The following is a 55872-nucleotide window of genomic DNA, read 5'->3' on the forward strand; positions in this document are numbered from 1 at the left end:
TATCTTTGTAAAGGTGCTTAACATGTAGCAAACCTTTGTTACGCCAGATAGTGAAAGTGGGGTCTGACAGGGAGGGTGGGAATAAATGTTTTTTAACAACCGGTGCTAAAGTCGAAGGTTCATTCAAGCCGTAGTGTTTGCGAAATTGGACCCAGATTTTTAGTGAGTTAGTAACTACAGGGCTCTGTGAGATATTATGAATCTTGAGGGGGAGTCGCGCAGTAAGGAGGGACTGTAAAGAAAACTTTGAGGACCGTAGCTCCATCAGAACCCAAGAGGGGCGTGTGTCAGCTCCTCTGTCAAGCCAATTAATGAGTTTGTTAATGTTGCATGCCCAATAGTATTGGATAGGATTGGGTAGTGCGAGACCGCCCAGCTTTTTGGGGAGTTGTAATACAGCTTTTCTAATACGGGGGGGCTTATTCAACCACAGAAATGATGATATTGTCTGATCTAGCTGCTGAAAGAAGGATCGCCTGATAAAAATTGGAATATGTTGAAACAGGTAGAGAAATTTAGGTAAGATCACCATCTTTACCAGGTTGACTCTGCCAGATAGGGAGAGAGGGAGGGATGACCAGCGAGCCAGATCAAGCTTGCACTTATCAATGAGAGGGTGGAAATTTTTGTTGAAAAGGTCATTAAAAGAAGGAGTGATGAATATGCCTAGATATCGAAACCCCTCTGTAACGACTCTAAATGGGAAAGAGGACGCCGGCATCTTCTCAGACAGGGGATTGATTGGAAGAAGTTCGCTTTTATTAAAATTTAATTTGTAACCAGAGTATCTAGTTAAGTTTTTCTTGTCTTTTCTTATAACGAAACATGTACCCCCTGTATTCTCTTTAGTATGGACAAAAAATAATGACAAATGTGTTTAAGGTGGTTTATTTCATTGCAGCACGGCTTATCAAAGCAGAAATTTCAGTGCAAGAAAGTCACACTAGTATGGAGCTATATACTCATTTGTACATGCAAATGGGACATTGTTCCGTTTGACAGCATCAGAGAGTATTTGACATGGATTACTGAAGACAATTTCTGTGTCAAAGACAACACACCCACTGGATTTTCAAAATAAAGCTCAGGAAACAAATAATCGATCAGATTTATTTTGTTGTGACCTTTCTCACCCTGTTAGACCTCTTTCAGCAGCAGGCCATAAGGACGGATGGCCCTCTCCACCATCTTCTGCTCTTCTTCTGCGCCTGATCCAGAGGGGATGGGAATCAGCCAGTACTTGTCATTGTTGTATTTCTGCCTGTACTGAGGGTTGATACGGTTCTGCAGAATCACTGAGTACTTCTTGCCCGTCTTCTTGGAGGTGAAGGTTTTGGCGTATTGGAGTGCCTCTTTGATGTATGGAGTAGAGTAAATCCCCCGGCCATACTTCTGACCTGAGCCTGGCTGTTAAAAACAATTACAAACAAGATGCATATGAGAACTATTCAATATAAACAGTTAAATACAGTATTTCTTTGTGGTTGTGCAGTCATCACAAGGCTTTTTCGTGATGGTCTGCAAGTAAGTTTTAAGTTTTTAAAAGCATGTTTACTTAGTGAAGTTCCTCCCGACAAAGACAGGAGGTCATTTTATGTTTCAAGCTTTCAGCTTTAGTTTCAAACCTTCATCAGGAGGAGGAGTTGGGAAAACAGCTAACATGTTTATTGAGTAAATATTTTAAAAAGGCAGATCAGACATTGAAAACTGATATAATCAAACCTTGTAGTGTCCTTGGATAATGCCATCAGCGCCTTTCTTTGATGTCCCATGGTAGGACACAGGCCACTCTCCTGGCACTGACTGGGTGCTACGGTATCGAGTTCCCAGCCAGGCGTTTCCATCATAATCATCCAGGACCTGTGACAAAATATTAACATGTGACATCAGAAGGTTTTGTTGGTCTCCGCTCTTTTGTCATTTTGAAGATGAAGCGGTGAATTGAATTGTTGACGAAAGTGATGTGGGTAATTGACCATGTGTGGGTACAAAGTTCAATATTTGCAATGAAAAGATTTTCAATGATTCAACAATTTCTTTGTACAGAGCACAATAATCAACAAACTTGCAGCTGCAGGTAACAAATGAGTGGGAAAAAAATCAAATAAATCAAAAGCAAATTTACCTTGAGGGCAAAACGCTGCCAACCACATGGGCGCTCATACACCTCTCCACCCCTGTAGTAAGTCTCGGTGTCTTTCAATTTTCTGTAATCGCGGTTGAATTGCGGGTCGAAGAATTCATTTTCATCGATGATGTGATTTTTGTCTTTTACTGCTCCAATGTCCACCTCGTTCACTCGGCGAAAGCCTGCACTCGGTGGAACAGCTCCGAGGACGCCTTGGAGGCAGACGAAGTTGCAACGTGACACCTCGCTGCAATGTAAAGGGAGGAGATGCTGTTTCAATGAAGATCAATGCTTTCAGTCAGTCACATCTGAATTATATCCCACACAACAAGTTCTGCAAATGCAATTGTATTTACATGTTTTTCATGACTGAGTAAAATCTGTTTAAAACCATTTTTCGTCTCAACATTACAACTCCTGTAATTACCAGGTATCATCTGCATCCAAGATCGTAGGGATGAACTTCTTGATGACCAGCCACTTCTGTGATGCTGATCTGGACGACTGCAATTGAACAGTCGGCGACGCTTGTCTTTGAACAGATGTTACGTTGGCATTGCAAAGTATGCCCAAAGCCTCCAGTGCAATCTCATTATCGATCATTTTTACGATTAGTTATAGTCGAAAAAAGTAGCAACCTGCTTTCTTTAAATGGGAAGCTTTGTCTTCTTCCTGGATGAGACGATAAAATAACTGAAGGAGCTCGTATTTATAGGCAGACTCCTCCAGATAATATTACTGATGAAGAAACATGATGCAACGGGTGTGATGTCTCAACAGGTAGCTCGATTATTGATTTTTCTTTTGTTCAAATAGATGCTGGAATTAACAGGCGTGTTGCTTTAGCAAAGCCATTATTAAAACTTCAAAAGAGAAAGCTCTTGTTCACAGCTTCTGTTACTGGTTCCACAGGAGTTTCAACACCAGGAAGAAACAGGAACAGGCCTGCACACACCCATGGCACACATGCAGCTATGATTCTGAAGTACTTCAGTGGGAGTGAGAAGTCAGTCAGACTTCACTGGAAATGCTTCAATAACATTTCCAATGAAAAGAAGACTTCTGGTTGATTTGATTGCCCCTTAAGTCAAAATTAACCAGCTCCAGAAAGAAACAAAAACAGACCCACCTCTGTACCACAAAAACCACAACTGTAACTATGATTCTGAAGTATTTCAGTGGAAAAATAAGAGCGTGGGAAAAGGATGAAAAATCTGAGCATGAGCAAGATACTGAACCCCAAATTGCTCCTGATGAGCAGTTGGCACCTTGCATGGCAGCCTCTGCCATCAGTGTATGAATGTGTGTGTGAATGGGTGAATCTGACAAGTGTTGTAAAGCGCTTTGAACGATCAGTAGATTGGAAAAGCGTTATAGAAATGACCGAACCTCAAAGATTACATGAACATGACGGTAGTTAGAGTATCGAAGTTCATGGAGTTTCCTGGTCGACAGTTACCGGTAGCTTTGTTGCTAAAGTAAGCGCTAACTGTGGTTAAAGGTTGTTAGCTGCCGACAGCTCTGTAAGCGGTCCTTGCTTACTCAGCACTGGGTTGCCAGGTTCCAAACCAGGAAATGGGAAGCATGAAAATTATGTCAAAGCAACTAGCATTCTATTAGCTGTTTCATGGGGACTTTAATGCCACGTTAACAACCTACCACATCCATGGTATCGCCTAACACGACTTAGCTAGATGATTCTCCATATGATGAAACTATTCAGTCTAATGTTTGATCTTGTGTTCAGTTATACTTGACCAATGGATGTAAACTTGCCATTGCAGGAACAGTGGTAACCTTCAAAACGAGCCACAACTTGATTGTGTGTGTTTGCTTGAGTACTTAAACAAATAGCACAACACCTCTGGAAAAGCACACAGGCACAATATAATGAAATGTTTACCCACTGTTTTCTCTTTGGTATGCAGGGACACTGATAAGAGTTTTGTTTAAGATTCACTTTATTAAATGCAGTATGGCTTATTGGAACATGGAACAAACACAAGAAATCTCCATACAGAACATTTACGGAGGTATTTGATCCTTCCTTTCAGCATGCACACCATATATAGCTGGGATTTTTAGTTTATATAATCATTGATAAATGCAAATGGGACATTGTTATATTTAACAACATCAGAGAGTACACAAGCATCGACTACAACAGACATTATATATGCTTCAAAGACAACACACCCACTGGATTTTCAAAATAAAGCTCAGGAAACAAAAAAGTAGTCGGATATTGGAATTTTCTTGTGACCTTTCTCAGCCTGTTAGATTTCTTTCAGCAGAAGGCCATATGGACGGATGGACTCTTGCACTTTCTGCTGCTCCTCTTTTTTCGATGTTCCAGCGGGGATGGGAATCAGCCAGTACTTGCCATTGTTGTGTTTCTGCCTTTTCTGAGGGTTGATACGATTCTGCAGAATCACTTTGTATCTCTTGCCCTCGTGGATGAATGTTTTGGCATATGCGTTCGCCTCAGCAATGTATGGAGATGAATAAATCCCCCTGCCAAAGCGCTGACCACCCCCTGGCTGTTGAAACAAATAAAAAATAGAGTTTAATATTCATGGTATAATGTCTCTTTGATTGGTTTGTAGATAATCATGTAGATACAATAATTCAACTCTGATCCAAGACTTTTTCATGATGGTCTGCAAAACATTTTTATTTTTTAAAAGCATATTAACTTATAGTTTTCCCAACAAAGACAGGAGGTTATTTTATGTTTCAAGCTTTCAGGTTTAGTTTCAAACCTTCATCAGGAGGAGGTGTTCAGATACTGCAAAATGACCTGAAGTCAGTCAGGGCAGCATAAAATCTAATTGTTTCAAGACAAACATTTAGACGTTCTGCTTTGACCACATTAAACATGTTTTTAATGCCATACAATTTATTTTTATGTTGTTGATGCACATTTTTCTCCCAGTATTTACTTTGCCCTTGTTGAATAAACCATCAGGTAGGCAGCAGATTGACCGTGTGGCAGAAACAGAAATAAACGTGGTTGTGAGACATTTCTGAGCTAACACACAAACACATGGTTTGTATTCTCTACCAAAATATCAACAACTCACTTTATGCTGCCTCACTTGAATGAACCTCCCAACTGTTTGCACTGTGTGCTCAAAAAACAGATGGGAAAATTTCAAGGTAAGGGAAACTACATAAGAGCCCAATGTGCTCAAATAACATCAAATCAACCTTATTATTGAGCCCAAAATCAGAATAACATTGCTTCAGTGGGCTTTACAATCTGTACAGTGAGCGACATCCTCTGTCCTTAGACCTTCAATTCAAGTGAGGAAAAACTTGGCATGTTAAGAAAAATAAAAATTAAACAAAAAAAAAGGTGGAAGAAACCTACTCACTCACTCAAGTATGTTGAAGTAAATATAATAGTGCAGTAACAAAAGTGTTACACTCTCCTGGATTAACATTTACCACTGATAATAATCTATATATAATCAAACCATTGAACCTCGTAGAATCCCTCGATGATGCAACCTGCGCCTGTCTTTGATGTCCCTGGTAGGACACAGGCCACTCTCCTGGAACTGACTGGGTGCTACGGTGTCGATTTCCCAGCCAGACATTTCCATCACTGTACTTATCCAGAACCTGCGACAAAATATTTACATGTGACTCAGAAGTGTTTTGTTGGTCTCTGCTATTCGAAGATGAAACAGTGAGGTTAATTGCTGATTCAGCTGTGTGTGTGATCTTTAAATAATTCATTTGATCTTCTCCCTTTGTAGATGTTTTACTTCAGATATTCAATGTCCCTGTAGTGAATGCAGCGAGTGATTATTTGGTGGAAATTTCTCTATCTACCTTTTATATGGCTTAAAGTGATCCCCCACTGCAACCGACACAACCACTAAACTTTATGTAAATGAAGCGCGATGACGTCATCAATTAGTTAGCTGGCGTATGATGTCATCTGGCGACGCCTAGCTAATTTTGGAATAGTGCCAGCTCGTAAATAACGATTATGACAATTGTTAACGCTCACCACTGTCAAGCTAGCATGTTAGCATTGGGAAATTTTGGCTGCACTTTCTCTCCTATAGACTTTCCAAATTTTATTGGACCGAATGGCTCCAATTATGACGGTGAAACGAGTTGTTTCGCGGGGGTTGTGATGCTAAAAGAAAAAATATCGACAGTTTTACAGTTCCTTCTTTCACAACGTAAGCTTATGGGAGAAAGTCTTTTTGGGCCAAAGTGCATCACGTGATGTTGTAATTACACTATTTGGCCACTAAAGAAAGTTGGCTTTAAAGGCTGGCGCTTGCATGCTACTGCCAGAGATACTGGATTTTTTCCCTATTTGTCAGAGCATTTCATGTGTTGACTGCTGTTCGGATGTTCAGGGATTTCATAACAAAAATTCACATCTTGAACTGGCTAGTGTGCGTATTTGTTTTGAAAGGGAGAGACAGAAAGCGGCAACCAATTCTTATACTATATTTCTTTTTTAAACAGCTGATGATGAGTTATAAGATTAATAACTGTAATATTAAAAATGGTGAAACAAATTAAACTAAACTGCCGTACCACAAGACTACAGAACAGATTGTTTTCCGTTGTTTTAATTTTATGACTTATCCTGATAAGTTGGAATCGTACCCTCTGGCAGGCAGAATAACTACAATAATAGACAGAATAGCCAATCTTCTATCTGATGGTCTCATTTGCTTATGTAGGTCACATACAGACATCAGCATTAAACTGAGACTGTTTTATAACCAGTTGAAAGTTCCTTGTAGTATGTTTGAGCATTACCGAAGTATGTTCATCATTTTTCACATTCAGCCAATTTCTCAGTTGTATTTCACAAAAGAGCTAAAAGGAAATTCTTGGATTTAATGGCAAATAAAACAGATGCATAATCACCTTGATGGCAAAACGCTGCCAACCACATGGGCGTTCATACACCTCTTCACCTCTGTAATAAGTCACAGTGTCTTTCAACCCTGTGAAATCATAGTCAAATCCGGGGTCAAAGAATTCCTTCTCTTCAATGATGAGACTCGGAGTTGGAAGCCTCAATTTACATGCGTACAGGAGCAGAGGTGACAGGCCTGGTGACAGTGCATCACCTTTCAAATGTCTTTGCAGGTGGACAAAGTTGTTTCCTGACACCGGGCTGCAGTGTAAGGGAGGGAAATGCAATTTAAAAACACATTAGTGCTTGCACTCATTCAGATCTGAATTTTTTCTCACACAACACATTCTGCAAATAAGAAAAGGTATTCATAAACTCTCTAATGACTGTTGTAGAATATAACCATAGTATATGCAATTTTCAGAAACATCTTCTCAGGATAGACAGTTACAAAAAGTCCCATCTCCAATAATTACCAGGTTACATCTGCATCCAAGACTGAAGAGATGAGATTATGGACGAACAGCTGCTGTCGTGCGGGTCCTTCACCAGGGCCAGCACTGGCAGCACCATCCTGGGCTCTAAGTTTTTGAATAGATGTTACATCGGCATTGCAAAGTGCCGACAAAGCAGCAAGTGCAACATCCTTATGGATCATCTTAACCAGGGCTGTACAGAGACCTTCAGAAGGGCAGATGCTCAAAGTTAAAGGGGGCACATGGACCTGGAGACGAAACAATGAGTTGATCAGTCGATCAAAAGAAAATTTATTGACAACTAGTTTGGTAACAGATTTTTTCAAGTCATTTTTCAAACAAATATGTAAAAAATGTGTTGTGCTCCAGCTTCATTTCATTTTGTTTCAATCCCCTCTCTTTACGAGGCATCTCTGCACTGCTGAATGAAATTTCATGATAAATACAAGAAATTATGATAAACATAAAAACAATAAAAGATACACAGTTAAAATGTGTAAGTTGCGAAGTGAACTATTGATGACACAATGATCTATCTGAAGCAGCTTTATATTAGAATTCTAGGTTTAGCAAAAGCGGTCTGATAATGCATGCTTTTAGATTCTTGAACATTTATGGCCTGTTTTTCTCAAATATAATGTTTTCTACTAATAAAGACTAATTAAAACGGAACTTTATGCAGTAATGATTTTACTGTAAGGTCTTACAGGCTGGACACACTGGATGCATGAGGCGCGCTTCACACGTGTGTGTCAGGTGTGGCTGCTGCATCACGTCATCTAGAGATTCGAAGTCTCGCCTATTTCTACACGCGCGCGGTTCTCAGCAAAAATCGACCTGAACACGATCTGTTGACAGTCATATGGACATCAAATCAACGTCTGACTACAGTTTTAATGTCGCTGTATGTGTAGAATCTGTCACAGACATGAAGAGAGCACCCACAACAGCAAGTTCATTTCCTGTGCACTCTTTCACTTTCACTCCCCCTCCGGCCTTCTCGCTCTTTCTAAAAGGAAAGGAAAATCATATTTATCGATAATTATCAAAGTCAAAGGATATGGACCACGTAGGCTACTGAAGTGAAGTGTAACTGCAATATCCCAGACTGAGTTGTTGCATCATGAGGAGAAACTAAACAAACTCTGTGAAACAGAGCTACAGCTAAACCGTTCGCATATTGATGCTTGTACCCGCTTCTACATTCATTAGATCTGTGCAGTTAACCTGATTGTGCTGCATCAGGGGGTTCTCCAACACCACAACAGCTGTCCTGATACACAGATGTGGCTAAATATAGTGACCCACCATCAACTAATCACATGTTCCAATAAACCATCATCAGTAAAATCTCAATCATTATCATGTAAGATTATAATTATAGCTCAAAATATTAGTACTATTATGGCATTAATAAAGGTTATTGTGCAGACAATTGTGACCTCAGTCAGTACAATAACTCAGTGAAACCCATTCCTGATCAGGTAAGAGCGGGTCGATTAACACACATATTGATTCAAGGGAAATAATTAATTGTAATTTATGTAAAGCATTAGCAAAATCGTAATTTGCGGTTGCTGTCTTGCAACACCATGCATTCTGTTGTTGCAAGCATGGAGCCGAAGTACAGGTGGGGGGGCGATGCCATGACTGAGGGAGGGGTGCTGAAGGGGTCCTGTCACATGCAAATTAAAACAGTATTGATAATCCAACAGTTATTGTGATTAATCTGTAGGGCTTGACTTGACATTTTACAGTGCACGCTACAAAATAACACAATGAGTGAAATGTTTTTCTTTCTTTCTCTCACCGTCTATTTCATATTACTGTTTGAACACTGGTCAGATGTTTAATAAGTAATTGGTATATGCATGTTTTTTGTGTGTGTAACCTGGTTAGCTGCAGCCTCACCATTCTGCTTTCTCCTACATTTTAGCCTGGCTTATAATCTTAATGAACCGTTACATGTTCAGAAATATTTATGAAAAATCAGGTTTCCATGTTGGTGGACAGAGCAGCACATCAGCACACAGCAGCCTGAGTGTTTACAGTAGTGACATTAACAACATTTATTCAGACATCAATAAGAGCAGCACGACGGAAACAAATAAAAGTACAAATCAGGTGCAGAAAAACTTCAGCAACCTTTGAATATTTTCATCATTTAAATCATAATACTTCAGTAAAGACTTCACTGATAAAATCTCTGTTAATTGGATTATTATTATAGTTTCTGAAGACAGAAATCTGCCGAGTCCAGTTTACTGCCGACACCATCAGATCCAGGTCTCCAGGAGAATCAGAAGGACAGGTTGATGAGTGGAGCGTTGTTCTCCCTTTTGTCTTCTGGACTCCACTTGATGAGTGGAGAGCTCAGGTCGATCAGCTGCTGGAGCAAAACAAACAGGTTTTATTTAAAGATCCCCAGCAGACAAATCAAATAAATCCAATCTGTGGATATAACCAGGTGAGATGGGGCCTGGTTTTAGCCCAAAATAACTGCCTGGGAGAAAATGTCTCGATGGCTATCGAGTGGCAAGACTGGCCTATAAGGACTCTGGTGTTAGTTACCTGAGTTGTGGTGCAGGACTTGTTGCTGGTCCGGATCAGGTTGGGGGTGTTGGTCAAGTCGATGAGCAGTTTCTCTTGAGGCTGCAGAGTCGGAGCTGGAAGATCCAACAGGAGAACCTGAGGAGAGAAGAGCAAGAGAGCGTCAGAGTGATCAAGATCTGTGGGTTTCTCCTGAAGGAAGCAGCTGGTCAGATTGAACCGAGGATGAGGATGAAGCTCGTCACGACTCAGTTCAGGAACATGTACCTTCAGTCTGTGACAGCAGAATGAGTTCTGTGTTCTGTGAGTAAATATTTTAGGGTTTTTCCATAAAACGTATATAACTGCAATACTGCAGCCAGCCACCATGAGACGATCGAGATGTTTTGGCTTCACTCTAGTCCAAAAAAAAAAAAAAAAAAAAAACCACACCAATTCCAATAACTAGAAAAATGCAGAATATTGGATCTGATAATTCACCAGGCCGATAATCGATCGACTCATACACAGTATATGGTAGTGAAAGTTCTTACTTAAGTACATTTAATATCAGATATCAGAATTAAATATCTGACCACTCCTGAATGCAAACAGTTATGACAGATCAGAATCAGAATTCCTGTATTAGTCCCGCAAACAGGGAAATTTGTGCGTCACGGCAGCCAAAGGACAGTTCAAGTTCAACAATAAAAGTAAAAAAAAATGATAGATGATAGAAAGCGATCAAGTCAAATACAGCTGGTGATCATGTGACCTCTGACCTCCTGTGTCTTGTTGTTGCTTTCCTCTGTAGTTTCCAGTTCGATCAGGTTTTTGTTAGGCAGTGATTCGCCCTGACTCAGCGCTTCATTATCAGTGCTTTCTGATTGGTCAGGCTGTGGAGGGCTGGAGGGCGGGGCAGTAGGGGACACCTCCTCCTCCTCCAGGCAGAAGGGCTGGATTTCAGGAGCATCAACAGGCTCCACCTCCTGTGTGCCTGTGGGGGCGGGGCTACACAGAAACAACAACAAAGTGAGACCTCTGCACGTGTTGTCATGGTAACAGAAAGGTGATTTGACGCAGTAGGACCACAGCCCCTTAGATGTCAAGGGTGCTCACCTGCAGCTTCTCTCCCTTTTCGCAGAGGTGGGACAGGGGGCGGGGTCAGAGTCAGAGGTGGGTGGAGGTCTTGTGTGGCGGTTCTGATTTGTTGGTGTGGCGACAGGGATGGCTGACATCCTGCGCCTCATGGGGGTGGGGAGGGCGGAGGGACGACGCGCCTTCACCTGCAGCGACCTGCAGCTGCCAGCAGAGGGCGTCAGAGGACCAGCAGAGGGCTTCTGAGGAAGACTACAGGGGAGGAAGGTGTTTATTGATGACATCACTGATCTGACAGAAAAGTAGTAGACCCAGCAAAACCAAATGTCAGACTTCAGACGCAGCACAGAGCAACAGGACAGATGCTGCAGATGTTTCTTCTTTTTTTAAAAAAAACAAAAACCTGGATGACACATTTACTATCTAGAAATATTCCTCAGTACTTAAAGTTCCCTCATGTCTCACCTGGCTGCCATTGATTATGATGAGTTGGTCAGTTTTACCAGGGGACCATTTTACCATTTAATGCATCTCAGCAAAACACTTTGGGCCTTGTGTAAGAACATCATCATATCCCTACTCTAAACCTGTCATTCTTTTTTCCATGACATTTTCCAGGTCACCTCTTTAATCACACAAACTTGCTGTATTTCAACCAGTTTAAATGCCACCTGTTCAGACATACAAAAAAAAAACTTGTGAGACCTGCGAACTCATATATGGCTGCCTGTTCTCTGTTGTTGGGCATGTTTCATTTACAGAAGTTATGACTTGTAAAAAAAAAAGATTTTTTAGTAGATTTTTTCCCTGAAGTCCTGAACAATTTCATTAGTGTTAGTTTCATACACGTGAATAAGTTAAATGTACAGCTGACTACATGTGGACAATGTTGGTGTGATGTCATCTACCTTTCCACGCTGCTCGCTGACATCAACCTCTTTGGCTTCAGTGAGATATCTGTTGACAAAACACAAAAACAGATGGAGACAGACAGACAGGTGTATCAGAGAATCAAATATAGAAACTGAAGGCTTGTCTTAGTTTGAACCACAATATTTAAATTAAAACTGATCAGTTCAGTCCTGATGACGAAGTCTTTCCTTTCGGTGCTAAAACTTTCAAATAGAGTTTGTCCTTATTTACCACACAACCACACTGACCATCATCTTTGCTGTAAAATGGAAGTGGCAAGTCTAACTTAGCAGCTCTGACTATAGTATTTGTGGTGCAGCTGATGATTGGCTGCTGTGACTGAGTTCAGGCTTCAGGAACAGAAATCATATTTTTGTCTCTGGAGTTTGGTCTGATGTTTTTTAAACTGACTGAAAGACTTCCAATCTGGGAACCCACTGGCTATCATCTGATGGCGCTTAAGTCTCTGGGCGCAACAGTTTAGGTTTCAGGGCTTCCGGTGGAGCCAGGGGATATCAAGATAACAGATATCCGGACCAAGACTTCCTCTTCCGTGTGCTGCTCATTGTTTACAGTTTGATTAGCAATCTTGGAACCGGTTGACAATCGACAATTTAGCATTTCAGCCAATGCCTTGGGTCTCTTTTGCTCTCCACATGAGCTGTATACCTGCATGTAACCTAAATGCACTCAAACATGATTGATATTGATCAATACTCCTCAGACTACAAACGGAAACCAAAAGACTATCTACAGATTCCTTATTCATATCCAGATATCTGTTTATAGAGATTAAAGGAATCCAAATTGTGCCATTCTCTAAACACAAACAGATTTCTCAATGAACTCCAGGATAAAACAAACTGATGTAAACTCACGTGATTAACAGACATTAAACTGACAGCTCCGTCATCACCACCATCATCATCATCATCTTACCGTCTACGGGAGGAACTGCTCTGACCCCTCCACTGGGTGTGGGTGGGACCAGGGCCTCAGGTTTAGATCTGGTCTTCAGTCCACTCTGCGGTCGGACTGAGGCAGTGGAGGGGATCGAGGCGGTCCTCTCCAAAACTCTCTTGGCGGGCGTCACCTGAAGAGGCGTGGTCTCAGCTCTCTTTAGCGGTGTGGACCTTGTGGCTTTGATGCATTCTGCCTCACGTGGCTTCTTGGCCTGGACAGACAGCGAGCGGCGTCCGGCGGTGGAGGACGCTGGCTCTGCCTTAGAGTAGATGGTAGAACGACGCGGTCTGCTGTTGTTCGCTGGTCTGCTGATGCTGCTGGGGGCGAGGCCAGTGGAGCTGCTCATACTCCGGTTTAAAGAAGAGTTCAGTTTACCTGAGGGGAGACACAACACCTGTACTGCTGCACGTTCTGATTGGATGATGAGAGCAGGAGGTACTGGGGCAGTTAACAGTTTAGTGTCCAGTCAGCTAACAGTTACAGAGCTTCTGTAAGAGTTTGACTTGTTTGCAGAGGGGATGGATAACTGTTAGTCTGTAAACTGATGTAGCTCTACTGTCACACTGACTGGTAACTGTTAGCTTTTAGCAGTTAGCATACCTTTAGCGGGGGAGATAGATATGCTGGAGTTGAAGCTGGACACCGAGGACGAAGATGAGGACGTGTTCTTCCTGTCTGACACCCTCCTGTTCTGAAGGGGTGGAGCTTTCACACCTGACAGGTTCCTCACAACACTCTGACGGAGAAAACACTATCAGGTATCTCCACACCATGTCAGGATGTCAATGATAATATACATAAATACATCATCAAGATGATCACATCTACATGATAAATCAAGCAAAATCAGTTTTAAACAGCTGTGTTACCTTGGTGGGCGGAACCAGCGTGCGTTTTCCCAACAGACTGGAGTTGAGTGAAGAGTCGCTGATGTCAGACGCCACGCTCGCCGAATCAGAGAGCAGATCCTCACTTGATTCTGCCCTGCTGGAGGAGCGAGATGACGGGCTACGCCTCCAACCCCCCACTGCCTGAAACAGAGAATAAAAGAGCTGACATCAACTTATCTGTATGATAATCAGTGTCTTTTATAGACTTCTTTTATAGCTGAGTTTGTCAGCAGAGATTTGAAAAGTAAAAACAAACTCTTTCCCTACTTTGCTTGGCGGTTGTAGTCTAGTTTTCTCCACTCTGCTCTTGCTGGCTGAACAAGAAGTTGTTGGGGCAGCCGGTTTGCTCGGCAGCACAACGCCCAGTGTGGCTTTCCCTCGCAGCCCCGTCCTCGGCTGAGCTTTGGCCGTGGCCACAGGGCTGGAGGTGCTGAGTCTGGTGGATGGAGCAGGGTGGGTGAATAAACTTGTGTTGGCAGAGGCATGGCGGGTGGATGAAGTGGCGCTGGTAGGGCGGGTGGATGAGGCTGCCCTGGCAGGGCGGGTGGATGAAGTGGCGCTGGTAGGGCGGGTGGATGAGGCTGCCCTGGCAGGGCGGGTGGATGAGGCTGCGCCGATGCTGCTTCCTCTCAGCAGGCGGCGCTGGACAGCGGGAGGCAGCTGCTTCATGGGACTGTCCTGGACACAGAAGGTCTCGCGTTTGATGGGACTGAGTGAACTGGCAGTTTGACCAAGCACACCCAGTTTAGCCTCAACGTCCTGCACGAACTCCTCCCTGTCGGTTGTGGTGTCAGTGTTCATGTTGGTGGTCTTATCGCCCTCGCTGTGTGGCCGGCTCGGTTCGCTGCCCTGCAGCTGGTCGGCTAGTCTGTGGGCTTCCTGACACACAGCCTCCAGCTGATCCCCAGACAGCGGGCTCCAGCTCCCCAATGTGCCAGTCCGGCTGTCCTCAAGCCGGGTTGCCACTTTAACAGAGACACACCTCTCCGTATGGCTGACTGGACCCACGAACACCTCATCTTCATCATCATCATCATCTTTGGAGCTGCAGAGCAGAGAGACACATCACTGACATCACAGCTGAGAGAGGGACACAAAGAGCTCAAGAAAGATGAACAAGACGACCACAAAACTGAGCTCAATCTTTTTTTTATTCTTATTTGCATTCTTATCATGTTTTTAATACGATAAGATTTGTAAATCGAAACAAAAAGATTTAACAAATATTCATGAAATCTTACATTAAATTCTTCCATTTATTGTAGTACCAGTAGTCCACCAGCAGATGTCACCATTTAGATTTTTCAAAACAAAAAAACTTCCCTTCATAATGGTAATATAACATGAACAACACATGTTATGTAGATCTAATCTCTGTATCATTTATTTATCAGTTCTACAAGACAGATACTCTGCGATTAACAGGGACCTGATATCATATATTAAATAATATAATGTGCCAACAGTCTTTAGATAGCCATTGCCACTTAAACTTGCAAAGAGGCTAAAAGGTTTAATCAGAAGTTTAATACTTGAGATTTTGTTGTCCCAAGATCTCTCTGGAGCTGTCTCAACACCATCTGAAATTTAATAACACTTTTCCAACTTTGAGCATCTCCTCCATTACCTTTGTGCACTTCATTGTGGGGCAGCAGTGTCCATTAAGGTTGCACACACACAGCAAATGTTGTGCATGAGGTTTTTCTTAGTGTCTGTTTGTCCCAGTTATGTACGTGATTTATGGAGCGGGGAAGTGAGATCTGATCCCAAGTGGTCACTCTAGATGCATGTTAAAGCCATATGTGAACTGACAAACTTAGAGTCGTCCATTCCTGATTGATATTGGAAAGAACCGATGTCATTTTTAAAATTTTCTGCAATATATATTGCAATATAAAAAGAACACAGGATTTTCCTCCAGATAAATTTAATTTGGAAAGAATAAATCATTACAGAATGATTGGGGTGATTTTTTAGGGGAGTGTGTTTTGAGTGTTTTTTGCAGGCCCTGCTTTGTTTGATAAACATAATCTGGAATGATCTGATGGTTCGATATGCATACAGAGCCTGCATGTCAATCACAAGCAACAAATTTCCATATAAACGAGCCTTCCTTGAGGGGAATAAGGTCCTGAAAACACTGTTTGAAGCGAGACAGCTAGCTATTTAGAAGGGTCATACGAATATAAACAAAGTATAACTGTATGAAATTGTGTTTTCATTTGAGGAAAGTTTGTTTATTCAATTTATTCAATCGGGAATTTGTTGACTCTGTTGTGGCATCAGCCATTGTCTATAGAGTGGTCTGCTGGGGCAGCAGCATCACGACTGTTGACAGGAAGTGACTAGACAAACTGATCAAGAAGGCCAGCTTTGTGTTGGGATGCCCCCTCGACTCAGTGCAGGTGGTGGCAGAAGGGGAAGATGATACCTAAGCTATTATCCCTAATGGAGAATGACTCCCACCCTAGGCAGGACACTCTGAGAGCACTGGAGAGCTTCTTCCACGCCAGACACACACCAAACCAACTTCAAACTGTGCAATCGTCAATGTGCAATAGTGTAAATATTTTGGGAGTTTTTTGTTTTTTATTTAAATTGTTTATATTGTTTCTACTGCTTTTTCACTTATATTTTCTATATTTTTTACTTATTTATTACTACAGTTTTTCATTAATGCTCTCTATTTTTGCTATCCCTTTTGCTGCTGTAATATTGCAAATTTCCCCATTGTGGGACTAATAAAAGATTATCTTATCTTATGAAAATCTTTCAGTGAAGATTTTTTCTTCCATCTTTCTCTTCTTAATAAGATTTATTGTGTAATATTAGACAGACATCTCCTGTAGAAGTTGTTGCTTGTCATGTTTATGTTCATTTGCCTCACTTGACATGATGTGTTGTGCAGCCCTATTTCATTGCCTTTTTGATTCTATTCAGATTTAAAATTTGTGTTTATAGATTTTGTGAATGTAGCTTGGAGGGCGGTTGACAAGGATGATCCTTGGACTTGATTTTGGCAGCTAAAACTCAATTTAGAGATTTTAAGAAGAGGATAAAGCTGCAGTAGTTAAACCTTTTTGGTGTTAATAGAAATTTATTCAGAAGCAGTCTGTTAATGATGCCTTCACGTGACAGTAGCAGCTTTTAATGATGACTATATAACAATATCAGCATTGGTGATTGTGGCCCTGGTGATACTTCCGCAGTTTAACAGAAACATGTGTTTCCTACCTGGCAGGTGACAGAGTAACATCGAAGTCAAACTTCTCATCAGTCAGGAAGAACAGATCTGTTCAGGGACATTGTGCATGAAACGGTTAATAAAACACATGAACGTGGCGCTCAGTGTGTCTAAATGCTGGCTCAGGGTCAGTGAGTGTTAGCTAACTTACCGCTGTTAGCTCGACACTCCATCCCGCTGTTACTTCTTCTCTGAGGGAAACAGATTGATCCGGTTCAGACCTGCAGCAGCACATTCAGCTCTGACATTAAACTATAATGACAACATTTCACACAAACACTGGCAAACAAGGGAAAGAGGGAATTTAAACGTGAACGTCAATCGCCTTGCTAACTTTAACGTTAGCCTGCTAGCCCTTCAGTTCGACAGCTAGCTCGCTTAAATCAAACGTTAACAGATAATAGCTTTAAACATGAAGTCTGGATCATTCAGCGGCTCACGGGACTCACACAGAGTGGCTGTCTAATTAAAGCAAAAACTACAAACCTCAAGTTCCTCTGAAAACTCACAAATATACTTTTCTGCTCCGCATTCAAACTGCGTCAAGAAAAACACACATAAGCACACAAACAATTCAAATCTCCTGCACTGCGGGTCACGCGACTCAGACGGATTCAGCCATTGGTTGAACTGTATGACGCAGGAGAGTAGGCAGAGTTGTGGGGATTGTAGTCCAATGAGTGGCCACTGGTTTCCGGGTTTAAAAACTTCACATCCTTTTGAATTAAAAGTTTGTTTTTTGAAAAAAATCAAAAAATAAATAAAATAAACTTTCAAATTAATAAAGAATAGTTAATACATGAAACACTGATTGACTCATTTGATTGATTTTTAGTCACAAAAAAGTGTAAAAAGTTCAATATAGCCGTTGGTGATTGTTCTTTTTCTTTTTCTTTTAATGTTTAGCAAGTGAAGAAGATAAATAAAATATATTCATTAGGATAGACTAAAGAAAGGAGAAAGAAAAGACACAAAAGAAAGACAGTAGTAATAAACGGGAACAGTGATTATACCTCTCTAAGGAATCCTGAGAACATTATTGTTGGGAATTTTTTAATGTCAATAATTAAAGTTAAAAATGTTGCGTATTGTCACTTTTTTATTTCTACAGTTCAGAATTAACTTACGTATTTATTTTATGTGTAGACCTGTATTTTTGTTAAGTTTAAATTGTTTTGTTTTATTTTTTGTTAGAGTTTCCTATACCCTCTGTTGTTTTTGTCTAATGGTATTGTCCCTTTCAGTAAAATTAAATCAAATAAATGAGGCAAATTAAACCAACAAAAAGGATATGGAAACAAAACAGCTTTAAATGTATATTAGAAAACAGATTTGAAAGAGGACAATATGTGTCACAGTTACACAGGAACAAGTCTTAAGACGACAACAAAAGAATCTCGCCACAAGGTTCATTTATAGGCTGTATGGTAACTTCCAGTCTTATCTTAACAGTTTATGACCTTTGCCCAGTTGTCATGGAAACACATTTTGAAATTTCCTGGTTTTAAACGTCACGGCTGCTGTGGAAGAAGTTTTTGTCTCAGGTTTTCCTAAGCAGGCTTTTCTCCACCAGGGAGAGCTGTTCTTACCCGTCACTCAGCATCCTCCATCATCAGTGTGGCAAAGGAACAGTACAGGTGCGTTCACTGTCGGAGGAAAATTAATTAGGTTAATGAGAGGAAACTTTTCTTAATGACTCTTGAACTGGGCCAGGCAACTGTTGATCCCCATCCAGCCTGAAAACAAACCAGTTAAAGTAATTTTCCAACAACTATCTGTGAACCATCAAACACAACTTGGTTTATTGGATTATTTAGCAGCACAGGTGTTCAGCATTGTGGAACTTTTGTTTATCAACATCTTCATCTGGTTGCCTTTTCACCTTTTATTAAGTGTATTTGTTCTTTTAGTACGCTTTTGTACAGGCAATGTTACAGACTCTCCCTCCACCTCCTTACTCTCACATTTTAAGTACTTTATTCATTAAAAAAGAGACAAAACACACAGAAAACAAAGGTAAAGATACATTTGAGTGATAGCGTTATTACTTTACTTATTTTTTCTATCCTATTCTAAAAATGATAAAAACAACTAAACAAATTTCAACCTCATTATATGTAATTTTAAAACAAGTTTCTGCTAAAATTCTGCCCTAAAAATTGCCACTTTATTCTGAAAATATTAGATCTTGCTATTCCTGTAATATCTAAACGTTCTTCTTGTGGAATCATAAAAAAAAAATTAAACTTAAGTCTGGAAAAACATAAAAAGGTTGTCAGAATGTTAAAATTTGTGAATAAAACAACTTTATTCGACGACTTTACACTCAGTAATACTTTTTATATTAAGCCTTTTTCTTCGAAAACCAGGTTTTTTCATATTACTTTATTTCAACTTTTTCTTGTTTTCAAAACTTTATTTCTACTTTATTTTCCAAAAATCTCAGATATATCTTTGGCTTTCAGTGTACCTGATACTCTGCTGTCACTGTGTTTCTCTCATCCAACACCTCTCTGATTTGATCTTTGCTGTCAACGTTGGCTCTGACGGTACTTGTTAAATCATAAGCTTACAGCCTTGTTTAATTTTTAACCTCCTACATTGTTTTTTTACACTCTCTTGGAAAGTAAAACTCCCTTTGTCACTAAAAGGCCTGTCAGTCTTTCTCCTCCAAACCTTGACTGAGAACTGAACAAATAAACAACCTTTGTGAGATAAAATAAGGACTTTTATCCTCAAGACATTATTTCATTTGGTTAATATTTAACAGATATTTTGTAAAGTATTTCTGTCAGCCTCAAGATTACTTTATTAATGCGAGTGTTCTGATCATTACCCCTGAGTGCCACTAATGCATTTTTGGGACAGCTTTGTTGCCACCATCACCTAATTGATCAAGCTGCGTCACAAACATCCCGCTCTGGAAATTGTTTTTAACTTTTAATAACTTTCGTAAAATCCAACATAAGACATATACTTTGAACTTTTCTGTCTACAAACACACGTATCTGTAAGAATAAACATCCCCCCTCCTTAAAATTGACTGACTCTAAACATTTCAGTCACAGATCCTTAAAGTTTAACCTCGACACAAAACTAACCAGAGCTCGTCACCATCTGCTCGTTTGCTCACAAACTGCAGATTAAAATGAGCTCTGACTACGTCTGAACATCAACATGATTATTTACAGATCAGAAACTGATTATTGGTCGATCACCTCACAAACACTCTTCTCCTAAACAACAACTGTAGAGTTCATGTCTACTACGTTAAAGAAGGAAACATCAGTCTGTGTGAACCTGCCGCCGTCGTCGCCACTCTGTACACAAACACAAACGAAACACTTCTGCTTCCTGGATTCTAAAAAACAGCAGGTGAACTCCTGACGAGAACCAATCACACGCGTCTGTTTTTAAAATGTTTTTTTCATTCTTTGGCTCTCAGAAGAACCACAAACACAGTACGAACAGACCATCGTAACAGGAAGTGGTCAGGTCAGGGGGTGGGGCTTCAAAGGGAGGTCTCTAGACTGTGCAGGGGGCTCCCCGGACATGGCGGCAGCCCCGCTGAGTTGGGTGGGATGAACCCGGAGCCCCTGGAGCCGTCCTTATGAAGCGGGACGACGCGGTCCATGGCGTTGTTGTTCTGGTTTGGTGAGGACGGGAGAGGCTGCAAGTTGGACAGTCCAGTGAGTGGCGGAGGGATGAAGATGGAGTTCCGTTTGGTGGGGGCTTCGTCCTCGCCCTCTACCTCATCAATCAGGGGTATCTGAGGCTCCGAGTCCTCGATGCGGAACTCAGGGTGATTCATGAAGTTGTGTATGGAGCTGCGAGATTCGGGCGTCTCCAGACCTTCGTACGGAGACACGCTGTCTCTGAAAGCGTTCACCACACGAATCTGACAGACAAGGAAAAACAGTTCAAGGTTTAAAGGAAGACCAGTGTGTTGTGTACTAAAGGGAAAATCTCAACTGTGTCTGTTCTGACTATGGATCATAATCATATTGTGATTCCAAAGTTATAACAACCCAAAGTCAGAATAGACGCTGTTATGACAATACGACCCAGGTAACACTTTCATTTAAAGGTGAAAACATACCTGCGTCTGGATGCGGTTGAGGCCGCGGCACCAGAGCACGTGGCCGTGCCTCAGCTCCATCTCAGCGTGGTCGATCTCATCCTGGTCCTTCATCTCCTCCAGCTCCTCCTCAGGGATCTCTTCCTGCTGCGTGCCATGACCTGCTGTCTTCAGGAACTTCAGCCAGCTGGTAGGGATGCTGGACACCAGCTGAGAGGGAGACAGACACAAATATTACACTCCTAATAATTAACGTGTCCATGCAGGTGTTATGTTTGCATCACCGGCAATTAAAGCAAGAGCAGATAGACACCTTGACTGCATTTGACCCGTTTGGCTGGAGACCTTTGTTGCATGCCATCCCTTCTCTTTTTCCCCTCACAACCTGTCTACGTTCAAAAATAATGGTGAAAAGCGTCTTACCTGTCCCCACAGGAGGCTGCCGATGCCGAAGAAGAGACACCACAGCCACTGCTCGGGGGTCAGACTCACACAGCTGAATGGTTTACCACCAAACTGGACGATGACGACCTACAGGAGGAAAGCGAGACGTCGTCATACAGGTAATTACTTTGCAAGGTGAACCTGACCAGGTGCGACGACTGCCTCGTCCCTCACAGATTACCTGTATGAGGAGGGTTCCAAAGACGATGGAGCAGAAGATGGGGTTGTTGAAAACGCCCTCAAAGACGTTCCTCTCGCCGTGGATCTTGCGAGCATTGAGCTCGTTAAAGATCTGCATCAGGACAAACGTGTTGAAGACGATGGTGTAGTGTTCGGAGGGCGGGGCATGGAGGGGTGCGTCTCTGCCGCTGTCAATATCAAACATCTTCTCACCTGTGGGAGGGAAAAGGTGTGTATATACGGTTTATTGTCAGGGACCTTCCCTTCCCTGTATAAGTGCTTTTCTGTACAGCCTGAATGGAAACATGATATTGGAAAATCCTTATCTGCGTCTCAATGGACAGCTAAGATAGAGAATAATGTGGATATGTGGCTCTAAACTCAAAAACTATTTAAACTTAAGCCGTGGTGCGTTCACTGACCAACAAAGAGCAGGGTGAAGATTGTGGTCAGCTGGTAAACACCGTGTCCCAGGATGTTCTTCATCATGGTGCGGGAAATGAGCGGTTTCTTGCGGCCGTACGGGTTCCTGAGCAGCAGTGCCTCGGTTGGCGGCTCGGTGGCGAGAGCGAGCGAAGCGAAGGTGTCCATAATGAGGTTGACCCACAACATCTGCACAGCTTTCAGAGGAGAGTCCTGAAAACACACACACACACATCTACAGTCAGTGTCTGTCCAACCAATCTGGACTTTCAGAACTTCTGATTGAACCGAATTCAGCGTTTTTCGTTGACTTTTAGAGGTTATACTGATTGCATGACTTTTTTGTGTTATTTGTCGTTTTGTTTGTTTTCAGCTCTCAGAGTCTCTGCTGCCAACTGCAGCCTGGACAATCTTGAAAAAGAGATTTCTAATGTTTAAAGTCTGGTTTATTTCCAGAGGAACGACACTTAACAACAATATTGTTCTCAAAGGACATGCCAGCAACTTGTATAGTTCAATCACTATTGTTGTGTGAGTGTGTGGGTTAATGAGAGGGTTTCTGTAAAAATGCTACAGTACATAATACAGTACATACTGTATTATTATTGATTCAGTCATTTGCAGTGTTTATTTTACTTTAACCTTAAAGCCTCTGAAAACATGAAATATTCTTGACTCAATAAGCAACAATTACAATTCAACACTCACACAACTGTTGCAAAACTCTGTTTTGTGCATGGAAGTAAGTGATAAACCTTTTCCCATCTAAATGAAACCCACAGTATGTCATTTCTACCACTAGAGGTCTCTCAATCAAAACAAAGTAAACAATAGTCATAGTTTGATGATGTTGAGTGATGTAGCGTGGGATCATGGGAGTTGTCATCTTCACTAATAAACAACCACCATTGCTGATGAAAGTCTATCTGAAGTGACTCAGGTAGAAATGTTCAAAGACGAGGTACTGTAAGTTTTATTTACGTTAAGTTTCGTCACGCTTGCTGACTCTCTGAGGCATCATCTTAGGTTTCCCCCAGAAGTTTTAGTGACAGGTGACCAAGTCAAACGCACTGTTAACAGATCTCTCTGGGTTTGAACATTGTCAGAAACATTTGGGATAATGTAAGAACCCAACGTAACAAAATAAATGGAAATGTTACTTATTATATCTTTAACATGTCTAAAAAGCAGAAAAATCTGAATCCTGTTAGTCTTAATTGTCCATTTGATGATAAAATCTCTAAGCCAGGAACCACCTGATGTTCTGTTTGGAGGGGAGGAAACCCCCACACCACTGTCAGTTGGACTGGCCTATTTTACTGTCAAATGTTTCTGATATTTTGTCCACCCCTCATGTAGGCAGCAGAGGTGTCAGATGGCTCTGACCTGGGTGATGCAGGCTCCGGTGAAGGCCACGATGACGGCGACCACATTGACAGTGAGCTGGAACTGCAGGAACTTGGAGATGCTGTCGTAGACGTTCCTGCCCCACATCACGGCCTTCACGATGCTGCTGAAGTTATCGTCTGTCAGGATGATATCAGATGCCTCCTTCGCCACATCCGTCCCCGCGATGCCCTGCAGAAACACATTTACTGTGGTGTTGCACTTACTGCAGATACTTTATGGTGATAAATTTGCTTGTGAAATTGGCAAATTTGTTCATTTCTATTATCGTTTTCAGCCACAACTGTAATGTTTAAAGATGTATAGTTAAACATGGTGTTCCTACTTTTCTAGTGTACTTATTTTATGTACTGTGTTGCTTTGCTACCATCGTTCATAAACCAGATCTTGGGTGAACTCAAGCTGTTTTCTTTAATCTGTAGCCAAACAGGTCTCCGACCTAATATTGGTGAAAGTTTGTTATTATATGAAAGCATCAAACATTCATTTTACATGAATGAGATGTATACACACTTGTACTATATGTATGCCATGTGACATGACATCGCAACATTGTGATTGGCTCTATAATCGCCTAATCTGACACAATGACCATCGTATCAAACATAAGTATCCTGTAGTCTGAACCCGGCTATAGAAGCAGCACTTTGATGGCATTGGTGACGATCATTACCATGGCGAAGCCGACGTCCGCTTTCTTGAGGGCGGGACCGTCATTTGTTCCGTCTCCAGTTACCGCGACAACCTGCCTCTGCTCCAACACAGTGCTGTCGATGATACCTGAGATAACGACACACAGACACACAGATGACGATGAAGGTGTGCACTCTAAATTTCAACACATGCTTACATTTTCTTTAATTCACTCTATTTTATTCATTTTAATGTTTACATGCACATAAGTCTAAACTTTGCTGTTCAAATAAATTTGCATGTCTCGCTACCACTCTCTTTGACATGGTTAAAGTGTGTCTAACCTTTGACCAGAGTGTGTTTGTCCGTTGGAGACGATCGGGCGAGGACTCTCAGCTTTGGCCAAATCTTATCAATACGCTCCTGCTCAATCTGCAGAGAAAGAGAGAAGAGTTTCAGCTGCATACATACATTTCCTCAGTTTATCAGATTAATCTAAAGTGTTAGATTGATGAAAGACTTGAGGAGAGACACTGCTGTCTTTTGGTCCAGTCTGTGTTCGTCTCACCTCTCCGAGCTCATTGCGGATTCGTCGGTTGAACTCTTTCCCCTCCATGCACAGGAAGTCGTCTCCAGGTTGCAGGATGCCACATTTGATGGCGATGGCCCGGGCAGTGTTGATGTTGTCTCCGGTCACCATGCGGACAGTGATCCCGGCCCGCTGGCATTTTCTGATGGCATCTGGTACCTGAGGAGAGGAGACCACCAGAGGAAACAACAACAGTGACACATGTTGAGGTTAACAGAGTGCTCTGGACAGATGACAGAAAACTGAAGAAATAAAGAAGAGCCATTTTAATTGGCTGTCAACACTGGCAAGGCTCTCGCACAGCTTGAAATAATCTACACACAAACTAAAAGAATAGTAAATCTGGCCGATCACACTGTTTTGTAGCCTGTATCAGTGCAGGATCTTGAATGTAATGTGCAATACTGAAAATGCAGCAGTAATTTCAAACTCTCTGCGGGCTGCAGTTTGTTTTACTAGATTAACTTCACTCTGAGGTTAGAGGAGATGAATCTGCACATTTTCTGCAGGGCTGTAAAAGTGACCAATAAACTTTCCTTCCCTTGTGACAGAACATTTGTCCTGTTGCTTATAGGATTTGAGGACCTCAGTTTGTGGTCTCTTTACATTCTGCACTGCAGAGCCGTCAAAAATTGATTTTATTAATGCTAAAATAATTTCCTTTAAAATGCTATTTAGCGTACAGCGTTCTGAACAATCTCTCCAGCGGCTCCTAAAAGGGTTAGACACCTCTGGGGCTCTCCTAAATACCAGAACAGAGAAGAGTCAGACTGATTGAATAAAATGCAGGCTATAATTTTACAAGAGAGACTCCTGAAATAAGAATGGACTGCAGTGATTTAGGGAGCTGAGTAGTGACTCATACCGTGTGTATTTTGACTGTGATTGTAAACACAGGGATGACGTACCTCAGGTCGAACAGGGTCCTCAATGCCAACGACGCCGATGCAGGTGAGCCCAGTGAGGATGTGTGCCTCGTCGTCCCACTCAGGCTCTCCTTCAGAGGCAGGGAAGTCTCTGTAGGCAAGGCAGATTGTCCTTAGGCCCTCGCCTGCCATCGGCTCAATCACCTTCTTGACCAGATCGTCTCGGTCCCGAGGTTTGAAGACTTTGGCCTCGCCGCTGGCCAGCAGGATCTTACAGCACCTGGAACCACAGAAAGGAGTCATGTGATCATCATGTGACTGAGCACAGAGCTGTGTGAGCAGCAGCAGCAGTGAACCTACTTCCTGAGCAGGATCTCAGAGGCCCCCTTGCTGAACATTCGGTAGCTGCCATCATGGTTCTTCAGCACGGTGCTCATGGATTTCCTCACAGAGTTGAAGGTGTAGACCTTGAACAGTTTCTCCTCTGGGTATTCGTTGCGGACGGTCTGGTAGTCTCTGTGCAGGTCGAGGGAGAGTCCCAGTAAGGCACATTCAGTCTTGTTCCCCACCTGGCGAGCCAGCCCGCCCTCCTTCTCTGGAGGCTGCAGAGAAAATGTGAAGTCACAGTTAGACTTTTAGTTTAGAACGACAACTCAGCACTTTACATGGTGTAGGAATTAAACTCACAACAAAAAACAGCCACCAGACCACCACCTCCCACCAGACCACCAACTGTCACTGTCTGCTTTCTGCCTGCTTGTTCAGCGTCAAGCATACTTAGATTCCTTTTATTTTACTGCTTTTGAAGCTCTTCACAGTTTCATGTTATATTTCAGGGTTACTCTTTCCTAAACAGCCTGCACACAGCCTCAGACAGGACCCTTCTTAAATCAGATTAAAGGCTGCAGGGGATCGTGTTGTTGGCACGACAGCTTTTGAATGAATCCCACCAAATCACCACCTTCCTTTAAATCACATTTTAAACAGCTGTACAGCTGCACTCATCGTTTTCTGCCTTGTTGATTTTATTTTACAGTTATTGCTTTTGTTTGTTTTGTGTTTTTCACTTTGTAACATTGGTTTTGAGAACAGTTTTTCAAAATGAACTCTTTCTACAGGCTGTAGTGTGTTTATGATCCTCTCACTCCTCCATGACTACATGTTGCTACTTGTCACATTGATCATGAAGGTGACACGACTATATAGAGTAAATGGGCTCCAATAGAGCGCTAAAGTCAAGCCCCTTCCAGTGGACCTCAAGGGACCTTATTTCAGACTAAACAGCCAACAGGTGTGTTAGTGACGTCGTCTCATTGAAAGGTCACCAAAACCCATAACTTAAACATTGTAGAGCTGCTCCTGTATATTAGCAGCTCACAGAACTGACCAACTCTCCTTTCACATAACTGCAGTTGTCAATATGTCCAGATATATTGTGATTTTCATCTTTTTTAGTACCTTTTCTGTGCCGAGTTGGCGGCCATGTTGGTGTTGGTGATGTGTGTTGAGTGAGACGATGTAATTCACTGAGCAGTTTAACACTAAGACTAGATGACTTTTTTTTACTTTAATTACGACAAACTGCGACTTTCTTGACTTGGAAAATAATCTTTTAAATTGACAGACATCATATATCTAGTTCATGGCACAATTAAAACGGGATAAAAAAATTATTTGTCTCTCTTCATTCACTACCATACGAAGATTTTCTAAAATAAGGTCCCACGCAGTTCACCAGAAGGGGCGTGACTTCAGCTCTCTATATAGCAGTGAGGAAGTGACTGTGTTTGCTACTTCAGCACCACGGACAGCACCATGGGTTTTAATAATACACAGCACAGTCAGTCCGCTGATGTGACTGGTGGTGGGAAAAATCAGTTTAGTTGGATATAGATAATAATTAATGGAAAATATCTGAAAATAATTTTAAAAATATATTTGCGTGTGATTAAAGTCGTGTTTAGGAAGAGGTAGGATAAACTGATTATCGTAAACTTTGAGATAACTTTCAAGATTATAATACCTTTGTGCACTGGACTCATGTTATTCAAACTGCACTTCCTGGATCAGATTTCATCTACTAACCCAATACGACGAGACCACACCAGCACAGACAGGGCTGTTTTCACTCTGAACACCTGCCAAGACTTTGGAGTAGAGCTGAAACAATTTCTCAATTAATATTCAACTAACAGGAAAAATAATTAGCGACTGCAGCTGACGATCTATTAATCATTTAAGCCGTTTATCAAATATTCTCTTTGCCCTGAATTTGCCACCTTTGTCATGTGTGACAGTAACCTGAATATCTTTGGGTTTTGGATTGTTAGTCAGACAAAGCGAGACATTTGATGACGTCCTCTTTGGCTTTTAGAAAGTGCGATGGGCATTTTTCACTGTCCTCTGACATTTTACAGACCACTGGTCTCATACCTTTTCAGCTAGTGACCCTTTATAGCCAGACAATGTTCACTGCCAACCATTCATCACAGGCTGTCTATGAGCTGTGAGCAGTTTAACCAAAGAGGGACCTAAACTTCTCACATAGTTTCAGTAGAAAAGTCATGAGGACCTCAAAACTCTCCAGTCTTAAAAAAGAAAAAAGAAAATATTTGAGAAAAAAGTAGACTAAACATTTTGTGTAGCAGCACATTTCATCTTTCTCATCCATCTTGTTAATCATCTCATGATCCCATAGGTTCATTAGGTTGGGAGCCACTGTTATACTGGACAATTCACCAATCAATCCAGAAAACAATCGCACTAATGTGGGGTCTAGGCAGAGAAGATGTTTTTGTTATCATTGTTCTGTCTTCTTCTTTCTTCTTTTTCTTCACTAAAATTGTTTTTGCAGAAGACTTAAAGTCACCAAAATGGGCAGGTGGGTTGCAAATTCTGGCCACAACTCAGGCACATAACATGACCTCAAGGTAACAATCAAGATGACAGCTTAAAAAACAATTTGGCTCAGAGTCAAAATCGTTTCATCATTTCAGTCTCTCAACCCCTCTGCATCTTTGCTCCAACGGTCTTCAGTTCAAAACAAATGTAGTCATGTGTCTTCATTGAAGGATATAAGCTACATCAAATGCTTCTGAAAGTAAATCTATATACTTAGACAGAGCATCAGCATATAGTGGTGACAATGATGAATTATTTATTATTATTTTTTGAGTTTTGCTTTTTTTCTTTGTTAATAAGAAACAAGCACCCAAATGCTCACAATCTACTCGGACCCCGATGGTGCAACTTGCAGCTACACCTGATCCTGAAAACGAGAGTGACAGAAATAATTCTAATGATAACACTTGCTGGTTTAACTCTTGTAGCTAAACCCGTTTGTCTCCCGTGTGCTCTGATCTGTGCAGTGGATCCAGGAGGCAGTGATCAGATGAGTCCTGAGCTGCCGTGGCACCTCTCCAAACCAACCTTCTCTCTAGTCCAAATGCTTAACTCACAGTGCCTCCTGAATGGACAGATATTTTTACAGCTCACCATAATCTTTGTGGTGTAGGCGCAGTTGACTCCAATGCCCAGGACAAGGAGGTCAAGGATCTTGGCAGGAATCAGGTCCGGCTCTGGCACCTTTTTGCAGTAGCGCCCTGCAACGTAGGCCTGCACCACTGTCATTCGATTCATAGTGAGCGTGCCCGTCTTGTCGGAGCAGATGGCCGTGGCGTTGCCCATCGTCTCGCAGGCGTCCAGGTGGCGGACCAGGTTATTGTCCTTCATCATTTTCTGAAAAAGTAGGAAAGCAGTGTTTGAGTCTGAGTAGTTTGTTTTGACTAAAGACATTTAAAGAATTAAAGTGTCAAATGGGCCAATAAGGATTTTTCTAGGTTACTGCTCGACATAGGAGGGCAATTAACAATATTATGAAAACTGATCATCCACTGAATGCTAAGAATAATATTAAAATGCAATGGGAAATTTGATTTGAAATATTAGACATATCACTAACGTCCGTTTAGCTTCCACTAAACAAAATTTTTAAGAAATTATAAATCATATGGAAAACAGGAAAAAGAAAAGAACTTTATGTGTCTGTATATGTTCAAGGTGACAGGTTATATAATGCTTTATACAGACAGACCTTGACTGAATAGGCCAGGGAGATGGTGACAGCCAGAGGGAGACCTTCAGGCACGGCCACCACCAGCACCGTCACACCGATGATGAAGAACTTGACCAAGAACTGCACGTAGATGGGCGTACACTCGCTGGTCCACGGAACCCCCTGAATCCAGAACGTATCGATCAGGAAGCGAGTGATGAGGATGAGGACGACGAGAGCCGACATGAATAGACCTGAAGACACAAACAGACAGGCCGACAGAGAGTTTAGTTCAGCTATAACCCTGATCATGAGTACAACAGATAAAGTGTCAGTGAGGACCAGTGAAGAGTCTTCTGGGCCAGGGCTAAACTGAGACTGAAACCAGTGAACAGCCCCTGTGTGGGAGTGAGATGTCACTGTTTTACCCAACTCTCAGACACAAAGAGAATATGACGCTGTGTTGTAGTTTTCTGACAGATGTGATTTGTATTAGTAATTGTATGCTTAAGTGTGAAATATGTAGGAATTTTAGTATAAAGCATAAAAAAATAACAACAAATATTGACAAAAGGTGACGTTTGACATTAAAGTCCATGAAGTTAGCATGCTAGTTAGCTAGAAGTTAGCCCCAAGAATGACCCCCGAGCTCCTGTTATAGTGGTATATAAACATAAAGATGCATTTGTAGCTCCTGGAAAGCTGCATTTTCCCCAAAAAAGCAGGAGACTGCAAGAACAGGGCCTTTCTGGTTAGAGTGTGCATTTTTGCCCGGTTCTTCAGTGGGTTTCCTCCAGGTACCCCCCCCCCACCATCAAAACAGGCACATTAGGCTGATTCTCCAATCAGTGCCCTTGACAACTGGCAAAGAGTCTGGAGTTGGTCCCCGGGCACTAGGGTTAACCCGTGCCCACTGCTCCCTCGGGATAGATTAAAAGAACCAGTTTCAATATGTTGTACATTGTATGATATGAGATCTAATAAAGATTTTTTTTCCTTCTTGTTCTCAATAGAACATGTGCTCTCTTTTCCAACCTGCACAAGATCAGTCAAAATGTTCGTGTCCATGAACATCTCTCCTCCCACAGAATGTCTCCTGCAACTCTCCTCCTCTTGACTGGCGTTTTTTCATCCTTACATACATATGAACCTAACTCTACTGTTGTCTCAGTACTATGTAGTTTTGGAGAATAAATCTAAACTCAAAATTTTAATATTTACAATATAAATGAGGTAATAATACAAACTCAGAAATATTACTTTTTTCCATAACTGTATAAACAAGCTGTTCTCAGAGGAAAACAAATACCCCCAGAACACTGTTTGAAGCTAGAGAAGGTGGCAGGGTCCGCCTCATATAAACAAAGTAAAACAGTATGAAATTGTCCTTTAAGGTCAGTTTGTTTATTTAGTTTGTTAATGAAGATCTTCCTCGTCTGATTAATTTAATAATAATAATAATAATAATAATTATAATAATTATATCTTGGTTTTATATAGCGCCTTTCAAGAATGCCAAAGGATGCTTTGCATTACAGTGGGCACAGACAAAAAAAACCACCAAAAAATAATAGTTGAATCTGATCTAATCTAATATTCACATGTTCATAATTTATCTTATTCTCTGTTTGTACCTGCTTTGCCGATCTGCACAGCCAATTTGGTCAGCTTCCCCTGGAGGACAGACTTCTCCTTTTTAGGAAGCTTTTGTTTCTTCTTGTCTGGTTCATCGTCCTCGTTGAGCGGCTGCATCTCCACAGTGCCTCCGTCCTTCTTTTTTCCTACAGAGGACACAGGAAGTCAGTAAAACATTCAACCATCAAAACTGATACTTCAAGTTCAGTCAGGCTGATTTAATTCATATCGACCTACCATAGATTCTGAAATAAAAGCCAGATTTTGAATAATGTCTCACTCTCAAACAGGACAATTGCCGATTTTTAACCAGCTTTGTATCACTCAAAGTATATACAAATGACTGATGTCAAACTTCTATCTATTTTGCTGGCACCCAGAGCCTCACACACTTTTCAATCTGCCGAAAATGACTCAAAATGCGTCATATGGTGGATTTTAGGGCTGTTGTATCAACTACAGATTGTATTTACGCATAATATTTATGCCAGAATGCACATTCACAGAGAGGATAGTGGGATTGAGAGAGATGCCCGGCCCCTGTCTCTCTCTCAGATTGGGTGAGTGGCGTCTCAATAAGCTCTGATCAAACTGTCTAAACTGGGCAGTATACAACTAATTACAACTGAAAACCAAGATTCTGCCACTACACTGCCTGTTTCTCATCTAAAATGCTTATTTTAGTGTACTCTTTTGCTGTAATAGAGAAAGATCGTGAACCGGAGGTGGCCGCCATATTGTTCCTGTATTGTGAAAACGGAGGCTGAAAAACCTCTGTTCAAACTGTTAAACAAGGCAGTGTTGATCAAATATGAATCAAGATCCTGTTCATTGTCTATTTCTCGCCTAAAATGTTTTCAGAAACATATTTTAGTGTACTGTTTATCTGTAATGCAATATTGTTTGTTACTAGCTGGGCACCTTACTGTTTCCTGTTTCAAAATGGACTCCGAGGCAAAAGCAAGCACCGCCCAACTCTCAGTACGTCAGCCATCAGCGGGAGTTGTTATTAGAGTGCTTTCTGGTTGTTGTAGGTTTTCTACCTTTTGAGCAAGAGGGAACACCACTCCCCTTTCCCTCTGTTTCCTCTGGTCAAATATTTGTGTATTTCTTCTGCATGAACAGCCCAGTTTTAAGCAAGAGCCATCTTTCCAGCAGTGAATTACTTCTTTAATTAATCGACAGGTAAAAAGTCGGTGGAAAAAACGGCTTCGTGTTGATGGTTTGAAACTTGAAATTAATTTGCTCATTGCTTAAATTTTTTTTGCTCACATGTAATTTTCAAGATGGTATTTGGTTGCAATCGTTAGTTGCAGTCCACATAAAGTGACCTGGATGAGTTGAAAAAGTTATTTATTACCATTAACCCTGATAATAAGTAAGGGAAGCAATATTGTGGTCTTGGGTGATTTACAGGTGCAGCAACAAGTCTGAGACAAAAATCACTTTGTAATTTCTATTAGCTATCAAGATTAGGGCTAGACCGATTATCAGTCTAGTAACTAGTTACTTAAGTTGAATAACTGAGGTGGAGTGAAAGTGTTAAGTAGCAGAAAATGGAAGCAAAGTACCTCAAAATTGTACATACTTAACTTATACTTAATAAATTGTAGTTGGTAACGTTCCATCATTGGTTATTCTCAACTTTGAGACTAAGATTTTCATTTTTCTCGTAAATGTTTCAAATATAATGATTGGTCTGATCAGCCGATATCAGTCGACCCCTAATCAACATCTCAACATTTAAACGCTCAGAAATAAAATACAAAACATCTTCTTTTTTTCAACATGGACGCTCCATGTTGTTTCCACACTACAACTTAGAAATCTCATGAACACACTGAAGAACGACTTCCCAACACAGGAAATGAGACCATCCGAGAAGCACGTGAACGCAGGGAGAGTGTGTGACTAGACGACCAGTGGAGGGCGGGGCCATGATGTTGTGTGTGAACAGGTAGGTGGTGTTTGTCTAATCCAGGTCTGGCTTTATTGTGCTGTGTTGGTTAACTTCTACAGAATCAGAGCAGACTTCCAAACTACTAACCAACCAGACTACGTTATCTCTGTTCCCTCCGAATCGCCGCAGAATTAACGGCACTACAAACAGACTCAGCTGACTCGGTAGCTCTTTGACAGAGAGTGAGGGTATCTGCAGGTGTGTGTGTGTGTGTGTGTGTGTGTGTGTGTGTTTGTTTCTGTGTGTGAGCGTGCTGATCCCAGCTCAGTAATGAGGTTATTAGTGGACAGGCAGGCAGCAGCAGCAGGCAGGAGAAGAAAGCAGCTGCCGAGCTTAAGGCCGATAATCTGCTTGGTCCTAATCACCACCAACAGAGTCAGGGGCACCTGCTGCTGCTGATCAGACCACAGGGACATACACTGAACCATGTGGGACCGAAGGGACCAGGAGGACCTGCCAGGGACCGGGAAACACATTCGTACACAGGTAGAGCCAGGAGTCTCACTGACCCCTGGTATCCTGCAAGATCTTTGACCAATCTGATCACAACCACCTCTTGCAAAGCAACAGAGATTTTACTATTGATTGATTTATTATTCTGCATCACATGTTGAACAGCACATATTGGTTCGACAACAGCGTCAGATGGCATATCTGATATCATGGTGTTAGTGTTGAACAAGCCGTCATGGCTGAGTGGGTTGCAGAAAGGGACTTTCACTCTGTAGACCAGGGTTCATATCGCGTTTAGAATATGTTATTATACTCTTTACTCACTATTTTTACATTACGGTCGCTATTATATTCAGTTTCCTTTCAGGTGTCTGTTTCTGTGAGACAGAGAACTCGCCACTTGTATACTCACAGCTGGAACTGCAAGGGGCTATACTATCAGACTATAGAGTGGTGTAGTCTGTAGTCCTAAAACAAAGAAATAGTTGTGCTCGTGTATGAGCAACCGTACCGTGCCTAAGCAAGCCTAACCGTACATGAGCACGGTATGGAGCACTCACACTAGTCAAACAAACTGGACTTTGGGGGGTCAAACGTGCTTGGCCTCGTGTGAGTGCGCCCTTACTTCTAGCAATTTAATTTACACTTCGAAAATCACAAAAGTGGGGTTCATCTGTGAAGATGATCCGCTGAACAAAACATGTAAGTATCATAAAGTTGACACAGAGATTATTTCCGGCGATATCCCAAAATCCAATTCAAAATAGGCTTTTTGTTAAGGGAACCAGGGTGATGCTAACTTCCAGGTTAGCTTACAAAAATACATCATCGCTACACCTCTTGAAGTAGAAAGTAGGTTTTATAAGACAGGATGGGCCGGGGCTAGCAGGTTAGCTTCAATGTTCACATCCCTAATTGATCTACAGTGACCAGTGCAGCTGTGAATAAACCACGGTGGACAGAGAGACTGAAAAGGCTGCTACGCAACAACCTTCACATCCACTCAGAGTCACTTATGATAACTCACAGTACCGAAGCTGCTCACCTTTCTTGCCTTTTTCATCCTTTTTACCTGCAAAGGAAAAACATGCAACAACAGCTATAAGTCAGTCATACAAAACTTTTATAAAACATTAAAAGAGCCAAAAACCATAGATATGTTATGAACAAATCAAGAAAAATATGTCCCTTGATATACATTTTTTATACTATATGGTTCTACACTTACCGTTAATGGTAGTGTGTGTGTGTCTCAGTTCTGTTATGTGGCTGATCAACTAATTTCAACTTATTCTACTCTCAACTTACTTTTCTTGTCCTTCTTCTCTTTCTTTTTCCGCTCCTCTTTCTTCTTCTCTTTCTCCTTCTTCCTCTTCTCTTTTTCGGCCTTCTCCTCACCGTCACCATCACCGTCCTCACCGGCACCGAGCAGCGTGAAGATGATTCCAGTCTGAGAGTTCACACCTACAGCGGTCACCAACACCTTGCCGGAGCCTTCCATCACATGGGTACCTGAGAAATCGAAATATACACAGTTATCAAACATGGTACTATAGATGAGGAGGGATCACATGATACTAACCTAACCAAAGACTAAAGTTACGGACTAAAATACGGAAATGAGCCACATCTCCCTGGCACAGTTTGTACAGCATGTACCTGTGGCCAACAGGTTAGATTTGAACCCCGGGCCGGTGCGACAAGGCCAAGGCCTCTGTACAAGAGGGCAATCTACCAACTGATCTGCCAGGGCACCTTGACAGTTGTGATGTGATTGTATTGTTTGATACCATGTAAATGTTGAAATTTAATTTTATACATACATCAATTACTTTATGTATGAAATGTAAGTACAACATTAATCATATGCATTTTATTTGAAGGTGGACCCCTAAGTGTAACCAAGGCATCAACTAATGAGGATCCCAATAAACAATGAATAATTTCACTATCGTTATTTCATCTGCTCTGTGCACACTACAAGTTTCGCATCTCTGTCCTTCCTGGAAGTTGGATAACTCTTCTATTGTCTTCCTTTTCTTTCCACTGAGGCTCTACGGATAGAGGATGCCGTGTTTGGGCATAATTAAATAAAACTGCCCGATAAGAAGAGTCAGCGAGCAACCTAAAAAAAATACCACCCAGTTCTCATCGAGTCACATGGGTCCAACTTTTATCTCTCTCTTATAGTAGACACAAAGTGGTCGGTGGATGACATGTGACAAAATCACAGCCTAAATTCAAACCTGTAACTTTGGCCTCTTTGACAATTATTTTGTAGATACTCGCTTGAGTCGAGCTCATGTTTGTGTGGCAGTCGGCATTGCTCTCCGACACATCACTGGGAGCTGTGGACAGATCTACTGCTCGCAAAGAGGAAGGCCAGTGAAAAAGAATTTGCAGGAAAAGTCCCAAGTGATGGTTGATGGTGGATATTCTTACCCTAACCCTAACCAATGTCACTGCTCACTCATGATTTTTCCACCTTGAGAAAAAAATGTTTTGCGGACAGTATGCATGTTGTTTCCCCCTTGTCTCCATATTCTTCTTGTCTTTGACACTAAATCAGTTATCTGAATGCAGATGTTGTTTGGGAGAAGGTGAAAGAGGATGTGGTTGAATCGTACGTCCCACAGAAAACAGACCCATGAGCCAATCATCAACATGCAGTTGGTGTTTTTTCTAGAGGCACACTTTACTGTTACTGAGGTGACTTTCCCTTAAATACTAACTTTGTCTTCATGTCTTTTCCACACTGAGTCAATATAAAAATATTGTAATTTCTGCAGTATCTTATCTTCAAAGTTGTATTATTTCAGTGTAGGAAGAGTTTTACTAGGTCCGTAGGTGTGAAAAACAGAGAGACGTCCAATTTAACAGTGGAAAATCAGCAGCACAAACTGGCTGGTAATGGTTGACAATGACAGCTCGGGTCAGACTGAACTTGGCTGTAATTTGAGGTGAGTGGAGTAGAGTGAAGCACCTGATAGCAACATGGGGTCTTTGTCGAGAGTCTTCTTGACGTGGTCCGACTCTCCGGTCAGAGAGCTCTCGTCAATTTTCAGATCGTTACCCTGAATCAGGATGCCATCAGCAGGGAGGAGGTCACCTGGTAAAAATCAACACACACAGGTACACTGTAACAACAGCTCACGCTCATCAGGTCATTGTGTTACATCATCATTTCATTGTCTGTCCATCACGTGACGAGTAAAGGAGAGAAAAGTGTCACTAATTCAGCAGTGGAAAGGCAGAGTTGTGTTTTCTCACGATTATTAGTCACTAAACTATAAACTGTTGACACAAACAGACACAAATCAAAAACAAGGAATTATATACAGACTTTTTCATAATTTTTTCATCTTAATATTTAATGGTCCCCAAAAGAAAATTGCTTCCGGTCACTATAACAAAACTAAAATAATCTGATCTGCTGACAGTGAGCTCTGTGGGTAATCCAGAAGAACAAGGGAATCACTGCTGTTCAGTTTTTCATAAGTAGTGGTGGTTTGCAACAAAGTACAATTTTAAGGTGTGTACTGTACTTGAGTATTTCATTTTTCTGCCTCTTTATACTTCTACTTCACTAGATCTTAGAGGTAAACATTGTACTTTTTACTCCACTAAACTTATTTTTGGTAACTTAAGTAACTAGTTACTTTGCAGATTCAGATAATTAATTATGTACATAAAACAAAAATCAAATATTATGAACAATGACAATATATTTTTATAGTTTAAAGGGGCTATGTGGAACTTCTGTGTTTAGTTTATGTTAACAGACTCAATTCCTAAAGTAACATTAGCTACTGTTGCTCGGAGCGGAGAGAGGCACAGAGACGAGGCACTCGAGAAAGTGCATAAAGTCACAACCTTTTGACTGTCACAGAAAATCTGATCCAAGACCAGCTGCATTAAACAACTTCAATAGGCAACCGAGGGAGCCGGGGAAGGTCTAATTTTCCATGTCACGTTACAATCTGCTCACATATGTCAAATAAAAAAGTTATTAATAGATGTACATTGCTACAAATTGTTACACAGAGCCACTTTAAGCTACCCAAAACTATATAACTATAATGTAATCTTTACAAGCTGCATCAATTAAGTGATTAACACATAATGAACATCAATAATTATAATATGAATATCATCTGATGAAAGGGGCCACTTTGCATAATGAAAACTTGTAGTTTGTGATTTTGAATGCAGATCTAAGTACTTCCACTACTGTTCATATGGAGTGTTTCAATTCTTTGAGCACTAAAAATTATATTCTGGTTGAAATCAGAAACTATCAAATCAAAAAATAAGTCAACAATTTTATGCATCTGACCAAATATTTGATGTCGACTGACATGTTTTGTAACCCTGGTGCTACATTTCTGACCAGGCCATAAAAAGTGCTGTTTGATATCATGCTCTAATCATCACTCAGGGTAAACTTGTACACACAAGTGCAAGCTTTTTGCTCTCTCACCATATTTGACTTGTGCGATGTCTCCTACGACGATCTCTGACACTTTGATCTGTATCACCTGCCCCCCTCGTACCACGGTGAACTTCTGCTCCTGCTCGATGCGGCTCTGGAGGCCACGGAACTGCTTCTCTTTGCTCCAGTCGTTGAAGGCCGTAACAAGGACCACACACACCACAGACAGCAGGATGGCTGCGCCTTCGATCCATCCAGCCTCCGCCTCACCCTCATCCTCCACACCGCCAGCTGCCCTGCCACAATCTGAACAGATACAACACAGGCTGGAGGTTTAGTTTTCTAAACGTATGTCAATGGTTAGCTAAAATATCCTGCTTCTGTACACCTGGCACTCAAAACAGTGCAGCCTGACAGAAAGTGACCTCTGACCTTCCTGTAAAGGAGGATCCAGGTTCCAAGTCTGTCTAACTTTGGAAAGAGATACTGCTGCTGGAAAAGATAGGAACAGTCTCTCCCTGCTTTACTGATTTTTTCAAACAAGCCTGTTCCTTGAATTTAAAAATCTTTGCCAAGGGTGACCTGTACAAGGCAGCACTGTCTTATAAAACCTACAGGTTACCATAAAACATGCAATATCAAATCCAGCAGGACTTGTCAGGATGTTATCAGGACTGACCCCCCCCCCCCAACACTAGAAGTCAGATGCAGCCTGGCTTTGGTGAACTGACCTTTCTATTATGAACGGAAGCTACTTTAATGATTAATGATACCAACATTTACACGTCATATGACTGACAAAAGAGAGAGAGAGAGAAACAGAGACCGTGCTTGTTTCTCTCCTTGCATATGGAAATGAAACTTAGCTTTTATTTAGTACTATTGTAACATTTATTTCAATATAGCTGTGTGGCTCATCAGTAAAGTGTATGAACTATGCTGCATACTGGACTCTACTGACAGTGATAATCAGAGATGAAGCTGTGACACGTGAGTCCAAAACAAAGAAACTAAATAAGCATGTCTCCTGTAGAGTTTAGCTGAGCTCTGACCAGGACACGCATCTTATTCTGATTGTGCATAAATCTGATGTTTTCACATCACAGTTGATAATCATGTCACATGATAGTAAACTTGAGTCTAACAAAGCTGAGATTTGACCTGTAGGCTGTTACATGTTAGTCTGAGGCAGTTGAAGATAAGGATAATAGAGTATTTATCATACTCGAACTTTTGATGGAAAGCACAAGTAATATTACTGAATATATTCAAAAATGAATAAATGTCTGCAGATAAGAAACTGTGTGAGCATAATTTCCATGAACCAGTGTTATCGTAGATAGTGCTGATGCAACAAGAAGCATCACAGGAACTGACTGAAGCCTGATGACAAGACAACAGAAAACCGGAAGCATCAAACGTCTGATCAACTTACAGCTTTGCTAACATCTCACCATAATGTCCCTGTAAACACTCTCATCAGTGAGACGCCTGGTTACTCAGAGGCTCATAAAACCCTGATTCCAGAAAAAACTTGGTTAAAATGTCAATTAAAACAGAATTCAATCATTTGCAAACAAACTGTGTTTACCAACAACAGTTTTCTGAAGTGTTCCTGAGCCCATGTAGTAATATCCCTGAGCCTTTCGAGGATGCTCCTTTCATACCCAATCAAGATACTACCACCTGTTACCAATGAACCTGTTTACCTGTGGAATATTTCAAACAGGTGTTTTTGGATTCAACAACTTTCACAGTCTTTTGTCGCTCCTGTCTCAACTTGAAGTTTGAAATAAGTTGCTACCATCAAAATCAGAATAAGCAGATATTTACAATCAATCAATTCACTAGATGTGGTAAAACATTATATATATTGTCTTTGTACCGTTTTCACATGAGTTTTTGTCATAGAGGGTTAGCAATTGATCGAAATTTGTTTATTTTGTTTTACAGAATGTTTTTTGGGAATCAGGGTTGTAAGGTTGCATTAGAACAAATAAAAAGATAAACTCACTTTGTCTCTCAGCACCCGGCGGTCTATAGAAAGAAAGGCCTAGTGAAATGATGGCTGCCACCTCCAGGATGATGAGCGTGACATCCTGCAGGGCTTCCCACACTAACTGCACAAAGGTTTTTGGCTTTTTAGGAGGAATGAGGTTCTGTCCAAACACCTCTTGTCTTCTGTCGATGTCCTCCGAGTTTCCATCTAAACCTGCAACAGGAGACACAAAGACAACATCAGTGACATGGCCCCCTTTGATCCTGACTTACACCATTAAACCAAGTTCATATGTAATCTAACATCTGTTGATCCAAGATGATGCTTAATCCTAACCAATTCACATTTTTTAAACTCACTTTCAGAATGAACTGGAGTCAACTGTATTGAACCCCAAAGATTTTTTGCTTTGCTTTTCTTTGCTCAAACATATCGATGTTTATTAAATTCTAGAGGAGAAAGCAAACTCTACCAAAGATCCCACATCTGTCAGGCTATATTTTCCGCAAGTATGTCGAAAATGACACAGCCGATGTTTAAAATATTTCCTTCTGCTAGCCTTAATAAAGAGGTCAGAGTGTCATTCATAAATTATGTTTTTTTTATTAGATCTAAATACATTTTTCTTTAACAACAACAAGGAAACTACTGTGAACATGTGTTACAAAATAAGAATATGACATCCCACTGTGCCGTTAATGTTTACTGATCTGATTTGTCTCATAAACATGTTGGGTTTTTATAGCCACATGTGCTCTAGCTCACTGGTGATAATCTGAATCTCCACATAGTTCATATCTATATATTAAAGAAATATAATGATGCAACATTATGAACTTCAAGGCATTTCAATGCTCTCTTTTTCAGGAACACTCTGATCACCTCTGAGCAGCTCCACTGGAGCAGCTGGGGTTAAATGGTCATTATGTAGTTATGGAGAAGAAATTCAAACTCTGATTTTTAATATTTGCAATAATAATAGAAATATTTGTTTTTTCAATAACTGAATAAACAAGCTGTTCTCAGGGGAAAATAAGGTCCCCAGAACTCTGTTTGAAGCTAGAAAGGTGGCAGGGTCCGCCACATATAAACAAAGTAAAACAGCATGAAATTGTGTTGTCCTTTAAGGTCAGTTTGTTTATTCAGACATGAAAACAAAGAGAGTTTGTTTATTTAGTTTGTTTAGGCATAAACAAATCAGTCAATGAAGATCTTTCTCTTCTGATTAAAATGATTTACTCCAAACTACATAGTGCACCTTAAAGGGCCTTGGCCTTGTTTTATTGTCAGAGACAACAGAGAAAGATTCCAGTCAGTTATTAGTCAGAGCCCACAGTGAAAACATGAACATATAAGTTCTACTCTCACTGTACTTAAGTTCATACTTCAAACTACTATGCGAATGAAAAAAATATATAGAATAGTCATGTAATGCTAAACTCTAGGCTTCAAAGTGGTAGTCAACAAACAGAGACATCATGGTAGGTTTACACTCAGTAAAACCAGACTGTTGCTTTCCTCTCTAACTCAAGCAGCGAGCCGCACTTTACAAATTATCATGACACCCAAACAACATAGAAGTAATGTAAGGAACCGTTTTGGTTTAACACCAAAGAAGTATTATAGAGGCTGTATGTTTTAGCAATTTACATGTATTAATCACTGGATTGTAGCGTGACAGGAAAAATGAGACCTTTCCTATCTCTCTCAGTCGCCTATACAAGCCTATTAGATGATTTGCTTTGTCTTTGTGCCTCTCTGCGCTCCGCTAACAGAGAGCAACAGTAGCTAATGTTAGTTTAGAAATGGAGTCTGCTTACATACAATTAATGTCCGGCCTCCAGCACAAGACAGAGCCCCTTTTAGTCATAATTGTGTGTGCAAGTGCCATACATTAACTTAATTCGACAGTGAGTAACAGAAGCTCGACAGAAATGCAGTGGAGACTGTAATAACAACGTAGTTCAGGATGAGGCTAAGTGGGTAGTATTATAGTATTATATAGTAAAACTAATTTGAACAACTTAAAGTGTTAATTTTGATCATTTGAACCTGGTTTCTGACAATGGAAATGTGACACATGGTGTTTGTGTCTCTGCAGTGGTGTGGTGTGGTGTCGGAGCAGAGAGCAGACTGGTTTCCTCTGTGGAACAGGACACGTCGAGGCATGCTCAGATCCCTCCGGACACACTGCAGCTGCTGCACTTCTGCAGCTGACTCGGTCAGTCTGAACACACTTTTAAACCCTTTGTGTCGTCTGAAAATGAAACTCAGTGAGCTGAGCACTGAGCATGCTCCGTGCTTTCAGGTGAGTGGATTCACACTGAAAGTTAATGGCTCTGCCCCCCAGCTGTCACCACAGAGACACGCAAAGAAGTGTGATGGATTTTCCACTGATTTCAAGCTGCTGCTGACATTTTACCTCTCTGACAGCAGGAGACGATATGCTGAAGGTGTTTACTGAGCGTGTGCAAGATGGAAAGACTGAATGAAATAATGATGAGGAGGAAAATGTCAAAGGGCAGACAGATGAGGCACACTGAGTCCATCAAGCAACATTGAGTCCACTGAGACACACTGAATCCACCGGCAGCAGGTCATTCTGGGACACATCACAGCAGCACAATGTCAAAACAGTAAGGTTTGGCTGATTTCAACAGTGATGGACAAAGTCGACTTTGATGGAAATGAACTGTAACTAAGGGGTGTATGGAAGGAAGGAAATCAGTCTACAAACAGATAATTTATGTGATCAACTTCTGATTTGTAACTAGAATGGCACTCAGTAGAGCGCATACTTCCGCAAAGGCCCAACAGTCCCCTTTAATTCAATCAAACCTAATTATATCAAATAAAACATATTTAAATCTGCTAGATCTGGATTTTTATTTGGATTTGCATCAAATTGTACTCACATAGAGACACGAGCCTCCTAAATAACATATATACAGTCCTCTACATTTATATTTATATTTATTTTATTTTATTTTACTTATCCTATTTTATTGTATTTTATTTTATTTTATTTTTATTGTATTCTATTGTATTTTGTTCTATTCCTATCTTTATTTTCTATTTTTAGGTAAGAGTTTATTGTGAACTGTATGTTGCTGGAAATTCAATTTCCCTGAGGGAGTTATCCTAACGGGATCAATAAAGTGAAGTCTAAGTCTAAAATACACCTGATTTGTTTCATCAATATGCATGCATTATAACCTGAGAAACGAATGAAAATGTCAATAAACACAGTTTCTCTCAATGTTAATGCCAGTGAGAAATAATTCCTTTATCTGGATCCATACCAAAAGTTAATGGAGTCTATTCTGGGCCGAGACCCATCCTCCATCCAAGTCTCATGGAAATCCGTTCAGTAGGTTTCTGTGTAATCCTGCTGACAAACCAATCAACCAACCAATCAACAGGCAGATACAGGCCAAAAAGTTCCCTCCTTGGTGGAGGTAATAAAAGGGCTAACAGATACAAACAGCAGCTCAGCGTTCTGTCTAAACCTGCAGTCACAGTCGGGTCATGGACTCTACGTTTAGCATGGAAAGTAAAATGCAGAACTCCTCCGGTCATCCTCTGCATGAGAGCACAGAGAACACACCCTCCAGGGTTCAGCAGAGGTCACTGAGTCATTATGTAGAAAAGCTTTACATGAGCAGCACTGCCTCCACAACATTTAGCATTATTATCGTGGTGGCTTTTTAAGGATTGCTTTGTAAGTTTTACCTTTGTCGTAAAGGTGACTGTGGATAAAAAGTACCTAGACGGCTGGGAGGAGGTTTGCAGCCAGATCATAAACGGAGACATTAACATTTCATGCTGGTCAGCAAACAGTGACACAATTAGGGCCCTATTTTCACAGCACAAGCAGTGTATGGACAGTTTGGTATTTTTCCTGGCTTTGAAATACGCTTTGCCCATCTGTGTGGTATTTTGGTGCCCAGCACTGTGTGCACAGTTCACAGGTGGAAGGTCATTTAAAAAGGCGACAAAATGCTTTGTATTGTTGTTGGTATTTTGGTGTAAATGGGGTCTCAGATACTGAGAATAGAAGTCTCAGAGCTCTAGTATATCACCCTGTTGCAACTTTGGTGATTTTATCGACAAGTACACTAAAGAAATCCTTGCAGCTTCACTGAAGAAGCTTCTTTCCATTTGTGGAGATTATCATCATGCTTAAAGTGACTGGCAGTGAACTATTACAGAGCTACATAGTATTCAGTTTACTGTAGTAATGTATGGTTGTGAAAAATGCGCAGAAGTGATGAGTTAGTGTGGCTTTACTGTGATAAAATGAATGTAACTGGCGGCAGAAACAATGAATTTTAAAATGCACTTAATGTGGATTGATGATATCTGGCTGATACCTGATCCGCTCTAATAAGGTCACTATCACCGCCAATACCACAAACTGATTCAATGAGCGATGCATCCCTGGTTGAAGACACACACTGTGATTTTCTTACAGCATCTGCAACCATTTCCTCTCAAGTTGAACAAAAGTTAAATGACTTCCTTCTCTAAAGCATTCTCACTCAACCTTCACCGCTTCACTAAAACTGTCTCAGAGACAAGATATATCATCTCGTCCTCGATGTGTGAATCCTCCATTTGAATTTTTCTTAATTTAAATGCAGTATTAATGGACTGGAACATGCTCTGTTTGTCTTACGTTGTCCTGGAGCTGACAGGCAGCAGAGCAGGGTCAACAGAGGCTGCAGGTCACAGTTGACGTTGACCATCTGACAGTCAACAGTCCCCCGAGTCAAACTGAACCAAATATGTCCTCTGTTGGTTTAATGGTGCCCGCTCCGGGGGTAGGGGTCAGTGAGTCACTGTGAAGGGCCCTAAAACATCATTTCACAGCAGAGTGGCTCTGACACAAAACACCAAACTGTATTTAGGGTGGAGCGTCACACTGCCTGTGGTTGAACTACAGTTCAGTTTCATATTTCTGGGGCCGTGATGCTCCAGCTGGCAGTCAGCCGTGTTGTTTTAGAAAGACTGAGCCAGAGTAATTAACCATATTTACCTTCGACAGGTGACGTCCTCAGTCTGGCACACAGTCCGTTAACATCTCCATAACACTCCTGGATCCTGGTGACTGACTCTGCTCCCCTCAGCTCCATGAGCGAGCGCAGCTCCTGCAGCGAGCAGCTGAACTCCACCTCATGGTTGGCCTCGCCACGTCGGCCATGTTTGGACCCACGAAAAGAGTTGTTGGCCATGTCTTCTTCCTCTGGGACTCAACAGAGGCCTTCCCAAAAAACACAGACTCAGTGGTCGGCCTGAGTTGCAGATCTGGCCTGACGGGGACTGTGTGACTGTAAGTGAGAAGACAGGTCATTTCAGAGGTCTCATGGGAAAACAAATAATTAACTGTAGGGGAAAATGTAGAAATATCACCACACACAGGGTGAGAGTGGACACAGAGGTCATGTATATTACGTATAAAATAATCAATAAAGTGATGTTCAAAGTAATAAAGAGAGAAAGCGTTATGTCAGCAATAATGTATGCACATTCATTTACGATTTTCTTTCTTTTTTTTTTTACCTCAGTTAGCTTTAAATCATTAATTTGAAGAACAATAAGAATTATCAAGATATAAATCAGTGAAAATATTTGTAATATTCAAATATCATCCAGACCTTTTAGCAATCAGTTATTGAAGAAAATGAGTTTGACATGAGTCAAAGTTAATGTTGCTTAATGAGCTTTTGCTGAATTTAACTGAAGAACTTCAATCACTCAGAGTGATAGAGACAGTGTAAATAAAAAACTATTCCATATCCGTATCTGACCCATCGAAGAACCAACACCAGCTCTGCAGTAGTAAATCACAGAGGTAAAAATAAACTTAGCGACTAAAATTACTCTGGGCAGCAGGGTACATTATAAATGTGTATACAGCTTGTTACATCATCTCACCTCGTTATTAAAGGTACACTATGTAGTTTTGGGGAAGAAGTTTTAATCAGAAGAAAGATCTTCATTGACTGAATTTTTTTTTTATGCCTAAACAAACTAAATAAACAAACTCTCCTTGTTTTCTTGACTGAATAAACAAACTGACCATAAGGACAGCACAATATCATACTCTTTTATTTTGTTTATATGTGGCGGACCCTGCCACATTTTCTAGCTTCAAACAGTGTTCTGGGACCTTATTATCCTCTGAGAACAGCTTGTTTATTCAGTTATGGAAAAAAAATCTGAGTTTGTATTATTACCTTATATATATTGTCAGTATTAAAATTCTAATTTTGAATTTCTTCTCTAAAACTACATCATGCACCTTCAATCAGCTGTATAAGTGAAAAGCCCTCAATCAACCTAGTAACTGTGAGGCAAGTCAGACAAGACCTGATCAAACCTCCATTCAGCAGGCTGTTCTGTTCTCAAAACACCAGCTAACAAACAATAATAGGTACATTTTAACTGTTGATTCACTGTGAACAGATTGAGTCTGAATAGATACTTGTGTGTGGTGTTGAGTGTTGTGCCCGCTGGTGTGTGAACCGAAGCCTTTATATTTGTTCTTCACAGGTTGTGACCTCTGTGCCTTCAGCTGTAATCTGTGTCAATCAGTCAGCCGAGGCTTAATCTGAGCGAGAGAGAGGCAGCCTGTTTAAGGCTGAAGAAGAGAGCGAAATGAGGGGTGAACGGGCTGAATGCAAGACATGACGGTGAATAAAGCTTTGCTGCACTGTGCAAAGCTAGAGCCTCATGAGTGATTTCAACCAACGGTCCAAACACACAAAGAGATTCAGTTTGCAACAGGAAACACAGAAGGTTCAATCTTAGCATGCAACAAGATAATTTGAATTTTTACTGGAGAAAATCTCTGTTGACCAGTTACTAATGAACTAATCACCACAGCCGTAGGTGAAACTACACAAACTATAGCTGTGTGAAAGAGCTGAATAACTCAGCAGCCAGCCCTCCACACTGAGGAAACATAACGAGCTTTTATTAAAAAATATATATACATTTATATATATTCAGAGCCAGTTATTTCTGCTAAAACATTATTGTCACTTCATTACAGCAGCAGTAGAAGAAAGGCTTTACTTACAGAAACTTCCCCCATCGCCTCCTGTTAGCAGCAGCAGGTATTAGTGGCAGTCCGATTACTCTGAGCAGCGTCACACTCACAGCTCCAGAAACAGCCCATAACCCGGCCACAGCTCCTCAGCTGGCAGTCCTGCACACCTGCTTCAAGACCACAATTTACTTTCAAAACCAGTCAGTTTTCCAGAAATTCTGTTTGACCTTCAGCAAGCTCACAGTCACAAGCGGCGCTCCATCGGAGGAAAAAACAGGAGCTGGCTAAATGATTATCTGAGGAAAGCCTCGCTTAATCTAATTAGACAATCTGTGGCTTCAGTGAGCGCCAGAGAGACTGCTGCTGCAGCTCCTCCTGCTGAGAGAAACACATCATGTCCACACGGCCAGGTCTATACACCAGGGAAACACAGACCGGTTCTATACACACCAGAAATACACAAGCCAAGTCAACACACACCAGAAATACACACGCCAAGTCTACACACTCCAGGAATACACAGACCGGGTCTATACACACCAGGAATACACAGACCAGGTCTACACACACCAGGAATACACAGACCAGGTCTACACACACCAGGAACAGAGTCTTAGACCGGGTCTACACAGAATCTCAGACCAGGTCTACACACACCAAGAATAAATAGAGTCATAGATCAGGTCTGCACACACCAGGTCTAAACAGACTTCAAGAGAAGATGTAAAACTGTAATGTTATGTCTATGTCTTCTCTTCCCCTTACATGCTGAAATCAGGTGACACACACACACACACACACACACACACACACACACACAGGTGGATTACAGCACATAGACACACAGGAGGATTAACTGAACTAACATTTGCATGTTAGTGTTTTCACACTTAGTTAGTGTGACCTTTGACCCTACACTCTAACGAGGACTTTCAAAGCAGTTTTGGTTTTAAGACTAACTGCACAGATTAAATGCTGTTACTGATCTGAAGGTGCGTAAATCCAAGACTTTTATTTTTTAATTGATCTCATTAAGAAGGTAAAAGGCTGCAAAACAGACTTATTTGATGAATTCATTCTGGGTGAACTGGTTCAGTCAGCAGCACTGGGCAGGGTCACCAGTGAGCAGCTCATCAATCTCCTCACTGTGTGTGTGAGCTGCCACCTGGTGGTAATGCACAGTCAACACACAGCACACACTTTCTTGAGCCACCTAACCTCTATGGCTCTTCTCATTCTTCTGGTTTGTGCCTCCTCTCTCCTCTGTCCTCCTGCCTGTGACACAGAAATCATTCTCAGTATGAAATATTGCAGTATGTCTCAATTCATAAAATGGTCCTCAAGGAAAGAGGAATGAGGAGAAAGGAGGCCTGCTGGAGGAGTTACGAGCAAGGATGCGCAGCTGTATCATTAGAGGAAGTTTTTTTGGTCCAAGTGATAAAAGAGATGAGACACACAGCTGTTATATACAAACCACAGAGGAATCAGGACTCTACAAATGTGTTCCTTTCATTCATAACAAATATAACTTATCTACCCTTCACTGTTTGTGTAACGCCTCATCAGGTGCTGAGCTAACCACTCTCCTTAATGGCATTTCATCTATGTCACATTATAAAATGTGTTTTCTGTTTAAAAAGTACAATCATAGGAAGACAGGCTATTTTAGCAAACCTACCCATCTTTTACTTCAGTAAAGTTATTATAAACAATTCACAGCTCAGTGCAGTCACTGAGCTGTGAATTCAAAATACAGTGTCCATAATCAAGCCTTATTTTTCTTCACAGTGTGGGTACAGGAAAACAGATTTCATCAATGTGAGGACGACAAAGGCTGTGAACTCTGGACGAGACTGAGACGAAGATTTCTCTTGACATTATCGGCACTTGTGGCCTGCAATGTAATTCACCACCAGTGTCACAGTTTAGTAACTGCTGGTTTCACAGAGGTAAAATCCTTGGATCTCAATGCTGCACATAAACATCATGAACTATGTCTACATTTCCATAAAAGGTCCCATAAAATGTCTTTAAACTTGTAAACTTGTTTGTTTTTTATGTTAGTGCTGTAGTTAGTGTTAGTTAGCTAAAGAAATAACATTTTGATTAAATAATACAGATAATGGACAATAAACCCACTGCCACATTACCCAACATCACACTTTTCATTTCATGGGACCTTTAAAGCACTTTTTAGTTTTGTTGAAATACCTCTTTTATATGTCAGATACTTCTGGCTATCAGATCAGATACTTGCTGTCTCATGGTCAGAAAAACTGACAGATAAATGTAGAGACTTCTCCTGACAACTCTCCAGCAAAGATAATGAATTAAAATAAGAGTATTTTTTCGTGTTTGTGTAGTTTTTTACTGAAATGGCAGCTAAACAGTTCAGAATGCTTGTTTGACACAGTAATTAAACAAAGAACCACAAAAGAGATAGTTGACTGAGTCTTTTTCCCAGGTCCACTGATGGCTTGGGTTGATGAGCCACCCAAAGTCACCGGTTATTTGAGGACCTAGAAATGAGACAGCATAAACACTTAAAAACCCAGTAATATCTGTAGTGCATTTTTTTTTATCTGACTTTGAGCATCAAGCATCAATGAAGTCCTGCCGGAGTCCTGCACTCTGTCGGCTTGGAACACTGTCCTCTCGTTGAGTGCAACAGCTTGATCCGGGATGTTGTGGTGGAGTAAGGTCTCTGTAAAGATGCACAACAGTCTCCGATTTTACATTGGTCAGCTTCCTATGTCATACATTTCATTTTTCTGCTACTGAATATTAGCTAGGAGCCTTTTTTGTTTTGCTTTTCCTAAATGGTCCTCACACACACATACACACACACACTCCACTATCTAAAAGGGGACCTCTGTTTCTGGTCATTTTTTAAAAACAAAAATAGAATAGAAAAGCTTATTTTAAGGGCTCTTACCATAATATTACTTCAAATGTGTTCTTTTAATCTTTTAAAAGAAATTGCCAAGAGGGGGCTTGCATCGTTCAGCAACGTCTACCTATAAAATAGGGGGCTTACACAAACACACACACACTTGACACATACACTCGTACCTTGTCTACTTTAACATTACGGTTTCTCACATTCTTGCATTTTAAGGGTTTTTACTGAAAATATGAATAAACGTTCAGTCATAAGACAACAGAATGGTGACGTCATATAAAGCTTCCATACTTTATCCTTTATGTGTATTGCTTTCTATTTAATATATTAGTTTGATTTATTTTTAATAGTCACTTTTAATCTTCCATATTATTCCGTATATGTTCTCAGTCTCAGATGTGGTGCAAGTGAGGTAAATATTGAGTGAAAAACATCCTGTTAAATGTTTAAAAAAAAAAAAAAAAAGTCTGTGAACAAAGACAGAACCTGGTTGAACATTTCATTCAACAACAAATCTCCAAATATAACAAACGCTAATATGATTTTAAACCAAAACATGAAAACACACACACAAAAAACATGTTGTCACTATTTCTCTTGTAAGTAAATGAGCTCACTGATGTGAGAGAAAACTACATGTTTTAAACCTCAGAAAGGAAAGAAAGAAAAGACAATCAACACTTACAACAAAATATGTAACGTATACAAATGACAGAAAAATATGTTTACATGGTTAATTCATATTAATAATTATTCAGTTGTACACACTCACAGAAATCCTGCACATCTTCCCTCAATCTGCAGTTACACCAGTCTGTTAATAATCTCATTCATCTCCTCCTCAGGTTGTGATTCCTACATTTCCCAGAATGCCATTCAATGAAGCCCGAAAACACACAGTATAATAATGTAAGCTGTTTAAAAATAACACACCACCAAAACAAAGTGAGTAAATGAATAAAAGCCAGTGAGCAGGGATGGTTTTAAAACTTAGAGCAAATGAAATTAAACTTCCTCATATCATCCTCTTTGAACCACTTGTGTTCTCCATCTGTCTCCATGGCTCCAGACATGTTGCAGTCATCCATCTTTACATTTGAGGCCCAGTTCTTATAGTCGACTCTCTCGTCAGTGACCCAGAACCAGGCTTCCAGAATGCAGGTGAAGCGCAGTCCCAGCCAGACGTGGGAACTCAATGCGTTCTTGGCTCTCTTTTGGACCCATCTCTGCTGCTCAGGGCCAGTGATGGAGATCAGGTCCTTGTAGTTCTCTCTGCAGTGATTTATGGCCTCCTCCCAGGTCTTGTTCTCTTTGATCAAGATCACTTTGTCTGTCAGGGAAATTAAAACACACACAAACACATAAATATAAATTCAGACAGATCCTCAGACTGTCTCTGATGATATTCCTGTTGATCAAACTGTGGAAAACTCACCGTTGTAGCAGAAGAAGGGTTTTTTTGAGTCACAGTTGTCATTCTTCCATGTGCCACTTTTATCCAGCGTAGCACATTTGTTGTTGCCCGGCTGATCGTCAGGAAAGGTTTGGTTCCAGGGTCTGAAAAAGGAACTACTCTCATCAGACCACCTCCAGGTGTCTCTGAACAGGCCGATCCAACGAAAGAGATTGGGCTGAAGCTTTCTGGTTAGTTCTTGGTCTTCCAACTGTTTTGTTCCACTGACCAGGTCTGTGTGTTTCTCTCTGCAGTACGTTTGGGCCTCTAGCCAGGTCTTCTTTTCTACACTCACATAGAATTTGTCAGATGAATTCTTTGCTGTGGAGGACAGATGAACATGTTTACAGGTAATACTCTGCTTAGTTAAGAGAACAGATTTAATTGTCTTGATTTCAGTGTAATTCAGAGAGATTCTTGAAGCAAATGAAAATATCTTAGAGTAAGGTACTGTATACATATAAAGGTGAATCATTTAAAAGAACAGTTTGACATTTTGGGAAACACACTTCTGGATTCATTCACTGTCATTTCTGTACAGTAAATATAAAGCCACTATGAACTTCTAAAACTCATTAACACATTGTGTAATCTTTATTGACATTGAAAATTGAAGGTTAAGCTTTAATACTTGTGACTTGGGAATAATTTCTGACCCTGACAACCCACATAGTCACTTAGTTTTTAATGTTATTTAATCTAAAAAGATACATCAATATATAGTGCAATTGTTACACAGGATGAAATCAGAATGTACAAAATTTGGTTATAGTAACATATTCTTACCATCGTAGCAGATAAATAGTTGATGGAACGTACAAGAAAAATCCCACCAATGTTTTGTTCGAGGCAACATCGCCACACAGTACTCATCACGCATTACATTATTTGGCTCTTTACCGAACCATTCTGCCTGATCTTCAGTGTACTCCACCTCTGCCTGAGACCAGTGCCACTTCCATTCACTTTTGTCTGTTACTCGTTCGTTGTACAGTCCAATCCAGGCTTCTTTGTCTTGTTTCTTTGCAGATTGATGGAGTCTGTTGATGTCTGTCTCTTCATACACTGTGGCCAGGTCTGTATACTTCTCTCTACAGTAGTTCTGGGCTTTATCCCAGGTCATGTTCTTGTTAATGAAGTGGTGTATAAAGAGTTGACATGTGAAGAGGGAACACTGACCTAAAACCAGAGAAAACACTGCAGTGATGGAGCAGAAGAGTAGCAAAATCACAAGTAATCAGGACACAGCTCCTACTTACAAATGAGACTCTGTGCTCAGATACTTGGATGTTTCACCTTTCATGTGATAATAACAGAGAACAGTGAAGCTGCTTTATGAATCCAGGTGAAGCTGTAGTGGTTCGTGCACTTGAGATCACAGACAGTCTCAGAAAGGACATTAAGACGTTCTTTTAGAGTATTCAGATTACATAATCACACTTGTATCGGTGGTGTACTGTTAATCATCTTTGTCTTATTTTAAAAATCGTTCTATGCAGTGTTTCTCTGTGTTCTGCTCAACTTTGAAAGGTTTAAAGAGTGAAATATGAAGAGAGAGTGAAATAAGAGCCTGAAATAGCATGTCAGTGAGAATAAACACTTAAACTGCAGTTCCAGCTCTTCAGTCTTGTTTGTTAGTGTGTCGTGCAGTAGAAGTACTGCAGTAGTACTGCAGTAGAGCTGATGCACTTACCCATCAGAATGAGCAGAAACAGACTCCACGGCATCTTTGCTCTGTGAGATGAAACTGATATGTGAGTGTGCAGTGAATAAAACACAAAGATTTTAGCAGCTGCTCTGAATGTGAGTAAACACACATCACTTACTGTCTGCTCAGGCTGAACAAACTGTAGAGCTGCTCTCACTCAAGGTTTGTGCTGCAGTCTAATAAGACACAGGAACATAAAGGTTAATATGCAAATCATAATCAAAGCAGACACAACAGTGGTTCAATGCTGCGGGCATGGACAAAATAACAGAAACACCTGTACAGTATAGTGTAACCCTGCAGTAAATACTTCATTTCAGCACTCAAGGAGCTTAAGAGAGTTTCTAAGACAAATCTCACATATCTCACAAAGTCCTTAACTGAAGATGTGTAAGCAGTGTGCCGCCTTATCAGTCACACTCCTGCCAACACACAGCAGCTGGCCAATCAGAGCTCCAGCTGTTGCTCTGTGGGCTGGACTTATGTTAATTCTTAGGTGGAACATTGCTTCTACGGTACAACTTCAAATTAAAGCCATTCAAACAGGAAACTGTGAACACTAAAGCAGGAGACAAAAAAACTTGAGAGATTGAATATAATAGGCAGATAAATGGAATTATCAATTATCAATTTGCTTTAAACAAAATATGGAAATAGAATTTTTAAGTTTTTAAATTTTGTTTATTTAATATTGCCTAAAATCACACATTAACATTTGTTGTTAAAGTGTATGACAGCCTTTGTCCTTAGACCCTTGAGATAAAGACAACAATTTTTTATAGGAAATTAAATCGGATGAGACCTCAGGGAGAGAAAGATATGTGATAGACGTCTCATGTACAGAACAGTGCAACAAAACCACAGAATATACAAATTACAATGACAAAAGTTCTTTAGATTATAAAATATAATGGCTTGCATGTATAATAATCATAATAATCTTTTGTTATTCTTATCACTTTGAGTTCTGTTCACCATTTTATTTAATTTATTTTGTAATAGCTTTTTGAAATAGGTTAATTTTTATTGATTTATCAGATTTTAATAGTTTTAATGTCTATAATTATTTAACTGGCACATTTCAGGCTCTATATTTCTTACATTAAATTACAGTTGCAATGAAAACAGTTCACAACAAGTTATATTTGCTGATTAATTCAAAACACCCCTCTGGTACAGTTTTAACAAAAACAGAACATTAAATAGTAAGTTGCACAGATGTTGTATTTACTAAATGAATATTGTTCTCTACTGTTGTTAGTGAGTCTATGTTCAATACCGAACATCACACAACTAAAAAACAAAATTCAGAATGAATTGATTTTGCATGATACAGTGTTAACTCACCTCTGCTGCCTCCTGCTCTCCTCAGCTTCACTCTGCTCTGACGTCTCTCCCTTCTGTGCTGATGGAAACAGCTCACAGCACTATATCAACTCTGTCGCAGGCTATGGGAGCTAAGTTTAAGTCAGTATTTTAATATTCAAATAAAAATGGCTCAGATCTTTATCACTCCTAGGAAACTGTCCATTGTTGACAAGGATCCCTTGTTGTCCTGTAGGTGAGAGGTGTGTTAATACAATGGAAACAAAGATGGCACAGCAGATCAGTTATTTTCATGAACCCAAATATTCACTTTAATTTTCTTTGTAATAAATTGAGTTGTTGATTGTTTTGGTGTCACTTGACTGTTGACTGACAAGAAGAGATAATGACTGTAATGTATGCACACACACACACACACACACACACACACACACACACACAGCAACACGCACGCACAGACACACACTCACACATACAAGCACAGACACACACACACACACACTGACACACACACAACCCACACACAGACAAACTCACACACAGACACACAGACACACAATCACTCACACACACACACACACACACACACAGACAACATGTCCGAAAAGGAGTAGGAAGAAGTGTAAAACTTATTTACACAAACACACACACACAAACAGACAAACACACACACACACGCAAACACACATGCACACAAATACACATCAATATTGCCAACAGGGCACTACATTTCTCCACTATCTTAAAGGTGACCTCTGTTTCTGGTCATTTTGAAAAAACAAAAATAGAATAGAAAAGCTTATTGTAGGGTCTTTTACCATAATATTACTTCAGATGTGTTCTTTTAATCTTTTAAAAGAAATTGCCAAGAGGGGACTTGCATCGCTCAGCGACATCTACCTATAAAAGAGAGGGCTTCCATACACACACAAACACACACATATACACACACACACACACACTCTCACACACACACACACAGTGAGAGCATGTCCAAAAATGTATTAGGTCATTAGGTTGCGTAACTTGCAGTCGGTTACTGGTGAGGTTTGCCTTATTGGCTTTTTTGACAGAATGTGATTTGAGCCATGCTTACAGCTGGGTTCAGTGCAGTTACAGCACCACTGTGAGCTGATTGG

At 40.8% G+C, this 55872-nt stretch overlaps 3 protein-coding genes and 1 pseudogene across 6 annotated transcripts; all 4 read right to left on the reverse strand.

The window, feature by feature from the left end:
- Positions 1-872: 872 nt before the first annotated feature.
- On the reverse strand, positions 873-2731 carry LOC141000971 (uncharacterized). The gene is made up of 4 exons (XM_073471867.1): positions 2556-2731; positions 2126-2375; positions 1723-1860; positions 873-1407 (listed from the first exon to the last, which is right to left on the reverse strand). The coding sequence occupies exons 1-4, from the start codon at positions 2729-2731 to the stop codon at positions 1138-1140; spliced, it is 834 nt and encodes a 277-aa protein (XP_073327968.1). The 3' UTR covers positions 873-1137.
- A 1463-nt stretch (positions 2732-4194) lies between these two features.
- LOC141000972 (uncharacterized) lies at positions 4195-7598 on the reverse strand (annotated as a pseudogene).
- A 1947-nt stretch (positions 7599-9545) lies between these two features.
- Positions 9546-17725, reverse strand: gtse1 (G-2 and S-phase expressed 1). Of its 4 annotated transcripts, none has more exons than XM_073472785.1 (12): positions 17624-17725; positions 17289-17358; positions 17128-17185; positions 14161-14938; positions 13873-14034; positions 13604-13739; positions 12980-13378; positions 12037-12085; positions 11150-11380; positions 10813-11041; positions 10073-10189; positions 9546-9887 (listed from the first exon to the last, which is right to left on the reverse strand). In XM_073472785.1, the coding sequence occupies exons 2-12, from the start codon at positions 17308-17310 to the stop codon at positions 9801-9803; spliced, it is 2268 nt and encodes a 755-aa protein (XP_073328886.1). In that variant the 5' UTR covers positions 17311-17358; positions 17624-17725; the 3' UTR covers positions 9546-9800. The 4 variants fall into 4 exon arrangements, with proteins under 4 accessions (XP_073328886.1, XP_073328882.1, XP_073328883.1 ...); XM_073472781.1 differs by having other exon boundaries at positions 9546-9890; XM_073472782.1 differs by having other exon boundaries at positions 9546-9890; positions 17289-17328; positions 17624-17715.
- Positions 17726-20648: 2923 nt separating this feature from the next.
- Positions 20649-45539, reverse strand: LOC141001638 (plasma membrane calcium-transporting ATPase 1-like). The gene is made up of 20 exons (XM_073472780.1): positions 45329-45539; positions 40306-40503; positions 38340-38597; positions 36843-36968; positions 35168-35371; positions 34905-34931; positions 31446-31592; positions 29851-30065; positions 29253-29495; positions 26118-26359; positions 25800-26037; positions 24871-25050; positions 24647-24734; positions 24343-24449; positions 23649-23840; positions 22262-22475; positions 21841-22052; positions 21639-21746; positions 21237-21425; positions 20649-21035 (listed from the first exon to the last, which is right to left on the reverse strand). Exons 1-20 carry the CDS (start codon positions 45522-45524, stop codon positions 20649-20651), a joined length of 3771 nt encoding a protein of 1256 aa, XP_073328881.1. The 5' UTR covers positions 45525-45539.
- Positions 45540-55872: the final 10333 nt, after the last annotated feature.

This window comes from Pagrus major, chromosome 8, assembly GCF_040436345.1.
Source record: "Pagrus major chromosome 8, Pma_NU_1.0".
Lineage (NCBI taxonomy): Eukaryota > Metazoa > Chordata > Actinopteri > Spariformes > Sparidae > Pagrus > Pagrus major.

Bases quoted from the DNA above. Each gene is read 5' to 3' on its own strand.
- LOC141000971 (XM_073471867.1), bottom strand. From the start codon at position 2,731: ATGATCGATAATGAGATTGCACTGGAGGCTTTGGGCATACTTTGCAAT. The intron at 2,376-2,555 runs GTAATTACAGGA...TTTACATTGCAG, and splicing joins TTGGATGCAGATGATACCTG to CGAGGTGTCACGTTGCAACT. The intron at 1,408-1,722 runs GTTTGATTATAT...TGTTTTTAACAG, and splicing joins TTATCCAAGGACACTACAAG to CCAGGCTCAGGTCAGAAGTA.
- gtse1 (XM_073472781.1), bottom strand. From the start codon at position 17,310: ATGGAGTGTCGAGCTAACAGCG. The intron at 11,381-12,036 runs GTAGATGACATC...CCTCCCCTGTAG, and splicing joins TCAGCGAGCAGCGTGGAAAG to TCTTCCTCAGAAGCCCTCTG. The intron at 11,042-11,149 runs GTGAGCACCCTT...GTTTCTGTGTAG, and splicing joins AAAAGGGAGAGAAGCTGCAG to CCCCGCCCCCACAGGCACAC.
- LOC141001638 (XM_073472780.1), bottom strand. From the start codon at position 45,524: ATGGCCAACAACTCTTTTCGTGGGTCCAAACATGGCCGACGTGGCGAG. The intron at 36,969-38,339 runs GTGAGAGAGCAA...GATTTTTACCAG, and splicing joins CATCGCACAAGTCAAATATG to GTGACCTCCTCCCTGCTGAT. The intron at 24,735-24,870 runs GTGAGACGAACA...CTTTCTCTGCAG, and splicing joins TCCGCAATGAGCTCGGAGAG to ATTGAGCAGGAGCGTATTGA.